Source organism: Erythrolamprus reginae, unplaced genomic scaffold, assembly GCF_031021105.1.
Source record: "Erythrolamprus reginae isolate rEryReg1 unplaced genomic scaffold, rEryReg1.hap1 scaffold_239, whole genome shotgun sequence".
In the NCBI taxonomy this organism is placed as follows: domain Eukaryota; kingdom Metazoa; phylum Chordata; class Lepidosauria; order Squamata; family Dipsadidae; genus Erythrolamprus; species Erythrolamprus reginae.
In genome coordinates this window covers 1-70,000 of record NW_027248606.1, presented here as the reverse complement: position 1 = coordinate 70,000, position 70,000 = coordinate 1, and the positions used below count along the sequence as shown (strand labels likewise).

The 70,000-nt window shown below is 43.3% G+C and overlaps 1 protein-coding gene and 2 long non-coding RNA genes across 3 annotated transcripts; all 3 read right to left on the bottom strand.

The window, feature by feature from the left end:
- Positions 1 to 25,999: 25,999 nt before the first annotated feature.
- LOC139156042 (uncharacterized) lies at positions 26,000 to 27,784 on the bottom strand. The gene is made up of 3 exons (XR_011557190.1): positions 27,727 to 27,784; positions 27,367 to 27,412; positions 26,000 to 26,087 (listed from the first exon to the last, which is right to left on the bottom strand). It is a non-coding gene; the product is annotated as an uncharacterized lncRNA (long non-coding RNA).
- Positions 27,785 to 29,898: 2,114 nt separating this feature from the next.
- LOC139156044 (uncharacterized) lies at positions 29,899 to 30,579 on the bottom strand. The gene is made up of 3 exons (XR_011557191.1): positions 30,539 to 30,579; positions 30,203 to 30,277; positions 29,899 to 29,965 (listed from the first exon to the last, which is right to left on the bottom strand). It is a non-coding gene; the product is annotated as an uncharacterized lncRNA (long non-coding RNA).
- An 11,295-nt stretch (positions 30,580 to 41,874) lies between these two features.
- Positions 41,875 to 68,601, bottom strand: LOC139156043 (perilipin-3-like; the record flags this gene model as incomplete). Its single annotated transcript, XM_070731390.1, has 5 exons — positions 41,875 to 42,289; positions 54,329 to 54,457; positions 62,311 to 62,498; positions 66,223 to 66,475; positions 68,533 to 68,601. Coding segments are annotated over 5 exons (993 nt in total), but the record flags the coding sequence as incomplete, so codon positions are not given.
- Between the last annotated feature and the right edge of the window lie 1,399 nt (positions 68,602 to 70,000).

The following is a 70,000-nucleotide window of genomic DNA, read 5'->3' as shown; positions in this document are numbered from 1 at the left end:
ACCACAGTATACATGGGCAGGTAGCTGACGTGGGGGGAGCCCTGTTAGCCAGGGTTTTTTTCAGGCAGCGGCTCGAGACGGCGGATCAGGAATTTCCCGAAAGAAGATCGGACATCTAAAATCAGGAGCAACATGGCGGCCTGAGGTACTCCCGGCTGGAGAATGCTAATCTTATACTGGCGAGGCGATAGTACAGAACGGAGAAGTGTAAAATACCCATCAGGATTTGAATTTTTCTCTTTACTTCTGTTTGTGATTCTGGCGGTGGGTGTCTGGGGGCTATAACCGATTGGCGGATTTATAAACCAAAGCTTCGAGAAGCGAGAAGGAGGGTGGGAGCTGTCATCCTCCCCCCTCCCCCAGCGGCAAGACACTCACAATTGAAAGAAATCATATTACCTTAAAAAGCGATCTATCGGCATATAACTATTTTCGGTTTATCCCCCCAAGTAAAGGAAAAGAGGGAATAATTCCAACCAATAATCCTGCTTATTGGGTCGTTTATTGGACCTTTATTTTTGAGTGCACCACAAAGCTGAGGGAAGTGACTAAGGGGAATTCGCAGCCGTTTTTCTTTTTTCTCCTCAGAGCTGGAGGATTTCTAAAAGACTAACACAAGTGGAAGTTTATCTTTAGGTTTCTATTCTCAACTTAGCTAATTTCATCAGAAACAAGAACTCAATAAGTATCTTGGATTAATCCTTCGATCATTGACTGTGACAACTGTGCTTGTTTAAAGGAACAGACTCAAAAATAAAAAAAACATATGTATATATATATACAACAAACCCTCTGTGTGACTGTGTTAACGAGTTCAAGACACCCAGAGGAATATCTTGCCTTCTATCAACTTATCTCTAATTAAAAACTTTATTGTATTACGAAGGAATCAATGAATTGAAGTGTGAAAGAACTGTGACAATTACCAATCATAGTAACTATATATTTTCTAATACTAGATTTCTTCTCCTTTTCTTTTGTTCAATGATATATCTCTTTTTCTTTCTTGTTTAATGAAATATCTTTAAAATATGTAATCATCTAGAAATAATAAATTAATTAATATTAAATAATTATTTATTATATGTTGTGGTTCAGCTTGAGGCTGCTCAGGGACCAGCTGTGTCTCTGCTGGCTCCATGCCTGGAGGAGGAGGACAGCGAAGAGGAGGGGGCTGAGCAGTTGGACGGGGGAGAGGAAAGTCAGGAATGGGACGAAGGAGAACAGCATGAGAGCCCCGGGGGGGGGCTCTCCCCAGCCAGTAGCTTGGAGTCATTAGGTGATGAAGCACAAGCTGTCATTGACATGCGACAGAGACGTTCAGATCAAAGAAAGGAGCAATTAAAGAAGTATTATCAGCACTGAATTAGGAACAGCTGGGCTTGGGTGTGGTCTTCTTTAGCAGGATTTAAAAGGCAGGCAAGCCCTTGAAGCTATGTGGAGTGTTATCAGTTGGAGTTACGGTGACCTGCTTTGTTCTCGACGTCTCTGTTCCTGGCTTGTGGCCCAGCAGTTTGGAAGACCCGTGGGAGGTGTAGGTCTGCTATCTACAGCCTCGTCTTGGCAGCAAGAATCCTGTATTGCTGCATGGACTTTTGCCTTCGTGGATATATTTGAAGATACAGCGTTTTCCTGTTTGTAAGGACCTTTTCTGCTACCTGTGTTTTTCTTGAATTTTATAAACTGCCTTTGCCTTTTACTGGTGTGTCTGGCTTCTCTTTTTTGCTTGGTCTTGGCTTCCGGAGTGACCCAGACAGAACACTATATAAATAAATAAGTTTTTTTAATGCTTTTCTACGGATTATTACTATTAGCCCCATTCAATAGAAAACAAAATGAGCACTGCTCTGTTTGATTGGTTTGTGTATTCCAGCAATCTGTCCTCAGAGCAGCTAACTATCCATTAGCCTGCCAGCAGAAGGGCCACAGAGGCAGTCATGCTGCCCTGAAGACTAGCAGCCATTCATCTCCTGACTTCCATGAATTGCACCAACGCTTTTACGAATTCAGCCCAGCGGGAAGCCATCACCACATCTCATGGCAGGGAATTCCAAAATTGAATCACCTGAAGTGTAAACAAAAACAAAAATCTTTATTCTGTCTTGATTTCTTCCAAGATTCAATTTTTAAAAAAATAATATATTTTTTTAATAAAGATTTATTTACAGATATAATACAAGTTACATAGAATACATGAAAAGGAAAGAGAAAAAAAAAACAATACATCCAAAGATACATATTAAAACAATACATCCAATAAGAAAAATAAAAAACAAAAAAAACAAAACAAAAAAACCACATATATTAAAATAAAGGCATGTACAGGATCAGTATATATATTCTTCTGAAACTATGTAAATTTTCTTTAGATTCACTTACAGTTTTTATTTAAAAAAAGTTTGACTTTTTTAGACGTTCAGCTCATTTAGTAAATCATAATTTTATCTTGCTTGCTCTTTTTGTTTTCATCAGGGATATATATAAATGGGAGGAAACGGGTGATAGGAATGATGAGAAAAAACTAGTAGTAATAGTAGTGCAGACTTAATACATAGTTTGACAGTGTTGAGGGAATTATTTGTTTAGCAGAGTGATGGCGTTCGTGAAAAAACTGTTGTTTTTTTTTCATTAATATTTTTGTTTTATTTTATATGACTTACAAACATTTAGACATCAAACAATACAACATTAAACATTTACACTTGATATATTTACAAGATTTATTTTTTAACAATTCTATTTACTATACCTTTTTCTTAATTTCCACCCAGTTGTAAATTTTTTCCCACACTTTGTAATAGTCCTTATTTTGTTGGTTTTGAATTTCGTATGTTAATTTGCTAAATTTGGCGCAGTCTAATATTTTTTTAATTACCGTTTCTTTGTTTGGAATCTTATCTTGTTTCCAGACTTGTGCATATGCTAATCTTGCAGCAGTAAGTAAGTGATTTATTAAGTAGTAATTTTCTTTGCTATGTTTGCCTCTAATTATGCCTAATAAATACATTTCCGGTTTTATTTCAATTTTATAGCCCAATATTTCTTCCATCCATGCCCTAATTTGAATCCAAATTTTTTTTGCTTCGTTACATTGCCACCATATGTGGTAGTATGTTCCCACTTCTTTTTTACACTTCCAACATTTGTTACTAATGTTTACATTCATTTTGGCTAGGCGTGCTGGCGCATAATGCCATCGGAAGAACATTTTATAAAGATTTTCTTTATATGGTGTTGACAAAGTCATCTTATAATTAACTGACCATAGTTTTTCCCAGTCTTCTAGCTGAATTGCATATCCAAAGTTACTCATCCAAGATATCATGTTAGGTTTAACAATTTCTTCGATGTTTTCATAGTTTAATAGATAAATATACATTTTGGTTATAAATTTTTTGTCAGATCCTGTCAATATTTTGTCTATTTCATTTTGTTTATTACATATTCCAAATTTTACCAAGTCCCTTTTATATCTGCTTTGAATTTGGTAATATGGAAGCCAATCTATTACTATGCCTTCCTCTTTAAGTCTTTCTCTAGTTTTAAGACTTCCTTTAGTATTTGATAGGACTTCGTAGGTTATTTTTTGTTCTTGGCTTATTATATTTGGATGAATTTGAGCTTCTAGAGTGGATAGCCATCTGGGTATTTCATTATAGTGTTTTTTCCTGACTTTCCGCCAGTGTGTCAATAGTGTATTCCGAATTTGGTGTTGTTTAAAGTGAGAATGTTTTGAATGTTCTTTTTCCCACAAATGTGCGTGCCATCCTTCATTTATATCGTGGCCTTCTATTGTTAGAATTCTAGGATTTTCAAGGTTGACCCATTCTTTAATCCATAGTAATTTAGTGGCTTGGTGGTATATTTCTAAGTTGGGTAAACCAAATCCTCCTCTTGTTCTTAAATCTTGTAGGGCTTTCATGTTTATTCTTGGTTTTTTATTGCACCAGATAAATTTAGAAATTATTTTATTTATTTTAGCAAAGAACGATTTGTTTAATTGTATTGGTGCTGTTTGGAAGAGATAGAGCCACCTTGGAAGTATATTAGACTTTATTGTGTTGATCCTTCCCATTAAGGATAAATTTAACTTTGACCATTTTTCTAAATCTTCTTTTGTTTTTGTTAATAATTTCATAAAATTTAGTTCTTTCAGTGAAGAATACCTTGTCGTAAACCAAATCCCTAGATATTTAATTTTTTTTCTATTTGAAAACCTGTTTCTTTTATTAATAATTTGTTTAAATCTTGATTACAATTCTTGGTTAATATTTTAGTTTTATTCCTATTTATTTTTAAGCCGGCCACTTTCCCATAGTTCTCTAATTCTTTTACTAAGTATATCATTGAGCTAACTGGGTTCTCTAAGAAGAAGACCAGATCATCAGCGAAGGCCTGTGTTTTATAAATGTGTTGTTTAATTTGGGTGCCTTGTATTGATGATTCCCCTCTAATTCGGTTTAATAGTATTTCTATAGACATGATATATATTAAGGGAGATAGTGGACAGACTTGTCTCACTCCTTTTTTAATATCAAATGTATTGGTTAAATCTCCATTTATAATCATCCTTGCCTTTTGTTTGGAGTATATTTTATTTATTGTATTTTCAAAGTTCTCTCCTAAATCCATAGTATTTATTAATTTTTTGAAAAAGTTCCAATTGAGGTTATCGAAGGCTTTCTCAGCATCTAGAAATAGCATTGCAAACTCCTTATCATTATGGCTTTCATAATATTCTAACATATTTAATGTAATTCTTATATTATTTCTAATTTGTCTGTTAGGTAGAAAACCATTCTGATGAGAGTGTATTATTTTGTTTAATATTTTTTTTTAATCTGTCTGCTATAATTGACATATAAATTTTGTAGTCTACATTTAACAGAGATATTGGTCTATAATTCTTAATATACTTTGGATCTGTGTCTTCTTTATGTATCAGCGTTATGTTAGCTTCTTGCCATGATACCGGGCATTCTCGATTCGTTAACATTTTATTATAAATTTCTAATAATAATTCTCCCGTTACATGGAATGTTGCCTTATAGAATTCAATTGGGAAGCCATCTGGGCCTGGTGTTTTATTATTATTCTGTTTCATAATTGTTCTTTCCAATTCTTCTTTTGTTATTTCTTTGTTTAATATTTCTTTATCTTCTTTACTTATTAAATTGATTTTACATGTCTCTAAATATTTTAATATATCTTCTTCCTTAATATTTTCTTCACTATACAATTCTTTATAGTATTCTAATGCAATTTCTTTCTTTTTTTTTAGCTGGTAATGTGTTGTTTCTTTTTTATCTGTTAATTGTTGGATTAATTTCTTCTCTCTTTCCTCAATTTATACGATAGCCATCTGCCAGGTTTGTTTGCGTGCTCAAATTGATTTTGTTTTACTTCTCTTAGTTTCTTAGTTACTTCTTCTATCTCTATTAATTCTAGTTTGTGTTTTATCAGCATAATTTGTTGCATTATATTTAGGTTTCCTGGGTCTTTTGGGGATTCTTTTTCTAATTTTCCTAATTTAAATATCCACTCTTTTTGATTTTGTCTTTTTTCCTTGTTTTTTCTTGATTTATAGGCTATTGTTAAGCCTCTTTGATAGGCTTTTGCTGTATCCCATAAATTCTGGAGGGAGGTATCTGGGTTGTTATTTTCTTTTAAAAATAATTTCATTTCTCTTTCAATCCAATCTATATATTCTTGTTCTTTTAATAGTTGTAGATCTAATCTCCAACTCCTATTTTTCTTTTCCTCCTCATTCCATATAATTTTTATTGGGTTATGATCAGCCCAATCGTTTTTATCAATTTGAATTTGTTTTATTAAGTTTCCTATCTTATTATTAACCCACGCCATATAAATCCTAGACCAACTTTGGTGCGCATTGGAGTAGAATGTATATTCTTTTTTATTTTGGTTCCTTGTTCTCCAACAATCCCTCAAGTTTAATTCTTCACACATCTGATCAAACGTTTTTGGCAGTACTTTTCTTTTTTTATATCGATTTTTATTAGCACTTTTGTAATCCTTAATGGGATCAATAATACCGTTAAAGTCACCTATCATGCAAATGTCTTCTACTTCTAATTCAATCAGTTTCTGGTGCAAGTTATAGAAGAATTTTTTTTAATTTTTATTTGGTACATAAATTACTACTAATGATACAAATATATTAACAATTTTAACTGTCATGATTAAAGTTCTTCCCTTTTTATCTGCATATATTTTCCTTGGATCTAATTCTTTTTTAACGTAAACTGCAATCCCTCTTTTTTTGTTATGTGATAAGGACGTAAATACTTTCCCAATTTTCTCATTTTCTAATTGCTTTTCATTTTTTTGTGGAATGTGTACTTCCTGTAGACAAGTGTCTAGTTGTCTTGGTGTGCAGTGCTCTATAGCGACGTTTTGATGTTAGGAGTTGAAATAGTTTATGTCCAGGGTGCGGGGGCAAGTAAATATTTTCACAGCTCTTTTTTTGACTCGTGCAGTACACAGGTCCTCAATGGAAGGCAGGTTGGCAGCTCATCTTGGTCCCAAAACTCTGCCAATCTTCACTATTTGAATGATCAGTTCTTCAGAGATTTTGAAAAGTTCCTCCTGGCTCTTGTAGGATGTATGAAAATGGTGCATATCTTGTCAAGGAAGAGTTTGAAAAGATTCAGTTGTTTAATTTCCTTTATGGAGTCATCCAGCACAAGTTGAAGGCAATGGTTCAAAGAGTGCCGGCTTATAATGTTTGGGAACACTTTAGCCACCCTGCTGCTGACTCCAGATTTTCTCCCTAGCATAACACTGGTACCATCGGAGCAGAATGCTATTAAATGTTTTCGCAGATATTCCATGTAAGCTTCCTGTCACTGAAAAATACATGGTCTCTGCAACTTGTTTGTCCAATTCCACTAGCTCAACGAAAATGTTTGCTGGGCATTCTGGATCCTCAACTTTGACAAAAACTATCAAGACTGCTCTCATTGATAATGTTGAGGTCCATCAATTGTTAACCACAGTTTCAGTTTTTCTGCAATTTTTTTTTAAAAAAAATTCTAGTTATAATGTCTCGTGCAGTAAAATCCACTATTCTCGCTGCAGATCTCCTATTCCCATATCTATTCCAATTGTAGTTATCAAATTGACTTGTGCTTCAATAACAGAAAATGGTCTACAGTGATCCCTCGATTATCCCGAGGGTTCCGTTCCAAGACCCCTCGCGATAATCGATTTTTCGTGATGTAGGGTTGCGGAAGTAAAAACACCATCTGCGCATGCGCGCCTTTTTCCATGGCCGCGCATGCGCAGATGGTGCAGCAGCAGCGAGGAGCCGAAGATCGGGGCTTCCCCTTTGCGTGGGCAGCGGGGAAGACCCAGGGAAGGTTTCTTCGGCCGCCCAGTAGCTGATCTGCTTGGCAGCGCAGTAGCAGCGAGGAGCTGAAGATCGGGGTTTCCCCTTTGCGTGGGCGGCAGGGAAGACCCAGGGAAGGTTTCTTCGGCCGCCCAGCAGCTGATCTGCTCGGCAGCGCAGCAGCAGCGAGGAGCCGAAGATGGGTCTTCCCCGCCGCCCACGCAAAGGGGAAACCCCGATCTTCGGCTCCTCGCCCCGCTGCCGAGCAGATCAGCTGCTGGGCGGCCGAAGAAACCTTCCCTGGGTCTTCCCCGCCGCCCACGCAAAGGGGAAACCCCGATCTTCGGCTCCTCGCTGATGCCCGCCCGCCGCTTGCCCGCCGCCCGCCGCTCGAGAGCAAGAGGGCGAGAGATAGAGAAAGAGAGAGAAGGAAAGAAAGAGATGAGAGAGGGAGGAAGAGAGTGTGAGAGAGGAAGAAGCAAGATAGAGAAAGAGAGAGAGAAAGAAAGATGAGAAAGGAAGGAAGAGAGTGACGTCAACGGGTGGAAAAATTGCGATATAGCGTTTCGCGAAGATCGAGATTGCGAAAATCGAGGGATCACTGTACTCATAAACAGTAAAATAATATTGCTTTGGTAGCATGCTCATGTTTTCCTTTTGCCTTCCTCATTGCTCTGTGAATAGCACCCTGCTCCCATTGTTTAATGAACTCCCTGCACATGACATTTGCTTGTGATTTTAAACGGTCCAACATTTTTCCTAAGAGCTGTTTGCTGCGCCTCTTTGTTTATCCCTGCTACCATAATCCTAAAATATCTCCATTCTTGTGAAACACGAACACTCTTCTCCAATGTGAATTTGTATTTTTCACAGTAAAAGCAACCTAATTTTTTGTCTTTTACTTCCAGCCCATCATACGTTTCCGGGAAGCATTTATATTGCTTTAAACTCCAGCATGTGGGAAATTCTGGTACTGCTCATGTCGATGGCGATGCTGGTACAGCTCATGTTGATGGCACTGCTGATGCTGCTGGCGGTGCTGTGCTTTCAGGAAGAAAGTGCAACAAACAGGAAAGGTATAGTGTTTCATCTTAGAATTTAGAAGAAAAACACCACCAACAGCTCACAAAATCATACACAGATGAACATATGAAAGCAGCAATGGAGTCACATAAAAGGTGATTGCTGCAAAAAGCCATTACAGTGATCCCTCGATCATCGCGAGGGTTCCGTTCCAGGACCCCTCGCGATGATCGATTTTTCGCGAAGTAGCGGTGCGGAAGTAAAAACACCATCTGCGCATGCGCAGATGGTGTTTTTACTTCCACCGCCGCCCGCCCTTCGCCCGCTGTTGCCAGCTCCGCTTCCCAGCTGGGAAGCGGAGCTAGGTTGTCCGCAAGCGCGCGCGCGCTTCGTGACACCCCAGCTCTGCTTCCCAGCTGGGAAGCGGAGCTGGCAACGGCGGGTGGCGCGCGGCGCTTCGGGACACCACAGCTCCACTTCCCAGCTGGGAAGCGGAGCTGGCCCGCCTCGTTCGCCCGCCGCTATCGAACTTGCTATCGAGCCTGCTAATGAAATCCAACCCGCGGCGGCCCTTTCCCTCTCCAGGCTGCGGGCGGGGTCCGGAGAACAATGCCGGCTGAGGAAGAACCGAGTAGCCCCCGCCCTCCCCCGCCCGCAGCCTGGAGAGTTAGGAAAGTCCTACTTCTCCCCCCGCAGCCAAAAACTCAAAGCCTGTCTCTTTTTTTTCTTGCGGCGAGCCCAAGCCGTTCCTCTCTCGACCGCAGCCGAGCTTCCCTCGGCCCCCTTTGGCCCCATCGCCTCCTCCCCGCCTGCCTTTCCTCGCCAAGCGCACGAAAAAAAAGAGAGAAGGCTTCTACCAGAAGCCGGGTGATGGTGGAGGAGCTCCGAAAGCCGGCTAGCGGCATTTCCCCCGCAAGAACTCTTGAGAGGAACAGCAAAAAGGCCACTCAGGCGCGTCTCCTGAGGGGAAAACGGCATGGCGAGCGACGGAGCGGCATGAATGGGCGGCCACAAGGGCGCTCTGGGTCCCTGACGCGCGCGCTCCCCGCCGAGTCTCCCCGCCGCCCAGCAGGATCGGGAGCCCGGGTGAGACGGTGAATTGAAGACGGGCAGCTCGGCGGACGCCCTCATGGAGAGGAACCCTGGCGGGGCGGAGCCTCCCACGCGCTCCCGAGGCCGGCGGGGAGATCCTTCATGCCCCTGCCTGCCGTCCCCGGCTTCTGGTAGAAGCCTTCTCTCTTTTTTTTCGTGTGCTTGGCGAGGAAAGGCAGGCGGGAAGGAGGCGACGGGGCCAAAGGGGGCCGAGGGAAGCTCGGCTGCGGTCGAGAGAGGAACGGCTTGGGCTCGCCGCAAGAAAAAAAAGAGACAGGCTTTGAGTTTTTGGCTGCGGGGGGAGAAGTAGGACTTTCCTAACTCCCTCCCCCCGCAGCCAAAACTCAAAGCCTGTCTCCTGCCGCCCGGTTTAGCCAGGACACGAGCGGCGAAGTGACACCCCCCCCATCCCAGCACTTTGAATCCCGCCGCAAGGTAAGCTTTGGGGCGGGGCGGGCGGGGCCCCTTTGTGCCAGTCGGGGAGGCGGCGCCGGCTGCAGCAGAGGCGGGCGGGGGAGGCCGGCCCGCCGGAGGGGCGATGCGGGCGGCGGAGACAGGCGAGGTCCCGGCCGCCCCCCCGCCCGCTTGGCCCCGGACCGGTGCAGCAGGAAAGGGACGGAGAAGGCTCACTGGCAGCCCTTGCCCATCGCCGCGCCTTCGTTCCCCCCCCCTCCCCCGCTGGATCCGGCAGCGTGCTGAGGGGAATTGCCGCGGACTGGAAAAACCGCCACCCTTCGCCGGGAGTGCCGTTCGTGGCTCTCTCGGGCGAGGACTGAAGGGAGGGTCCGTGCGCGGCCGGCTGGGTGGCGATGCCAAGGCGGCCCGGGGTTTTGGGGGGCTGTTTTTTTCCCCTTTCGGCGGCTTTGGGAAGAACCTTGCCGGGTGATGCGGCGCTGAAGGCAACGCCGCTCTGAGGAAACGGGGCTCTCTCGCGTGGCTCTCCGGTGTGTGTGCGCGCGTGTGGTTCTCCTGCTCCTGTGTGTCGCCGGCTCTGCGCGCTTTCAGCGGGGGTTGCCCTGCGCTTCTTTTTGCTGCCCGAACGTCAGGAGTTCCCTCCGGCTCAGCGGGGGTTTTTTTTGTTTTGAAGTGGGAGGAGATGCCGTGGGGCGGATGGGCAGTCAAAAAGGGCGGGTGAAGGAGGGTGCAGCGGCGAGGCGAAGGCAAGGGGCGCACGGCCCGACCGGCTCCAAGGCGAGCGGCCGGAGCTGCGCCCTCCGTCGCCCGCCTCCTTTCAGGCAGCTCCCCGCGCGCCCCTCGCCTTCTGCCGAGGCTCAGCTGCAAGCGGCCAGTGAGGCAGACCGGCTCCGAGGCGAGCGGCCGGAGCTGCGCCCTCCTTCGCCCGCCAGGTGAGGCGAAGGCGAGGGGCGCGCGGCTGCAGCGAGGAGCCAAAGATCCGGGCGGGGAAGACCCAGGGAAGGTTCCTTCGTCCGCCTAGCAGCTGATCTGCTCGGCAGCGCAGCACCAGCGAGGAGCCGAAGATCTTCAGCTCCTCGCTGCTGCTGTGCTGCCGAGCAGATCAGCTGCTAGGCGGCCCGCTCGAGAGCAAGAGGGGGAGAGATAGAGAAAGAGAGAGAAGGAAAGAAAGAGATGAGAGAGGGAGGAAGAGAGTGTGAGAGAGGAAGAAGTGACCTCATAGGGTGGGAAAAATCGCGATGTAGCGTTTCGCGAAGATCGAGATGGTATTAATTGCTGAAAAATCGCGATATAGCGTTTCGCAATAATCGAGATCGCGAAACTCGAGGGATCACTGTACCTCAAAAACCACTGATCACATAGACACACACAAACTTGTCAGAAATGGTGTAGTGTCTCCTGCTTGAGCAGGCGGTTGGACTAGATGACCTTCAAGGTTGCTTCTAACTCTGTTTTAAGCAAAATCTGTGAGGTCTTGCTTTTTTATTTTTCTTCCTACTACAGAGTTATAAACACAAAGAATTAAATGTTTGCATTCTTATGAACCTTTTTCCGATTTATCTCTTTTGGGGATTATACTTCATTTTTTTCCAAGTGGGGGGGCGTGCAAGACCGGCGGCAATGGAGCGAGACTACGCGCTCCATTGCTGCTGCCGGAATAGCGTCTCCACCCATTCTGGGTCCTGCCCATCCCTACGTAGCGCAGTCTCCTGGAGTTCCTCATTCCTTGCAGGCTTTTCACAGCCGCCTACCAACCCACCTCTGGAGGTGCCTGGAGCTGGTTCTTCGTCATTCCGTTGCAGCTCCTGGGGAAGGAAGGAAGGAAGGAAAGGCTGTTGTTAGTACCAGTTTGCTCTTTCTGTACTTGCCCTCTGCTCTTCCCACTTAGCATATTGGACTCCTTCCTATCTGAGGGGCTCGTCTTCTGGCATTGTTTTGATGCTTTTCTTGGGGTTTTCTTACTAAGGATACTGGAGAAGGCTGCCATTTCCTTCTCCAGTAGACCACATTGTGCCAGCATCCCCCACTAGGACCTGTCTGATTGGGTGGCCCTGCACAGCATAGCTCATTGCTTCATTGAGCTTCGCAAGGCAAGGCATTGATCCCTGAAGAGGGTAGAATTCATACCTCTAATTCCTGGAGGAGGCGCTCCAAGGTGTCCGATGTGTCTTCCTCCAGGCTGCTTAAATTGGCCAAACTGTACTCTGGAGAATCCTGTGGACGACAATGATCCCATTCTCCATTAAGGACACCAGTCCCTGCTGATTTGTGGCAAAGGAGCCATTGGCACCAGAGCTTGGGGGCATGTGTCTAACCTAAGTACCATCTCCCAAGGGCCGGGTGTCCCCCTGCTCCGCTGCCCAGAGCGCTCCAGCACAGCTCGGTCAGGTTAGGACAACTAACTAGGGGGACACCACCCCTCCCCAACTGAGAAGACTTTGTCTTACTTACCCAAGGGCTGGAGGATCCCAACAATGAGGCCAGGTCTAGGCTGTTGTTGCTCCCTGACCCCATTTGAGCTGTCATCGAATCCTACAAATGAAGATACGGAGGCTAAATCCTAAGCTTTCTGCGTCCCAGTAAGATTGAGAAAGGACAGGGTGCATCAGGCCCTAGGGGCCAACAGCAAGCCTTAAGGTTAGGGCGATGCCTTCAGTCCTGATGGGAGGGGGAGAAAGCTTTTTTTTTTTTTTAATATAATTTTTATTGATTTTTAAAAATTTTTACAAAAAGCAAAAACATAAAACATAGAAGTGTATCATCACCAAACAAAAAATTAAAAATCCCCTTCACCGGGGCAGATTCAATTCTGTATCGTTCATTTGCTTTATCTCTGGATTACATTGTTCATTCTTTATAAAGTGATTGAATTTTATTTTTTACATTTGCATCGCTTGCTGATATTGTTAATATATAATTCTTAACCTTCTCCCACCGCCTCATTGTTGCTGCTAATTTCTCTTCATTATAGTTGTGTAATCTAATTTCCATAATTTCATAGTGAATGTGGTCCACCATGTACCTGCACCAATTTTTTATGGTCCATTTATTATCATCTTTCCACCAAGCACTATGGTTGCCTGGGCACTTTCTATCGCTGCAATTTTGATTTCTTCGTATTCTTTTACCCCATTATTTTTTATCAATAATGCTGCTTCCTTGGTTATTTTCCAGTTACCATTCGTGATTTTATTCACCTCCATTTGTATTTGTTTCCAAAATTTTTGAACTTTATTACATTCCCAAAACATATGCATAAACACTCCTTTTTCCTTACATCCATGCCAACAGTTTCCTTTCCTCATTTTTTGAAAGTGTGCTAAATGTACTGCTGTGTAATAACATTTATGTAATATTTTTCTTCTCATCTCTCTTATTCTTGTGTTTTTGATTCTTTTAATATTTTCAATTATGCCTTCCATATCCCATTCATCAATTTCTAACTCATCCTGCCAATATCTCGTCAATCCTTTTACTACTTGTTCCTCTGCTTGTAATAATTCTCTGTATATCTTACCTGTTTGTGCTTTTATATTCTTACTCTTTTCCCTTAATATCTTTTCTAAATTCATTTCTTGTCTGTTAAATATTTCTTTATTTTCCCTCTTACTTAAATATGTGCTTATTGCGTTAATTTGTAACCAATTTTGTTGTCCAAGGCATCGCTCTATTTCATTTCTGTTAATTCTTCCATCCTTTTCATATAACTGTTCCATTCTCTGTATACCTTCCCTCCTTAATTTCCATATTATCTTTGTGAGGCTACTTTCTTTCTTTATATTTATCACATGCAGCATTGCTAATTTAGAATTTGTCATTTTTAATTTATCTTGCCATTTCATCCAACTCTCTATGATCGCTTTAGTAGGGTCTATTAATCTATTTATTTCTATCTTATTCCATTTCCTGAATAATAATTCCTGATTCTTAATATCATTAATTTCTTTCTCTAATTCTACCCATGGTTGGAGTATTATAGGGACACATATCCATATCCAATACTCCAAGCTTGGAGTATTATAGGGACGCATATCAAATTGATAGATTAATGGAGGAGGAGAAAGCTTTTGCAAGCCTTAAGCTTAGAAGGCTATCTACCATAATTTTCCCCCCTCCCATCAGGAGTCAAGGCATCGCCGAAACCCTAACGCTAACCCTCTGCCCCCCTGCCAAAGGTTTCTTACCTCCGAGGGCTCTCGCCGCCAAATACTATAGGTCGTATCTCTGGAGGAAGAAAACAAAGGGGACAAAGATCAAAAGCAGCCATGGCCCATTTTGCAAAAGTGACCATGTGGAGACTTCAAGAGCCCTTCCAGCTGGCCTGCCAAGGGGTTTGGCCTGCCAGTGGTGTTGTATCCCGAAATGGCTACCTTGTATTCTCTGTAAATAGTTTGTTCCGTCTTCAAGCGCTGCCTGAGCCAAAGCAGGAAGTCGCTCCTGATTGGCTCAGACGCGGCTGGCTCTTGATTTGGCGGGAGCCGCAAATGTATAAAAGAAGCGGCTTTTCCAGGCAGAGTCAGTCGGTACTCGCTGAATTGTCACTTTGCCTTGCTGAGCAGTCACTTGTTCTCTGAGCTGAATGGGACTGCCCTGTGCCACCTGTCCTGTGACACAAGCAGCAGCAGCAGAAGCAGAGACGCCTCCCCTCTGCACGTTTTTTTACCTACCCTGAACCCTGGCTCTTTTCTCCATCTTGTGGCTCCTGAAATAAGAAGGCAAATATTATATCTATTGGCATAATTTCTTGGCAGGATGTCTGCCATTACAGTGGGGAGGGGGTCTTACCAGTGGCCTTACCAGTTCCTTAATAGAGGAGAGCCCTGGAGTCCACCTTCTGGGGATCTCCATCCTGGGGAGAGAACAAAGGGCCTGAGTCATTCTTCTGTTAGCCAAAGTAGAGGCAGAGGGTAGAGATGCCTCCCCGCTTGTAAACTTTACTCCTAGCCACCTTGTTGAGGGCTTCAGAGTCCCTCGGATGAGAGGACACTCACCCCACAAAGGCCAGGTCCCTGCCAGCCTTAGAACCATTTGGGGTCCTTGCAGCCCCAGCCATCGATACCTGCAAGTAAAAAAAATCCAAAGAGCTCTTCTGAAGTTTTCTAGGCTGGCCAAGTTCCCCCCAGTGGGATTTCCACCCTTCCCCCACCCAGATTTGAGGAATGGCCACCCACTGGCCACGTTGCAGAAGCGTACTTACTCCAGGAGGTGTCTTCTCTCCTCCTCCTCCTCCTTCAGTCCTGCCCAAAAGAAGAAGGTGGCATGTCAAAAACATCCATCTCTAGCTGAGCCTCTCCTTTCTCAGCCTGGCCTATCAGCCTGCCCATCTTTTTGCCCCTGAAGGCCCCTCTGCTTGAAAACCATTTTGGGGAGAGGATCTTACAGACTCTGCAGACCTTCAGTGGTGCCTAGGGATGGGCAGCAACCACCACGGGGTGGAAGGCCGTTCTACCAGTAAAAATGAATCTGCGTGCATAGCTTCATCTGACCAGTGGCAGTCACTTCCGGAATTACAGATCCGGTAATCCTGGGGAAGTGACTTTACATTTTTAAAATTTAATTTAATTTTTATTTTTTTCAAAAAAAAATATCTGAGCTTGCTCTGGGAGTGATTGCCGAGCCAGCAGTTTGCTGTTTTGCTGGTTCTCCAATCAACCTGCCCACTTCGTCTCTCCCTATATAGAGAGTGGAGGTCTTACAGAATGGTCTATGGGGAAGCTTTGATTGTGGTGGTTCCTATCTTTGCTTGCCTTGCTTCAGATTCTTCTGTGGCTGCCCTTGTGGCCTTGGCTTGCCCCTTTTTACGAAACTTAATTTTTACAGTTTCGAGGATTTCGAACTCGAGGAGCACTGGAGGCCAGTAAGTAATCGTGGGCCTTTGTATGGGCGTGTGAGGGGGATGGCTATTGCTTTGCAATTCTCAGCAGCTGGAAAACTCCCTCATTGTCCAGGTTTACTGCCTTATAAATAAAGCACAGGCTGGAGTGGGAGCGCTGGAGGTGGCTTAGTAAAAATTTTGGCTCCCCTATACTGGTGGTGTCCCACCATGGCCAGGGTTTAAGGAGAAGGGGGAGCTGGTACCTGGCAATCTCTTCCTCTTCTCCTGCGCAGCAAAAAATTCTCTGGAAATATTTCCAAATTCTCTGTGAAGGAAAAAAGACATGGCAGAAGAGTTGGGAAGCATGAACTTTCTCCCCTACTGCCAGATTCTTTGCATTTGAGATAGCCACACTTACCCTAAACCACTTTCACACTGCCATCGTCAAAGGTAGCAGTCTAGAGACTTCACCCAGTGAGAATGGGCAGCTAAGCTCCGCGTAGTGGCTTTTCAGGGCAACTGTCAACATCCAGGTGAACAATGGCCATTCTCTATGCCTACACAAGGAGGGCAGCTCATCTGGGTCTAGGGGTGACCGGTGGCTGACTCTTTTGGTGACATTTGGCCTCTACGTTTTCTGTGGGTAGTTGTCTGTTCATGAACAACAGAGAAGCACCATCATTGTGGCACAAAGCACAGAGGGAATCATGGCATCCTATGGCGGAAGCGACTTTTAGTCCAACTCTCTCCCTCCACTTATTTTATGAGTTATGGTGGCTGCATACCCCTACCTCTATGGTTACATGATGACATTTGGATGCTCGGCCATTGCCTTACATTTGTCACTGTTTGCAACATTCTGGAATCCATGTGATGCCTCGATTTAGGACTGCAACAACTTACAAGGACTACTCTTACCGATAATGTGACTTCACATTAGAGAAATGCTGTACTGAAATATCTTCCAAATAAATTTTGAAGCATTCACTGCCCTAATAAATATAGACATTTCTTCTTTCTTCAGGAATGGGTTTGATAGTAGCAAATATATTCTATTTTAAATTTCCAAATATACCGTAGGAACAAAATAAAAACAAAAACAGACATCCAGTTCAAAGTAACCAGTTTCACAACTTGTACAAAGTCAGAAACAATGAAATATGAAACCACCTGCTTCATGGAAACCCAACTATTTCTTACTTTCTTTTAAATCCAAGTTTGCATTTTTAGTTCTAAAATATTCATTGTTTCATATAACTATATATTTTTTTCTTCCTGCAATGGGAGAATTCAAAATATTAGATATAGGATTGGGTAGACCTAGGACAAGTAGTCATTAGGGTTCATTTAGAGTTCATTTAGTGACTGTTGAAAGTTACAATGGCACTGAAAAAAGGAACAACCCTGACAAGATGGAGTGGCTGTAGGTTTTGCCTCCCAAGGACAATTCCATCGGTGTGTCCATTATCCTGGGGGGGGGGGAATTATTGACCCTCTCAGAGATGGTTCGCAACTTGGGTGTCCTCCTTGATCCACAGCTAATATTAGAGCACCATCTTTCAGCTGTGGCGAGGAGGGCGTTTGCCCAGGTTCGCCTGGTGCACCAGTTGCGGCCCTATTTGGACAGGGAGTCATTGCTCACAGTCACCATGCCCTCATCACCTCGAGGTTCGACTATTGCAATGCTCTCTACATGGGTCTACCTTTGAAAAGTGTTGGGAAACTTCAGATCGTGCAGAATGCGGCTGCGAGAGCAGTCATGGGCTTCCCTAGGTACGCCCATGTTTCATCAATACTCCACCGCTTGCACTGGCTGCCAATCAGTTTCCGGTCACAATTCAAAGTCTTGGTTATGATCTATAAAGCCCTACATGGCACCAGACCAGACTACCTCCGGGACCGCCTTCTGCTGCACGTATTCCAGTGGCCGATTAGGTCCCGCAGAGTTGGCCTACTCCGGGTCCCGTCGACTAAGCAATGCCATCTGGCAGGACCCAGGGAAGAGCCTTCTCTGTGGTGGCCCCGGTCGTCTGGAATCAACTCCCCCCGGAGATCAGGACTGCCCCCACCTACCTTGCCTTTTGTAAGCTCCTGAAAAGCCACCTATGTCGCCAGGCTTGGGGAAATTAATATTCCCCTCAGTTATTATGATTTATGTATGGTTTATGTGGGTTGTATGATTGTTTTTTTATTATAAGGGTTTTAAATACTGTTTTTAATATTGGATTTCTTGTCTGCATATTGTATGTTGTGAGCCGTTCCGAGTGTTTGGAGAGGGGCGCCATACAATTCTCCATGATAATTGGAGTCAGACTTCAGATAGGGTTTTCCTTGTCCAATCACATTGAGGACTGAACCTGTCAATCAAAATAGCATGATATACATATCTGCTTACGATGTAATATCTCCAGTTTGTCACTCAGTCCTCCATGAGGAAGGACGTGAATTCCTGGAACCAACTCCCCCCAGAGATTAGAATTGCCCCCACCCTCCTCGCCTTTCGTAAACTTCTTAAAACCCACCTCTGCCGTCAGGCATGGGGGAACTGAGATAGTATTGGATTGGATTGTTACCTGTTGTTTTTATCATTGTTGTTAGCCGCCCCGAGTCTACGGAGAGGGACGGCATACAAATCCAATAAATAAATAAACAAATAAACAAATAAATACATAAAATAAATTAAATAAACAAATGAATTAAACAATTAAATAAATAAATAAATACATTCCTGACTGCTGATTAATAGGTAGAAAAGAAAATTTAACTAACTACAAGACTTTCTTCTGCTATTATCTAATCTTAATTTACTGTATTTTTAACTTGACTGCAATATTTTACCTCAGTAACCGGACCGCTTGTCACAGACTGTATTTCTCAAAGTCAGCTCAGGACAGTAATCCAGCCATGCTGATCACAAAGGGCTTGTCCAATCATTTTATATTATCTCCTAGCTGGTATTTGTTTTTCCGCTCTACAAGGTGATTACCAGAGATTGCTCCAATGACCAGATTTTAAATTTCCCGCTCACGTCCACCATCTTACAGGCGCTGGGGCTTGCAGCCGTGCCAAACCCCCCCCCCCAAAAAAACCCCCCAAAAACAATGGCTTCAGACTGTGTTATCCAGCCTGTCAGCAGATTCCCTCGCTTACTGGGCTGAGGAGAGTCTCTACGGCGGATTCACAGGAGATTTCCTAGCAGCCGATGCCATGCAAGGAGAACAAAACAACAACAACAACAACAAAAGCAAAGGCATCACATTCTGAGCGGAAGGCTTCTTTGCCTGTTGTCACCCAGAGCGGGAGAGTGGAGAGACAAAAAGCGTGAACGAGTGCACAAGCCTGACAATAATGTGGAAAAGTGGTCATCTTTACCACCTCACTTTTCCTCAACTTCAACAAGCAACGTCAGTCAGCTTTGGATTATGAGAGTGTGTCTCTAATTTACACAAATGTTTGGTGGGAGGCAGGTTTTAAAGCCCCAGCTCAGCAAGTGCCCCCACTCAGGTGGCTTCAGCCTTTGGATCCAATAATCCACCTATGGCAACTGCTTCACAGTTACTACTGCTAGTTAGTAATATAACAGCCTTGCCTACTACACCTGGCATTCAGGTAGGGCAACAACCAAGTACTGTGCAAACAGCCCAGCCACCAATATTGGATCCTAACAATATTCAAAATATTATTGCCCAATACTATACAACAGTGTATGGCTGCTTTTCAGCAAATGGCTGTTTTTCCACTCTACATGGTGATTACGGGAGATTGCTCTGGTCACCCACAAAACCAGGCCCAGCCTCTGCTGAACCAGCCTTCTTTGCAACACAAAACTTTGGAGGATTAGAGGATCATAATTATTCAGCTACCTCAGATAATGAGAGCCAAGCCTCAGCAATGGAAGAGGCAGAGTGTCAGGATGAGGCCCTCTCTGATGATGAAGCTTTACCAATAGAGCAGCCTACTCCTGCAGGCCTTTTCCCACCAGCCTTATTTAAATCACTTCTCCAGAAGGCCTCTGGCCTGGCCACGCCTCCTATCACAGGAACTGGAAACAAAGCTTGTACTTCCCATTCCATATATTGCTGAACAAGTCCAGACAGTGGCCCTTATTCCAGGTCCTCAGCTGTTCATTGATAACATTCAGAAGCAGTTCAGTCTTCCTGTGGCAGACTCAATACCTCCAACTTTTGACAAGAAGCATTTCAATGTACCTCTTCAGCTAGCAAACTTGCTCAAGCCCCTAACTTATCACCTACAGTTAACAACAATGGCAAAAAAAAAAGATAGTAAAATGGGGCAAAACTCACTTAATAAATGTCTCACTTAACAGCTGAAAGTTTGGGTTCAATTCTGGTCATAAGTTGAGAACCACCTCTATAACTCATAGTAGCTTTCCTGGGGCTAAGATTCCAGGCTTTCCCTCCCATCTGTCCTTCCACTCCCAGCTCCCAAATTTCCAACTTCTCTTCCCTCCAAGAATATAAACAGGAAGGAGGACCCCTGTGTTATTGATTGATGGTTATAAGAGCCAATCAGCATTCACTGAATTTGTGGGTAATAGGAAATGGCCTTTCCCAACACAAAGCCTACAAATCAGGCCTGAGATGAGAGATGTTGAGATGTGGTCCATGCTGTTTGTCCTCCTGTAATTCCCCCCAGGATGAGAGAGCCAGTGTTTTCAATGGTTTGCATCAGGGGTAGGTTCCAACTTCCCTCGCTGCTGGTTCGCATGGGTGCGCTTCGTGGGAGGGCCAGTTCTTCATGGGCACACATGCACAGTAAGAAAAAAATCCCCTCCCCCCCAAAAAACCCCAAAGCCAAAAAAAAAAAAGATGGCCTCTATATGCACAGTACAGGAACTTGGCTTCTGCACATGCTCAGGAGGAAAAACATTTTTGAAATGTGGTGGGAATTTCTTTTTATTTTTAAAGATGGTGGTGCCCATGGACCGGCACTGACCAATCCAGTTTTGTGACATTATCATGACGGCACCAGCGGGTGGGTACCGGTTCTTGTGAACCAGTACGAACTGGGAGAATCCCACCTCTGGTTTGTACACTTTTTGCAGTGAAGAGAGACACACAAACACAAAAGCCCATAATTAACTATGAGTAGGTTTATGATGGCGATAAAATACCAAGGCAAAACAAAGCAAGGCAACAGGAAGGAATTATTACACCGGTTATTTCCATTTGGCAGCAAATTTTATTTATTTAGACTGGTCTACAGTGGTCCCTCGATCATCGCGAGGGTTCCGTTCCAGGAACCCTCGCGATGATCGATTTTTCGCGAAGTAGCGGTGCGGAAGTAAAAACACCATCTGCGCATGCGCAGATGGTGTTTTTACTTCTACCGCAGCAGCGAGGAGCCGAAGATTGGGGTTTCCCCGCTGCCTCGCTGCTGCTGCTTGTCCGCGCGCGCGCGTGCCGGCCGTTCTTCCCCCGCCCACCCCATTGCTCTTGTTGCTTCCCAGCTGGGAAGCAGGCCCCGCGCCCGCGCCGGCCGGCCTTCCCCCGCCCACCCCATTGCTCTAATTGTTTCCCAGCTGGGAAGCGGGCCTCGCGCGCGCGCCGGCCGGCCTTCCCCCGCCCACCCCATTGCTCTAATTGCTTCCCAGCTGGGAAGCGGGCCTTGCGCGCGCGCCGCCCAGCCTTCCCCCGCCCACGCCGTTGCTCGCGCCGCTGGGGTCTTACCGGGGCAAGAGGGGGAAGACCCAGGGAAGCCTCTGCCCGGCGGGGAAACTCCACCATCTACGCATGCGTGGAAGGGCACGCATGCGCAGATGGTGGAGTTTACTTCCGGGTTGAAAACTCGCGATATAGCGTTTCGCAATACTTGAGATCGCGAAACTCGAGGGATCACTGTATATCATATACGTGGCATATACATGGATATTGTAATTTTTCAAGTTTCACCTGCAGCATCACATGATACTAGATTAGTTAGACCAGCTGGACATGCAAATCCAGATTCTCAATACAAAGTTATGGACTTTCTTAACTTAATTTTGATTTTTCATATTATATGTGCTTACTAGTCAAAATCTTTTAAAAATCAGTTTCTGTGAAAATTTGATGGGCTTAAAAGACCATACATTTCATTAGGGGTTTAACATAGATTTGGCTGCTCCATCTTATTCTTATTTATCTGAAAGGTCTAGCTTAACATTTGTTTTAAATTATTATAGATGTATAGACATTTGGTCCTACCTCAAGGCATTGTTTTAAACCAGGGGTCTCAAACTCAATTTATCTGGGGGCCGCTGGAGGTAGAGTCTGGGTGAGGCTGGGCCACATCAGGTTTCCCCCCCCAAAAAGCTCTTACAAAAACATTCCAATGTTATCAAATGTCTTTATTTTTTCATCTTATTTTATGTTAAAAAATAAAAATAAATTAACAAATTCATAAGAAAAATAAAAATAAATCAGTAATAAATAAATAAAATGAAAATGATAATAACAACAACAACAACAACAACAATAATACAGCAGATATAGAAGACTGAAGAAACCACATATACTGTAGTTGCTGACTAGAGAAATGTAATTAGTATTATTGAGATTCAAATGTCTGTATTAATAGTTCTTTAACAATTAACTTTCTGAACATGAATGGAACATTGAACATGAACTGTTTTGAACGTGGCTTCTTCTCCCTACTTCTTGCTGCTAGAGATCTGGCAGCTCTTACTCTTGCATAGCCAAGCCACATTTGGTTTAAGGGAGGAAGCAGTTGAGACCCTCCATGGGCCTTGAAGATGCTCACCAGTAAGTCTGGACCTGTACTTGGATTTGTTAAATCAGAAGCTGGAGGCCGAGGAAGGTTAACAGCCCTTTATTGGCAATCAGGAACAGTTGAAGTGACCAGCTCGCAGGTAGGAAGTGACTGCTGGCTATCGGCTAAATCCGCGCCTTATATACCTTGCTGGCGCGGGGAAAACAGCCGTGAGTTCATCTTTTTTAAACTTTTGCGCCAAGGTTTCCCTTGGCCGCGACTTAAGCCAATCAGCGGTTACCTTTATTTAAAAGTACAAACATAATACACTTTCCCCCATAGGTTGAACAAACTGTCAATCATTTAGATATGTGACGTAGTCTTGTAACCTGATTGGTGGCTTGCTGACTCGCCCAGACCTGCGCAGTTCAGTTTGCAGGGAGTTGTCCTCCTGGTCGGCTGGGTCCTGTGCTGCTCCGTCCTGGTAAAGATTGTCTTGCCCTATGGACATAGAAGTGGCCTTTCCAACGCCAGCCGCCAGGGTTCCAGGGCAGCCGCCGCTGGATGCCAAAAGATGATGCGGTGAGTAGTCTGGTTGGTTTTGGTAATTCCCATGCGTTTGATCTACGGGAAAAATGTCATTGTTACTTTGTGTTAACTCACTTGGATGTCGTTTTCTGATTTGGTCTATGTGTCTGCGCCAGATTTTCCCATTGGCCGGTTGGATCGTGTATGATTTGGGGCCGGTTTTCGATTCAATTGTCCCCTCTCTCCAGCGGAGATTTGAGTCAAAGTCTTTTGAATAGACTGGGTCGCCCGTTTTAAAAGTCCATTCTGGTTCCGTTGTATGCTTATCTTTCCTTTCGGAAAACTTTGGGTGAATTTTGTCCAGCTGGGAACGGAGTTTCCTCCCCATGAGAAGTTCTGCTGGACTTTTGTTTGTGCTGGCCGACGGGGTGATGTGCTGGACTAATAGGAATTCGTCCAGCTGCTGTTGCCATTCTCCAGGTGCTGACCGGTGCAGGGCTTCTTTTGCGAACCTCACCATGCATTCAGCCCGGCCATTAGCGGCCGAGAAATGGGGAGATATTAATGCATGTCGGATCCCCCTTTTGGCCAGGAAGACCTCCATTTGCCTGGATGTTAATTGTGGCACGTTGTCCGAGACGAGGACATCCTGCAATCCATGTGTTGAGAAAAGTCTCCGCAGCGGCTTTATTGTAGCTGCTGTTGTAGTTGAGGTCATTAAGACAACCTCCAGCCACTTGGAGTATGCATCGACCACAATGAGGAATGATTGTCCCGCTAGAGGTCCTGCGAAGTCTATGTGTATGCGGGACCATGGTCCCTTTGGTGTCTCCCACTCCGTTGGTTTGGTCTTTGGTGGGTCTGGGCGAGTTTGTTGGCATGGGTGACATGTGGCTACCCAGGTTTCTATGTCCTGGTCTAAACCTGGCCACCAAAGGTGGCTCCTGGCCAGGCTTTCATCTTTACCATGCCTGGGTGACCCTGGTGTAACAATTTCAATGCTTTCTTCTGCAGCTGTTTAGGAATTACCACCCTGTCACCCCACAATATGCAATCTCTTAATACATTTAATTCAGTTTGTCTGTTCTTGAATACCTGGCATGTCTCTTTTGGAATCCCCCCCCCTCCGGCCACCCTTTAAGTACCCATTGCTTTACTCGGGATAACAAGGGGTCTATTTCTGTCTCTCTGGCTATTTCCGCTGCCGTTATTAATGGGTTTTCTTGCATTTCTATCAGCAATACATTGGACGCTGGGGCTGGGTCGTGTACTAATTCTGCCTGAGGACACCTACTTAACACGTCTGCGTGCCCAATTTCCTTCCCCCTCCCTGTGCTTAAGTACATAATTATAAGCAGCTAAAAAGATCGTCCAACGGGTCATTCTCGGAGACAGAAATGTGGGGGTCTGCTTATCTCCTGCTAAAATGCCTAACAATGGCTTGTGGTCCGTAATCAATGTAAAAGAGTGGCCAAACCAATATCCATGGAAGCGTTTAACGCCTGCAACTAAAGCTAATGCCTCCTTATCTAATTGAGAGTAATTCCTTTCTGCAGGTGAAAGGGTTTTAGAATAAAACGCAAATGGGGCATCTGCGCGGGGAAAACAGACGTGAGTTCCTCTTTTTTAAACTTTCGCAACAAGGTTTCCCTTGGCCGTGACTTAAGCCAATCAGCGGTTACCTTTATTTAAAAGTACAAACATAACAGGATTTATTGAAGTTCAAGGTAGAGAAGAGCTTTTCGCACAAGTATGTGCTCCCAAAAAGACACATGGTCCACTTGAACATTTGGGAAAGCTCAGGGAAGCTGGGGGGGCGATTCTGTCAAAAATTGCCCGAGCTTGTCTGCTTTTCCACTCACCTCCCTGAACTTGGCTTTGAGTTCAGAGTTGCACTGCAGGTCAATGAGCGCCATTTGAAGCACAGGAGGGGTATCCTGCACATCAAAGGAGAAGGGGTTCCCAAAAATTTGAAATGTTGCTCTGTGCATCTTGAAGTCTGCAAATGTGTGATCAAATTCCTCCTGTAGCTTCAAAATGATATCCACATACTCCTCACCACTGAATGGTGTGCCTGCATCCATGAGTGCCTTGCATGCTGGGAAATGGCAAATGTTTGTCTGAGAAAGCTGGGCTTTCCATAACATACGTTTTGTAGAGAATGCTCTCACATTGTCATAGGCAGCACTGACAAGTTGCCCCTGGCCTTGTAACTTTTTGTTCAGTACAGTAAGCTCATGTATTGATATCAACAAAAAAAGCTAAGTCCATAAGCCATTTTGTATCACTTGGCGCAGGAATAGCAATCCCATCTTTCTCCACTTCCGCTCTCAACTCAAAAAATCTCTTCAATATGTTTCCCCTGCTGAGCCAACGTACCTCGGTGAAGTAGAGCACATCCCCATATTCTGACTCCATTTCCTCTAAAGAAGCCTGAAACCTGTGCTTTAAGCCCCTGGATCTGATACTCCTCAGCATGTTTAGTTGTGTAATGACATTTCAAATTGTATTCCTTGTGCAAATAAGACACGTGCTCATCACCAACCTTTTTTCTTCACTGCAGGCTTTGAAAAAGACATGTTTAGGGCTGTCTTATATATAATTGCCCCCCGGAGGCGGAGTAAAGACGCTGAGACTTATATTGTGGATTAATTAAGGGTCATTTATTAATTAGCATAAATTTAAATAACTTTAAATAAATTTAAATACGTAACTTTGAATATTTAATTCAAAACAAACTAAGGACCTGCAGAGCCAAACTAACGGGGTGGAAATTCCTAAATAACTAAATGCGCCACACCCCCTAACCAATCCAGTCCGCACCGTCAGTGTGGAATAGGCGAAAAAACGGCCGCCTCTAAAGGGGAGGCCGCAAAAAATTCCTATTCGGCCCCAAAGGCAACCTCCTTATGACACACTGTTGATAGCGGAGGGTGGGCGGGTGTTCGCTCCAATTGCCGCAATGCGGAGGTCCCTTCCGGATCGCCCTTAAATTATTCGTTTTGCTTTGCAGAGTCACTTAAAAACAAAACAGAAAGACCAACTTTAAACCACATTTCGGGGGGGGGGGGGTTAGGAAAGCAACTCAGGTTAGTCATACATACCTCAAAGCCAAGGATAAAGCCACTTCTGGCCTCAGTGGTCTTTATATACCTATGAAAACATGAAAAGGCAGAGGCGGGCTATCATTGACTGACAGTTCCGAAAAGCAATCAAAAGCTTCTTCCACTGCTGAATGGGAGATAAGGAAAATTGTGTTAGGAAAGACAATGGTTTTAACAACCCACAATCAGGTTGATTAAGAATTATGTTAACTAGAATTAAAAACATCCAGAGAAGCCGATGCTAGAAAAGGTAGCTATAAATTTATAGTAACCATATCTGTCCTTTATTAAAAAGGGCAATCTTTTATTTTTTTTAAAAAAACCTGTCCTTTAGATTTATTAAAAAATTAATCATTATTCTAGGTCTTGCTCTTTTATTTTTCTTCATTCTACAGAGTTGTAAACACAAAGAATTAAATGTTTGTATTCTTATAAACCTCTTTCAGATTTATCCCTTTTGGGGATTATACTTTATTTTTTTCCAAGGTGTAGGTTCCTTTCCTGGTGTAGGTCGTCTCTGATTTACAACCAGTTTAATAGCCATTCAAAATTATAATCTACTCAGTTATCGCATGGTCAGATGATTGCATTTTGTGTGCCTGGCAGCCAAACTTGCATTTATGACAGCTTGCAATGGCCCATGGTCATGTCATCACATTTGCAACACTTTTTGCCAATGGCAAAACCGCCCACTGGTTAAAACGGATTTGCACTTACGACCACTTGTTTTGCTTAATAATCACAATGACTTGCTTACGGATGGTCATAAAAACAGTTGTAACATTAAATCTTATCAAATAGTGACTCAACTTTTGACTGTGGTACCTTAACAACTGATATTCAGATCCTTATTATAGTTGTAAATTTTGGACTACTGACCGTCCTATTTCATTAGTATTTCATTATCCTATTAGATTTCTTTGTGCCTTTGTTTCTTTAGTGTTATGCAGCTTAGCTATTTATCATTGCTGTATCTTTCTTTAGTGTTATGTAGGTTGGCTATTTATCATTGCTGTATCTTCTTGCTGTGAGATTCCGGATGCTGCGCATGTGGAGCAACCGTAATCTCGTGTGCAGACGTTCTTCCAGCAGCAAAAATTCTGTGCACGCATGGAATCAAAACCCAAGTGATTTTAGCTGCCAGAATTGCTTAGGTTGTGCGTGCATTGCGCCTGCAAGACCGGCGGCAGTGGAGCGAGACTATGCACTCCATTGCCGCTGCCGGAATAGCGTTTCCAACCATTCTGGGTCCTGCCCATTACTACGTAGCGCAGTCTTTTGGAGTTCCGCATTCCCTGCAGGCTTTTCACAGCCAACTACCAACTCACCTCTGGAGGTGCCTGGAGCTGGTTCTTCCTCCTTCTGTTGCAGCTCCTGGGGAAGGAAGGAAAGGCTGTTGTTAGTACCAGTTTGCTCTTTCTGTACTTGCCCTCTGCTCTTCCCATGTAGCATATTGGACTCCTTCCTATCTGAGGGGCTCGTCTTCTGGCATTGTTTTGATGCTTTTCTTGGGGTTTTCTTACTAAGGATACTGGAGAAGGCTGCCATTTCCTTCTCCAGTAGACCACATTGTGCCAGCATCCCCCACTAGGACCTGTCTGATTGGGTGGCCCTGCACAGCATAGCTCATTGCTTCATTGAGCTTCGCAAAGCAAGGCATTGATCCCTGAAGAGGGTAGAATACATACCTCTAACTCCTGGAGGAGGCGCTCCAAGCTGTCCGGGGTGTTTCCTTCCAGGCTGCCCAAATTCGCCGGACTATTCTCTGGAGAATCCTGTGGACGACAATGATCCCATTCTAAATTACCAATCTCATTACTAGGAAGAATTGCCACAATAAAAATGACCATATTACCCAAATTTCTATATTACTTCCAAACAATCCCAATTAAATTAGAAGGAACCTTTTTAAAAAAAATATAGACAAATTAATATCCAAATTTATATGGGAAAAAAAGAGACCAGAATTAGACTTAAATGGACACAAGATAGCCCTATGCAAGGCGGACTTGGCTTACCCGACTTCAAACTCTATTACCGAGCAGCAGCCCTAACATGGGTTAAACTTCAAAATACAAGACTACTAGCTTTGGAAGGATATGATATCCAGTCCGGATGGCACAGTTTCATTTGGGACAGCAAATCTACTACACACTCATATTTTAAACACCATCTGATAAGGAAGTCATTAATAGACAACTGGAACTTAATTAGGAAGCAACATTATTTTAAAATACCACTATGGTTCTCAAGCATAGAAGCAATAATTTACCCAAACACTATAAGTCGACAAAAACTATTAAACTATTCACACTTATTAGATAAAGACTCAAAATTAAAAACACGAACACAGCTAAATGAAGAAGGAATAAAAGTGGATTGGTGGTGTTATCACCAAATATCATCTAGATTCCATGTAGACATAAAGAAATATGGAATACAGAAAAACTACACTCCATTAGATAAAATCTTATCAGGACCCCACAAGAAACATTTACAAAATACTCCAAGAACACCAAAACGTGGAAGAAATAGTAAAAGGGAATATGATTGCTTGGGCAAAGAATATAGGTCACACAATACAATTGGACCAATGGGAAAAAATATGGCATACCAATTACAAAATCACAAAATCCACCGCATACAAAGAAAATGCAATAAAAATGTTTTATAGGTGGCATGTGCCCCCTGAAAGGCTAGCAAAAATGTACACCAACCTCAAGCCTAACTGTTGGAAGTGTGGTGAGAAACAAGGTTCATATTTTCATATGTGGTGAACCTGCAGACAAGTTAAAGGAATCTGGCAGAAACTTCAGAAATGGATAAAGGAAATAACTAAGATTGAACTAGAAATGAAACTTGAAATATTTTTGCTTGGCATTATTGAAAATCAGATGAATAAGGAACATTATTACCTAATACAACATCTAATAACATCAACGAGAATAGCTATCGCACAATTTTGGAAGAATGAAAACATGCCAAATGAAAGGAATTTAATAAAAAAAATGTTAGATTGTGCTGAAGCAGATAAACTAACAATGGAACTAAAAGAAAAAGAAAAAACAAAATACTCCCAAATATGGGAATAATTTTACATTTGGTTAAATAAAAGAACACCCCTTTATAGTGCTACGAGATAAAGAAACAACTTAAAGAACAATCTTTTTTTAAAAAGTCCATATAGTTTTTTGCTTGGTTTATTTGATAAGAACTTACGACATAAGAGTTCAACTATAACAACATACAACTCAAACCACTGGTCTTAACACCGCCAAGAATTTTTTTTTTTTTTTAAAGAGAGGACGCTGTCAACAGTCTCTACTACAGGAGAAGAGAAGAAATATATCTCTTGCTTGTTTTTTCTGTTCTCTGTATTTTATGTAAATGTACTGTTTGTCGTTATTGTCTTATTATATACACAGTGGTATCACGGTACTCGACCACAATTCGTTCCAAAAGTGTGGTCGAGAACCGATTTGGTCGAGTACCGAATTTATTTATCCCATAGGAAATAATGGAAATGGATTTAATTGGTTCCCAGCCCCTGTTAACTCTCTGAGAACCAATTAAATCTATTTTCTTTATTTCCAATGGGATAAATAAATTCGGTACTCCAAGCTGCAGGAAGTGTGGGGGCTGCTGCAATCCCAGCAGCTTCAGGGGGCCGAGGAGCTGTATGAGAGCTCCAAGCTGCAGGAAGGGTGGGTTCAGATACCGAAGCAAATTTTTGCTGAAAATTTTATTCGTTATCCGAAATGTACGAGAACCAAAGCGTTCGAGTACCGAGGTACCACTGTATGTAAATAAAAATTATAAAAAAAAAAAGAAAAGAATACATACCTCTAATTCCTGGATGAGGCGTTCCAAGCTGTCCGGGGTGTCTTCGTCCAGGCTGCCCAAATCAGTGAAACTGTCCTGAGAATCCTGTGGACGACAATAATCCCATTCTCCATTAAGGACACCAGTCCCTGCTGATTTGTGGCAAAGGAGCCATTGGCACCAGAGCTTGGGGGCATGTGGCTAACCTAAGTACCATCTCCCAAGGGCCGGGTGTCCCCCTGCTCCGCTGCCCAGAACGCTCCAGCACAGCTCGGTCAGGTTAGGAGAACTAACTAGGGGGACTCCACCCCTCCCCAACTGAGAACACTTTGTCTTACTTACCCAAGGGCTGGAGGATCCCAAAAATGAGGCCAGGTCCAGGCTGCTCCCTGACCCCATTTGAGCTGTCATCGAATCCTGCAAATGAAGATATGGAGGCTAAATCCTAAGCTTTCTGCGTCCCAGTAAGATTGAGAAAGGAGAGGGCGCATCAGGCCCTAGGGGCCAACAGCAAGCCTTAAGGTTAGGGCGATGCCTTCAGTCCTGATGGGAGGGGGAGAAAGCTTTACAAGCCTTAAGCTTAGAAGGATATCTACCATAATTTCTCCCCCTCCCATCAGGATTCAAGGCATCGCCCTAACCCTCTCACCCTCTGCCCCCCTGCCAAGGGTTTCTTACCTCCGAGGGCTCTCGCTGCCAGATCGTATAGGTGGTGTCTCTGGGGGAAGAAAACAAAGGGGACAAAGATCAAAATCAGCCATGGCCCATTTTGCAAAAGTGGCCATGTAGACGCTCCAAGAGCCCTTCCAGCTGGCCTGACAAGGGGTTTGGCCTGCCAGTGGGACTGCCCTGTGCCACCTGTCCTGTGACACAAGCAGCAGCAGCAGAAGCAGAGACGCCTCCCCTCTGCACGTTTTTTTACCTACCCTGAACCCTGGCTATTTTCTTCATCTTGTGGCTCCTGAAATAAGAAGGCAAATATTATATCTATTGGCATAATTTCTTGGCAGGATGTCTGCCATTACAGTGGGGAGGGGGTCTTACCAGTGGCCTTACCAGTTCCTTAATAGAGGAGAGCCCTGGAGTCCATCTTCTGGGGATCTCCATCCTGGGGAGAGAACGAAGGGCCTGAGTCATTCTTCTGTTAGCCAAAGTAGAGGCAGAGGGTAGAGATGCCTCCCCTCTTGTAAACCTTACTCCTAGCCACCTTCTTGGGGGCTTCAGAGTCCCTCGGATGAGAGGACACTCACCCCACGAAGGGCAGGTCCCTGCCAGACTTCGATGTATTTGGGGTCCTTGCAGCCCCAGCCATCGATACCTGCAAGTAAAAAAAATCCAAAGAGCTCTTCTGAAGTTTTCTAGGCTGGCCAAGTTCCCCCCAGTGGGATTTCCACCCTTTCCCCACCCAGATTTGAGGAATGGCCACCCACTGGCCACGTTGCAGAAGCATACTTACTCCAGGAGGTGTCTTCTCTCCTCCTCCTCCTCCTTCAGTCCTGCCCAAAAGAAGAAGGTGGCATGTCAAAAACATCCATCTCTAGCTGAGCCTCTCCTTTCTCAGCCTTGCCTGTCAGCCTGCCCATCTTTTTGCCCCTGAAGGCCCCTATGCACAGAAAGTCATTTTGGGGATAGGATCTTACAGACTCTGCAGACCTTCAGCGGTGCCTAGGGATGGGCAGCAACCACTTTCAGCTGGAAAACTCCCTCATTGTCCAGGTTTACTGTCTTATGAATAAAGTACAGGCTGGAGTGGGAGCGCTGGAGGTGATTGCTTTTTCCCGCAGTTGTCGATGAGAGGCAGAGAATTGCAAAGCAACAGCCATCCCCCTCACAGGCCCATCCAAACGGAGATGCTGCCATTGTCCAAGTTTATTTCCCTCCTGACCCTCCCCTGCCACCGCCGCTCTCCTACAGCCGCTCATGGACAACTGCGCTCAGCGAGCCACTGGGGATTTGGAAACACCAGGGATTTGGTGGCACCTTTTAAATAAAGTAAATAAAGTCCTGATTTTCCTTTCTCTCGACTCCCCAGAGTGAATAAAACGTTTCGCTTCTCAGGGTGCTGGGACGAGGATTCTTCTCCCGCTGCTACTAATCCATTTGAACACTTTAATTATTCAATTTTTTCTCGTTTTTTCTTACAATGCTTATAAACTCTTAGTTCTCGTTATAATCCATAGAACTATTTCTTTTTTTAATGGTAATTTCATTTAAGATTACAATTTTACAACAAAGTAACAAATCAATATGTTCTACAAAACTGAAGAAGTTTCCTTCAATCCTTACTGAAAGAAGTTACGAAGGACAAACTTTAAGGAATAAATAGCGAAAGAGTATTAAATTTTTTATTTTAAAAAGTTTCAAATGGCTATGGGTTCAGATAAATTTGAAATAACATTTTGGAGTTAATTATAAAGACCCATTCTCATAGGAAAATATAATTTTGAATTATTTAAAAAATAAAAAAATTAAAAAGTCTAAAATTTGGGCATTAAAGGAAAATAGATGAAATATTACAATTATAAAAAAATCACTCACCCTCAATTTATAAATATAGAATGAAGCAAAATATTTTAACATTGCACATACTAAAAATATTTTGAACAATGAACCTAGAAATTAACTTTAAGAGTTTCTTCCTCTACAGATACACTACTTTGTAACTTGTTACTTTGTTGCAAATTGTAATCTTAAATGAAATTACCATTAAAAAAAGAAATAGTTCTACGGTTTATAATGAGAACTAAGAGTTTATAAGCATTGTAAGAAAAAAACTAGAAAAAATTGAATAATTAAAAGTGTTCAAATGGATTAGTAGCAATTCTTAAATATCTGATTGGCAAACAGATGGAAAAAAGTATAATTCAAAGATTCCTAACAACTGAAAAACCCTTAACTGGGTGCTGACTCTGGCTTCATCCTGACCATCTCCACCCTCACGCAATGCCCTTAGGACAGTGGTTCCCAACCTTTCTTTGACCATACCCCACCTAAGCATCTCTAAAATTGTGACCCCCCTGACATATAATTGTTACTATTCAAAAGTGAACTCCTCAGCCAAAGGAAGCCTAAAAGGCCATTAACTTGGTTTAAACAAGGTTCCAATCGCTCCCATTAAAAATCAAATTGCCCCCCTGTAGGGCGTGGGCCCCACGTTGGGAACCATGGCCTTAGTAAAAATTTTGGCTGCCCTATCCTGGTGTTGTCCCACCATGGCCAGGGTTTAAGGAGAAGGGGGAGGTGGTACCTGGGAATGACCTCCTCTTCTCCTGTGCAGCAGCAAAGTCTTCTTCGCAAATATTTCCAAAATCTCTGTGAAATAAAATAGACATGTTAAAAGAGTTGGGAAGCATGAACTTCCTCCCCTACTGCCAGATTCATCCCATTTGAGATACCAACACTTACCCTGCAGCACTTTCTGGCTGCCATCGTTAGATTTCACCCGGTTAGAATGCTCTGGGGGGGAGGGGCTTATCAGGGCAACTGACAATCTGGTTCCCTTGGCAACAGGTAAACAATAGCCATTGTCTATGTCTACCTGGGTCTAGGGGAGGCCAGTGGCTGACTCTTTTGGTGACCTTTGGCCTCTGCATTTCCTGTGGGTAGTTGTCTGTTCATGAACAACAGGGAAGTACCATCATTGTGGCACAAAGCACAGAGGGCATCATGGCATCCTAGGGCGGAATCGACTTTTAGTCCAACTCTCTCTCTCCACTTATATTATGAGTTATGGGGGCTGCGTATCCCTACATCTATGGTTACATAATTGCAATTAGATGCTCGGCAATTGCCTTACATTTGTCACTGTTTGCATCCTTCTGGAATCCATGTGATGCCTCGATTTAGGACTGCAACAACTTACAAATGTAATTCTGGCTTCAATTGCAGTCTTAAGTTGAGGATTACTGTTACTGATAATGGGACTTCACATTAGAGAGATTCTGTACTGAAATACATTCACTGCCCTAATATATATAGAGAGACAGTTCTTCTTTCCTCAGGAACGGACTTGGTAGTAGCAAATATATTCTATTTTAAATTTCCAAATATACACTAGGAACAAAATAAAAATAAAAATAGACACCCAGTTTAAAGTAACCAGTTTTCCAATTTGTACAAAATCAGATACAATGAAATATGAAAGCACACGCTTCACGGAAACTGAACAATTTCTGACTTCCTTTTAAATCCAATTTTGCATTTTTGGTTCTAAAATATCCATTGTATCATATCGCTATAGTTTTTATTCTTCCTGTAATGGGAGAATTCAAAATATTGGAAACAGGATTAGGTAGACATAGGACAAGTAGTCATTAGGCTTCATTTAAAGTTCATTTAGTGACTGTTGAAAGTTACAATGGCACTGAAAATAGGAACTTATGACCACTTTTCAAACTTGTATCAATCCCTTGATCATGTAATCAAATTGAGATGTTTGGCAATTGGTTCATACTTATGACCACTGCTGTCTCCCAAGTTCATATAAAGCCCTTCATGGCATAGGACCAGATTATCTCCGAGACCGCCTTCTGCCGCACGAATCCCAGCGACCGGTGAGATCCCACAGAGTTGGCCTCCTTAGGATCCCGTTAACCAAACCATGTCGGCTGGTGGGACCTAGGGGAACCCTCTAGAATCAGCTCCCCCCAGAGATTCTCACTGCCTCCACCCTCCTTGCCTTCCAAAAGAGCTTAAAAACTCATCTTTGCCGCCAGGCTTGGGACATTTACATCTTCCCCCTGATCAATGAATGTTTCAAGTATGAGTGTTGAATAATTGGTTTGATAGATTTTACTTTCTTTTAATAGAATTTAATGGTTGTTTTTAATGTAGTATTAATTGGATTTATATGATTGTTCTCGTTTTTGTAAATGCTGTGAGCTGCCTCGAGTCCTCGGAGAGGGGCGGCATACAAATCCAATTAAATAAATAAATAAATAAATCTGATCATCTACTGCAACCGTTTGAAAAGCAAAATCAATGCTGAAGCCAAATTCATTTAGCGACCATGTTAATAACTTATCACATACAGTTAACAACAATGGCCAAAAAAAGGTAGTAAAATGTGTCAAAACTCACTTAACAAATGTCTCACTTAACAGCTGAAAGTTTGGGATCAATCCTGGTCATAAGTCGAGAATCATCTTTATAGCCCATGGACCAGCACTGACCAATCCGGTTTTGTGACATTATTGTAATGGCACCAGCGAGTGCTTACCGGTTCTTGTGAACTAGTCCGAAGTGGGAGAAACCCAGTTGGCGATAAAATACCAAGGCAAAACAAGACAAGGCAACAGGAAGAAATGGTTACACCGGATATTTCTATTTGGGAGCAAATGTTATTTATTTAGCCTGCTCTGTGTCATATACCATATATACTCGAGTATAAGCCGAGTTTTTCAGCCCAAAAAATGGGCTGAAAAACACAACCTCGGCTTATACTCGGGTCATTGACAAAGTCACCACACGAGGGCGCCATTGCTTGAGCCAGAGCGAGGAGGCACCAGCTTTTGTCCCCTCTGGTGAGGTCGTGTGTGTGTGTGTGTGTGTGTGCGTGTGTGCGTGTGTGCATGCCCCCTCTCCCCCCCACCGTGAAAAAAGCCAGCTACCTCTTGCTGAAACCCAGTGGCTTTTTTTTTTTACTCCCTGTGTGTATTTGTCAACAGGTTTACAGTAACTATTCCTTGCTCTCTCTGCATTGCCCTTAGTTGGATTAAAAAGGCCCCCTGCTGTCAGATTCTCCTCCCCCTCCTTTGAAAGGATTTAAACTGTTTAAAAAATGGTATTTTGTGGTAGTTGCTGTCCTTGCTTGGATAGGATCTAATAATGTGTTGTGAGGCAGAGCTAGACAGGAATTCTTTTTCTATCTGTCTATCTTTCTATCTATCTATTTTTCTATCTATCTATCTATCTATCTGTATCTATTTCTATCTATCTATCTATCTATCTATCTATCTATTTTTCTATCTGTCTGTCTGCCTGTCTATCTATCTTTCTATCTATATCTATCTGTCTGTCTGTCTGTCTATCTTTCTATCTATATCTATCTGTCTGTCTGTCTGTCTATCTATCTATCTGTATCTATTTCTATCTATCTATCTATTTTTCTATCTTTCTATCTATCTATTTTTCTATATATCTATTTTTCTATCTATCTATCTATCTATCTATCTGTATCTATTTCTATCTATCTATCTATCTATTTTTCTATCTGTCTGTCTGTCTGTCTGTCTATCTATCTTTCTATCTATATCTATCTGTCTGTCTGTCTGTCTGTCTATCTATCTGTATCTATTTCTATCTATCTATCTATCTATCTATCTATCTATCTATCTATTTTTCTATCTTTCTATCTATCTATTTTTCTATTTATCTATTTTTCTATCTATCTATCTATCTATCTATCTGTATCTATTTCTATCTATCTATCTATCTATCTATTTTTCTATCTTTCTATCTATCTATCTTTCTATCTATCTATTTATTTATCTATCTATCTATTTTTCTATCTGTCTGTCTGTCTGTCTGTCTGTCTGTCTATCTATCTTTCTATCTATATCTATCTGTCTGTCTGTCTGTCTATCTATCTGTAGCTATTTCTATCTATCTATCTAGTTTTCTATCTTTCTATCTATCTATTTTTCTATCTATCTATTTTTCTATCTATCTATCTATCTACCTATCTATCTATCTATCTATCTATCTGTATCTATTTCTATCTATCTATCTATTTTTCTATCTGTCTGTCTGTCTGTCTATCTATCTATCTATCTGTATCTATTTCTATCTATCTATCTATCTATCTATCTATTTTTCTGTCAGTCTGTCTATCTTTCTTTCTATCTACTGTCTATCTATCTTTCTATCTACTGTCTATCTATCTATCTATCTATCTATCTATCTATCTATCTATCTATCTATTTGGTTTTCTATGCTGATAACCTCACAGCAGCTAATGCTGAAGCTCTTCTTTGGATACACTTATTTATTTGTTTGTTTGTTTGTTTGTTTGTTTATTTAATTGGATTTGTATGCCATCCCTCTCCAAGGACTCAGGGTAGCTCACAGCATATATAAAAACAGAACAATAATGTAAATCCAATTAATGATGAGAAGGAATCCAGTTTTGAAGGATTTTAACTCTTAGGTTTTAGCTTTGTTGCTGATCGAGCTACTTTTTTTACTTTTTAATTTATTGTTAATATTGTTAATTTGTTTACCCTCTTTTAAATTTACAGAGCTAGTTTACTGGTTTTCTTTAAAATAAATATTCTAAAACATGTCTCAATTAATGTAATTTTATTGTTTTCCATTTTTATAAGTTACCAGTAGCCACTGCATTTTCTAACCTCGGCTTATACTCGGGTCAATACGTTTTCCCAGTTTTTGTGGCAAAAATTGGTGCCTCGGCTTATACTCGGGTCAGCTTATACTCGAGTATATACGGGTACATTTATTTATTTAGACTGGTCTATATCATATACATGGCATATACATCGACATTCTAATTTTTTAAGTTTCACCTGTAGCATGACACGATACTAGATTATAGTTAGACCAGCTGGACATGCAAATCTAGATTCTCAATACAAAGTTATGGGCTTTCTTAACTTAATTTTGATTTTTCATATTATATGGGCTTAGTAGTCAAAATCTTTTCAAAACCAGTTTCTGTGAAAATTTGATGGGCTTAAAAGACCATACATTTAAAGACCAGACATTTCATTAGGGGTTTAACATAGATTTGGCTGCTCCATCTTATTCTTACTAATTGAAAGTTCTAGGTTCATACAGAGGGACCCAGGTGCTCAGTGAGGAGTTCAGAACTTTTTTGGACAGGCATTTAAACTAGGTAAAGGGGACAGAGATGTAACTGACGTGGATGATTTCTGTCCCGGATCAATGATGATAAATCAGTTGCTTGAAGTTTATGAAAAGAGAGCTGTAAATAAAATAGATGTAGTTGCTGATGATAAGGGGAAAACTAATAATGATAATAATGTTCTTAGGGTAATGTGCACGAATGCTCGAAGCTTGAGCAACAAGCTCTGTGAGTTAATGGCCATAATTAGTGTTGGGCGAACCAAAATCGCAAAGTTCGGGTTCGTACCAAACTTTGCGAAATTCGGTATGCCGAACCCAAACCCGAACTTTTCCAAAGGTTCGGCAAAAGTTTGGGTTCGGGAGCATGCCGAGAAACGCCGTCGCCTGGCTGTCACCTTCCGAAACAGCAGGGGCGCTTCTCGCCATTCTCCCGAATGCCAAGCCCGGAAGTTCGGCAAAAGTTCGGGTTCAGGTTCAGGAGAATGCCAAGAAGCGCCACTGGCCAGCTGTCACCTTCCCAGAAGAGCCGGGGAGCTGTCGGCCAGTCAGGAGGTGCAAACGGAGGTGGGGAATCCCAATAGGGGATTCCAGGGGTGGAGGTTTGACGTCACGGAGACATCCTTCCTGGAGTCCCCGTTTCGGCCGCCCAGGAAGGACGTCTCCGTGACGTCAAAGCTCCGCCCCTGGAATCTCCTATTGGGATTTCCCACCTCCGTTTGCGCCTCTTGACCGGCCGACAGCTACCCGGCTCTTCTGGGCAGGTGAAAAATATTCTAGTCTGTGCAGTCAAAGCAATCCTGTAGCTTTAGCTTTGCCCCTTCAATCCAAGTCCTCACTGATTTAATTGTTGGTTTTGTGGCTTTAAATCTTTGTAAGCAGATAGAAAATGCATCATGCAATGATCAGAGTGGCTCACAGCTGCTCTTGGTTTTTAATGGAAATTGGGTTCTGGAAGGCTGACACCTAGAGTTAAAACCTAATGGTTGTCTGTAGTTTACTAAGCATATCTCTCCTCCATGCAGCAGCCACATTGATTCTGTTGTAGTTCCACCCTTTGATTTTCTGTTAATTGTTCTTTCTGACCTCTTTAGCCATTCATTTCCTCCTTGTCCCTGAAAACCCCCTCTAAATCCTCCTCACCTACCTCTTTCACAAAAACCTCCATCACTGCACTATTTTGATGAGAGACTTGAGCAAGAACCCAATTCTCCTCTCCTTCTGTTTGGTCCTTTCTGAACTTTTATTTCTATTACTCTTTTCATCCTGTACATCAATGACCTCTGCGATAATATCGCAAGCAACTGTGTGCTTTTTGCCGACGATGTGAAACTTTTCAACACCACTGACAACACACTCACTCTCCAAAAAGACCTCGACTTTGTCTCAGATTGGTCTAACACCTGGCAACTTCAAATATCAACCAACAAATGCTCTACCCTCCATATCGGCAAAAAGAATCCAAACCACATATATGAACTGAATAAAGAAATTCTCTCAGCCAACCCACACTCAGTAAAAGACCTTGGAATACTAATAACAAATGACCTAAGTGCTAAAGCCCACTGCAACAATATCGCCAAAAAGGCTTCCAGAGTTGTTAACCTGATCCTACGTAGCTTCTGCTCTGGCAATCTCTCACTGCTGACTAGAGCCTACAAAACCTATGCCAGACCCATTCTCGAATACAGCTCATCTGTCTGGAACCCACACCACATCTCAGACATCAACACTCTCGAAAACGTCCAAAGGTATTTCACCAGAAGAGCCCTTCACTCCTCCACTCGAAACAGAATACTCTACGAAAATAGACAAACTATCCTGGATCTTGAAAGCTTAGAACTGCGGCGCCTAAAACACAATTTAAGTATTGCCCACAAGATCATATGCTGCAACGTCCTTCCGGTCAACGACTACTTCAGCTTCAACAGCAACAACACAAGAGCACACAACAGATTCAAACTTAATATTAACCGCTCCAAACTTGACTGTAAAAAATATGACTTTAACAATCGAGTTGTCGAAGCATGGAACTCATTGCCGGACTCAGTGGTGTCAGCCCCCAGCCCCCAACATTTCTCCCTAAGACTCTCCACGATTGACCTCTCCAGGTTCCTAAGAGGCCAGTAAGGGGCGTACATAAGTGCACTGATGTGCCTATCGTCCCCTGTCCAATTGTCTTTCCTTATCTCATATATCATATATTTTCTCTCCATTTCTTCTACTTCTCTTCTTTCTTACTTTCTATCTTTATTTATATTACTTAATGTCTATTCTAGTTCATATGTATTGTATATTGGACAAAGAATAAATAAATAAATAAATATTAGCATGTTTAATAAGCTATGTCTAGTAATTCTGAGACTGGGCACAGCAGGAGGCAAGTCTAACATCAGTGAACCTTTATAAAAAGGAATTAAACTATTTTTGGGCAGTTAGGTTTTTGATAGAGCTGCATACGTGCAGAGAAACTGATCCTTGTGAGAGACTTCTTTTGAAGTTGCCTGCAAGAATGAATCAAACAACCTATCTAACCTCTAAAATGGAATATAATAAATTGCAACCTTCAGGAACCAGATCAAATATTAGAACCCGCTATTTCAAGCCACTTACACATTGCCACATCACAGCTGTTTAATTGCAATTTTATTTGTGTAAACAAATGTACAATTGCCTCTCACTTATTAAAAACCTAGATCTCTATAGTAATTAAAATTCTTAAGTTATACAGTTGAGTATTTGGCTAGTAGTCAACATAAAGTACACTTACAACTATATAATATTAAAAGAATCATGCATAATATGGAAGTGGCTAATAATTACTTTTAAAAGGTCAATCCATTTACTAATTTCTCTCATTTTCTAAGAGCCCAGCCACCTAAGTCTTGTCCAAGGAATGCATCGGAAGACCCCAGTTCACAATACAAAACAGTGTTGACAGGAGAAGGTGTTCATATCATAAGCATCTGTTCATTGTTTCCAATAGGGTCGAACAAACCACATTCAACAATAACATTGAACATAAAACAGCCCCTTCCCCCCCCCCCCGCTGCCAATCTGCAGCTATATTTGTTTTTATTTTCCCGGCTATTCTGTCAGCGAAATCGTATTTCTTAAAGTTTGCTTAATCGTTAGTCTAAAACTTCCTTTTCTAAATGATGTATTTAATATTATGATTGTTATAGTTATAATTGATTTCGATCCTAAAAAAGAAAAAAAAAAGTCAGCGAGCAAGCAAATAAATTGTTTTGTTTTGTTTTTCTCCTTCTCTCCTTTTATTCTTGATCTTTTTATAATTTGTTTTATTGTGTTTTGTTTCTGTTCCCTTCCATAACTCTCTCCCTTTCATTGATCCAGTTATAGAACTTGTCCCATGTGGTTATATTTTTTGTTTCCTTGTTGTCTTTCAGTTTTTGTGTTAAGGAGTCATACTCGGCGCAATCAAATATTTTTTTAATCAGGTCTCTGTCTGATGGTACCTCTTCCCTTTTCCAGTTTTGAGCTATTGATATTCTACTTGCTATTATAATGTGTTGGATTATATAGTAAACTGTTTTCTTTATTTTCATGTCTATTATTCCTAATAAAAAGATCTCTGGTTTGAATGAGAGATTGGTTTCCGTGATTTCGAATATCCAGGACCTTATTTTGCTCCATAATTTTTTTATTTTTGGGCAGCTCCACCAGATATGGAAGAAAGTTCCAGAGGGATTTGAACATCTCCAACAGTTTGGTCTAGTTTTGGGGAAAATCTGTGCTAGTCTTGATGGTGACAAATGCCTCCTTTAGAACATTTTTATAGTGTTTTCTTTGTATGCTGCTGACTTAGTGATTTTGTAGTTCTTATTCCAAATTGTCTCCCATTGGTCTATGTGGATATTGTAGCCAAAGTTCCTTGCTCAGCTGGTCATTGGATCTTTTGATATTTCAGTTTCCACTTCATAATTTATTAAGTAGCTATATATTCTTGTTATAAAAATTTTTTCCCTTCCTAATATTAGTTTATCAAGGGGTGTGTCCTGTGCCAATATTCCTTCGTTTTTGATGTTTTTTTGCCATTTTGAAAATATTAGCCTGTATGGCCAGCAGTCCAAAGTTATGTTCTGTTCTGTTAGCTCTTCCTTTGTTTTTATATTTCCTTCTGTATTTAGGAAGTGGTTGTAAGTTATCATGTTTTTTAATTCTGTTCTCAATATTATTAATAGGAAGAATTGATATATGTTATTTGTTTCATAAATTATTAAGAGTAAAGAACTAATATACGTTATTGTGTTTTATGGATTCCTCTGCTGAATATTCAGCAGGACAATAGGGTCCCTCTACCCATGGCTGACAAGTGTATTTAGCTATATATTCCATGACTTCAAACAGAGCCTTTCTGGCCTTGTTAATTTTCTCTGTGGTCTCTTTCATGAAGCCACTGGGAAGATCCTGGAAGGATGTGGCAGTAGAGAGGACAGCTTGTAGCTCTGTTAAATCACACTGAGCCTGTTGGACTTTTTGTTGAAGATGTTCAGGAAGGCTCTGCAGGTTGGTTAAGACATTCTGGCAGACCTCCTGCATCTTCTGTGCAACAGTGTAGGATGTGGCTAGAGAATGGGATTCCATCTGTTATGAAACAAATGAACAAAAAGATCTGTTAATTGAACATCATAGGTGTTCATCTATGGCAGGGGTAGGCAAAGTTGGCTCTTCTGTGACTTATGGACTTCAACTCCCAGAATTCCTGAGCCAATCATGCTAGCTCAGGCATTCTGGGATGTGAAGTCTACATGTCATAGAAGAGCCAACTTTGCCTACCCCTGATCTATGGGATTATCTGAAGGGAGGGAGGGGGTGGGGAGAGAGGTTGACAGACGGACATAGGGCAACTGAATATTCTTGTTTATGCATGGAGACACCATTGTTGATTGCCGTTCCCTTGATTTCAGCCATGCAGTACATGCCAGGTGGCAGAATTCAAATCTCCTCCCTCTTTTCTTCCCCAAGCAATTTTCTGTATGTTGTGTATGTTCTATAAAGGATCTTTGACCCAGCTCTTCATCTCAGCCTTTTCATACATCCTGAGAAACACACCAACTCTCTTCTGGCTCTGGGAATAATTTTTGCATAAATATATAGTTTGTTTAATAATGTTGCAAGATCCAATTTGCGTTGGGGATAAAGATTTAGTCCAGTGTTGGCGAAACTTTTTTGATCCGGGTGCCAAAAGGATGCGCTTGCAGGTGATAGGGCGCGTGTGTGTACCCACACCTGTAACGCAATGCTCTCCCCTCCAGACCCGCATGCACACAACCCCCCCTACGTTGCCCTTCCACACATGCGGACAGGCCTCACTGAAGCCTCCGGACTTCCAATAGGCTTTTAGGGACTTTTTTTGCCCTTGCCCAGGGTTCAGAAAAGCCTCCTGAAGCCTGGAGATGGCAAAAAAACAGGCCAGGAGGCTTTGTTCCAGTTTTTGCTGGAGCAAAATGGCTTCAGGAGGCTTTCCTGAACTCTGGGGAGAGCAAAAACGGCCATAAAGAAGGCACGAATCCCAGTGGCCAATTAGATCCCACAGGGGTGGCCTTCTCCAGGTCCCGTTGACCAAACAATGTCGGCTGGCAGGACCCAGGGGAAGAGCCTTCTCTGTGGTGGCCCCGGCCCTCTGGAATCAACTCCCTCTAGAGATTCGACCAGCCCTCACTCTCCTCGCCTTCCATAAAATGTTGAAGACCCACTTTTGTCGCCAGGCGTGGGGATAATTACCACCTTTCCCCCTCTTTTTAATTATGTTTTTGGCCTTACTGTATGATAGAGTAGGTTGAATGTGTGTGATTGCATAGTTAGGGATTTTATTATGTTATTAATACTTGCTTAAATTGATTTAATTTTTATTATTGGATTGGTAATGTATTGTACTACTGTTATGCTGTGAGCCGCCTCGAGTCTTCGGAGGGGGTGGCAGACAAATCTGATAAAGTATAAACTATAAATATCAGCAGACCAGTGGGCCCGAGCTGACAGAGGGCAATGCCTCACGTGCCTTCAGAAATGGCTTCGCATGCCACCACATGTGCCATAGGTTCGCCATCCCTGATTTAATCCATTTAATAATGAATAATAATTACCAAATAAATCATAATTGTCTAGGTTTACCCAGTATGCCTAGCCACAAACCATGGTCAAGGCAGAATTTATTATTTATTTATTACTTAGATTTGTATGCCGCCCCTCTCCGAAGACTCGGGGTGGCTCACAACACATGGAAACAAATCATAAATAATCTAACAAATTTAAAATTCAAAGATTTAAAACGACCCCATATACTAACAGACATACACACAAGCATACCATATATAAATTAAACATGCCCAGGGGGAGATGTTTCAGTTCCCCCATGCCTGACGGCAAAGGTGGGTTTTAAGGAGTTTACGGAAGGCAGGGAGAGTAGGGGCAGTTCTAATCTCCGGGGGGAGTTGGTTCCAGAGGGCCGGTGCCGCCACAGAGAAGGCTCTTCCCCTGGGTCCCGCCAACCGACATTGTTTAGTTGACGGGACCCGGAGAAGGCCCACTCTGTGGGACCTAATCGGTCGCTGGGATTCGTGCGGCAGAAGGCGGTCTCGGAGATATTCTGGTCCAATGCCATGAAGGGCTTTAAAGGTCATAACCAACACTTTGAATTGTGACCGGAAACTGATCGGCAACCAATGCAGACTGCGGAGTGATGGTGAAACATGGGCATACCTAGGTAGGCCCATGACTGCTCTCGCAGCTGCATTCTGCACGATCTGAAGTTTCCGAACACTTTTCAAAGGTAGCCCCATGTAGAGAGCATTACAGTAGTCGAACCTCGAGGTGATGAGGGCATGAGTGACTGTGAGCAATGAGTCCCGGTCCAGATAGGGCCGCAACTGGTGCACCAGGCGAACCTGGGCAAACGCCCCCCTCGCCACAGCTGAGAGATGTTTTTCTAATGTGAGCTGTGGATCGAGGAGGACGCCCAAGTTGCGGACCCTCTCTGAGGGGGTCAATAATTCCCCCCCCCAGGGTAATGGACGGACAGATGGAATTGTCCTTGGGAGGCAAAACCCACAGCCACTCCATCTTATCCGGGTTGAGCTTGAGTCTGTTGACACCCATCCAGGCCCCAACAGCCTTCAGGCACCGGCACATCACTTCCACCGCTTCGTTGACTGGGCATGGGGTGGAGATGTAAAGCTGGGTATCATCCGCATATTGATGATACCTCACCCCATGTCCTTGGATGATCTCGCCCAGCGGTTTCATGTAGATGTTGAATAGCAGGGGGGAGAGGACCGACCCCTGAGGCACCCCACAAGGGAGAAACCTAGGAGTCGACCTCTGACCCCCCACTAACACCGACTGCGACCGGCCAGAGAGGTAGGAGGAGAACCACTGAAGAACAGTGCCTCCCACCCCCAACCCCTCCAGCCGGTGCAGAAGGATACCATGGTCGATGGTATCGAAAGCCGCTGAGAGGTCAAGGAGCACCAGGACAGAGGATAAACCCCTGTCCCGGGCCCGCCAGAGCTCATCCATCAACGCGACCAAAGCGGTTTCCGTGCTGTAACCGGGCCTGAAACCCGACTGCTGGGGACCTAGATAATCGGCTTCTTCCAAGGACCGCTGGAGCTGGAGCGCCACCACCTTCTCGACAACCTTCCCCATAAAGGGAAGGTTGGAGACTGGACGATAGTTGTTAAGCACAGCTGGGTCCAGGGAGGGCTTCTTGAGGAGGGGGCGCACGAGCGCTTCTTTATAGAGTGATGGAAAAACTCCCCTCCCCAAGGAAGCATTGGTAATCTCCTGGGCCCAGCTCCGCGTCACCTCCCGACTGGCCGAAACCAGCCAGGAGGGACACGGATCCAGTAAACAGGTGGCGGAACTCACAGCTCCAATGGCCTTGTCCACTTCATCAGGTGTCACCAGATCAAACTCTTCCCAGACAGGTGGACAAGTACGTGCCCCAGTCACCTCGACTGACTCGTTGTCAGTCGACTCTGTTTTACAATTGGAGTCGGTCGGCCCGGATCCGAGCGACTTTATCAGCGAAAAACGTGTTAAAATCCTCGGCACTACTCTGTAAGGGCTCCCCAACTCCCCCCTGGTTAAGAAGGGAGCGGGTCACCCTAAACAGAGCGGCCGGGCGGGATTCCGCTGATGCAATCAAGGCGGCATGATACGCGCATCTTGCCGCCTTGAGCGCCACTTTGTAAGTCTTAATAAAAGCTCTTACAAGTGTTCGGTCGGATTCAGACCTACTCTTCCTCCATCGCTTCTCTAGACGTCTCTTTTGGCGTTTCAACTCCCGGAGCTCCTCGTTGAACCATGGAGCTCTACGGGGTCTAACGCCACGGAGAGGCCGCAAAGGCGCAATCCGGTCAAGAGCCCCCGTCGCAGCCCTGTTCCAGGCCTCCGCGAGAGACTCCGCCGAACTGTGGACGAGTGCCTCTGGAATAACCCCAAGCGCCGTTTGAAAGCCCTCTGGGTCCATCAGGCGTCTGGGGCGGAACATCTTCATTGGTTCCGCCTCCCTGCGGGGGAGGATTGGAGCCAGGAAGTCAAGCCGTAGTAGAAAATGGTCTGACCATGACAAAGGCAATACTTCTAAGCCCTTTAGTCTCAGACCATTACTCAATTGCTCGGAAAGGAATACCATGTCAGGTGCGTGCCCTCCCTCGTGAGTTGGACCCTGTACTACTTGAGTCAGGTCCACGGCTGTCATGGTGGCCATGAACTCCTGTGCCAACCCAGAGGTTTCGCCGAGTGACGGCAGGTTGAAGTCCCCCAGGACGATGAGTCCGGGGAACTCCACCGCCAACCCGGCTACCTCCTCGAGTAGCACAGGCAGGGCTTTTGACACGCAGCTGGGAGGCAGGTACGTGAGAAATAAGCCCACCTGAACCCCTAAGTCCAACTTCATCAAGAGAGACTCGCAACCCGCAATTTCCGGAGCAATGAGTCTACGCAGGCAAAGGCTCTCCCTGGCTACAATAGCTACTCCTCCCCCCCTTCCCTGGGGTCGAGGTTGATGCCATATCTGAAACCCGGCTGGGCAAATTTCAGAGAGAGGAACACCTCCCTCCGGGCCCAGCCAGGTTTCAGTAATACATGCCAGGTCGGCCTCCTCATCCAGGATCAAATCCCGGATGAGGAGAGCTTTATTTACTACCGACCTGGCATTCAGCAGCAGCAACCTGAGCGTAGGGCCAGAGTTACACTCACCACCAGCACCCAAGGTTGGGCTCACAGAGCCAGAACAAGGGACCGTTATTAAGCAACGGTCCCTCGTTCCCCTGGAACGGCTAACTCTGTGGCCCCCGCCATATCTGCCTCTCCCCAGCAACACAGGGATATTTCGACCCTCTGCCCCCCCAGAGATCGGCGCCCCTTTCTCTCCTGTCTCCCGAGCATCAGGTGGGCCAGACCTATCATTCACTCTACTATCAATAAACTCATCCATACCACACACCCCCACACCCCCATACACTCCATCATACCAGTCATTCCATTCATAGCCACAAGCAAATTTATCCCAGTCATCCATTACTTAGAACCCTGATTACTTTAAAAAGTCAATTAAATTAATAATAGTATAAAATGGCAATTAATAACAATTTAAAAACACTAAAACCATTAAAATATAACTATATACAATATATACTAAAATTTCAAGTTAATATAAATATAAAAATTAATTTCGTTGATGGTATAAAACAGATCTTATATTCTTCAATCATCAGTAATCAGTCAGTCCAGGCATGATGTTCTTCTGGTCTTCGAAGGTCTTAGGTCTTAGTCTAATTTAAAAAGGCTTGATCTTAATTTCCTCTCTTTCTAGGAGTCTTTTTAAATCAGTCCACAGGGGGGCAGTGTTCTTCAATTCATCCACAGTCCGCAGGGGGCATAGTCTTTCAGCAATAATATACATAGATCACAAAAATTAAGGTTAAGAGGGGAAGGAGGGGAGTGGGGGGAAGGGAGTAGATAGAATGGTCCTTAGTTTTTTGACTCCCCTTGGCCCCCAGTAGCTCTCACCTACTGGTGCCAACGGGAGGGGGCTAACTTAATTTCCCCTGAACGTCCTCGTTCGTCTGTTGGTGTTACAGCTGACTTCCGGCACTTGACTCCATTTCTTCCCCACTGTCACTCTCTCTCTCCCTCGTGTTGTTTCTGCCGTTCCCAATCATCACCATCTCGGCACCGGACCTCTCACCTCTGGAGTCGGGCTGGGGAGCCATCTCAGTGGGGGATTCAACTCCCTTTGCTCCCCACAATTCCTCCTATCACCTCTTATCACCTCTCCACCGGCGCCGCGAGCCTCCAACCTCTGTCCGGTCCTGCCGCCATTCTCCGCGCCGGCCAGATGTGTCGCGCTGGGAATTGCCAGCCTTCATACACATTGAGAAACATCCAGTAGTTAGAGAGTTAACTCTGTCTAGTAATGTAGCTCCTCCTGTGTGATGTAACCTGTTTGCTCACTTCCTGCCCTACTGAAGAAGAAGGGCGGTCTCTAAGTTTAGAGTTCATCTTGCGGTTCATCTTTGTAGCTATAAGATGTGCCATATTGTCTCTCCGTAGACATTTTTATTTTTATATTTTTTTAAAATAAAACTAGTTTGTTCATTCGAACATGCTTTGTCTGTGCTTCAATATTCATCACCTCCGGAAGGTCCTGGCTCATTCTTCTGAAGCTGAGCACCTTGATGAGGTAGGGGCCCTCCTAATCTTGACATGGTAGCAGAGGATGGTTTTTATTGAAGAAACAGACCCCGCTTACACTCCGTAAGCTCACTAGCGATTACTCCTAATGCCAGCTAAAAGAAAGCGAAATCCTCTCAGTCAATCCTTCATAGATTCCCTCTCCAGCCAGCAGTTCGCCGAGCTAAGAGAGACTGTTCGTGTTGCCGATAGTAAAAGGAATCCTACGATGTCTTTGTATTCTGAGAAGGAAGCCTCTACAGCTGCCGACACTCACGAAACCGTAAGTTCCCATTACGTGATTGATGATGATGTTGGGATTCGGGAGGAAGAATGTAAATCTGCCCAAGGGGGTGGCTCCGGCAGTGTTTCAAATCAACCTAGTGATGATGAAGAATCTGAGGATCAAACGTTAACTCTATTCCCATCTCAATCATCTGTTTTGCATGTAAAGGCGTCAGCCAAAACAAAGCACCTAGATGACTTGAGTTCTCTCACTTCTGATAGAATTAAGGGGACATCCCTAACTCTGGAGATGATTGAGAAAATGATAGAAAGAGATGAAAAGGAAATTGATTCGTTAGAATCCCACTGTCTTCATTTTGATAACCTTCCTACTTTGAAAACTAATGAGCAGAGACAGATCTACTCCAGTTATTTACAAAAGGCAGATGATGCCAGAACGGAGCTAAGATCTTTAAAAAAACTTCAGCTTAAACTTCTTACAGAAAAAATGGAGGAAATGCCCCTGAGAGATGCCACGTATGCCTATTCTTCTAAAGAAGATAGACATGCGCACATTAGCCATTCTCCAGTGATCACGCACTTTTTCCCTCCTGCCTTATCTAACATAGAAGACATTCCAAAAGAGGAAGGGGGAGGCTATCAGCCCAAAGAGAAAAAACTTTTAGCAAATGCAAGCCGAGAAGGAGGGAGGATTTCCCCCACTGAAGCAAGTTACGCAACAGCGGCCACTAGTGGATGGTATGCCCGAAAGGAAAAGGCATTACCTGAAACCAAGCAGGGATTTTCCCAGGCAGATATGGCTGCAAGGATGCAGAAACAAAATGCATTTGTCTCAGGTCCTTCTGTTTCACCACAGAGATCTCCAGTCCATATTCCACAGATGCCAGCACAACTTCCCCAAGTTGGACAGCTACAAGGTTTGCCAGGAGGGGTTGGGGCTCAACTCCAACCACTCCCAGCACCTCAGATGGGTGCACCAACAAGGCAAACCATCACCTCTTCTGTTCTGAAAGGTGAGTTTATATTGCTGCCTAATGGACATAACTATCGGAAGTGGCTTCACAGAATAAATTTGCACCTACTGGCTCATGACATAGATGGGATTGCACATAATCCCCCAGTAAGGCGCTGGACTGCAGAAGAAAGAGAAGCTGACATAAAAGCCAAGCTACTCATTCTCATGAGCATGGACTCACAATTGTCAATAAGATATGACACACATGACTTTACTTCTGCACAGATATTAGAGTCATTAGATGGCATGTTTAGGCCAATATCAGAAGAAGGCAACTATATACTGATAGCCAAGTTTAATAACACTAAACTTCCAACTGGGGGTGAACTTGCACCACACTTATCTAAGATTTTAACAATGCATAAAGACTTAGAAGAAAGAGGATACCGCTATGATGACAATCAAGTAAATGCGGCTATTATAACTTCCCTTGGTCCTGAATGGAAGGAAGTTGTTTACAAGTTCAGCATACTCCCAATGGCCCAGAAATCTACTCAAAGACTCTGTAACATGCTAACTGAAGAAGCAGAGTTGCTGAACACTGGACTTAGGCCCATGTCAGCAGCATTTAAACCTAATTTGGCAAAGGGCGGTCAGCAGAAAACAAGTACTCCTAAGTACCCACGCCAGAAACCTTTTAAGAAGGATGACACTCGCAAGTCTCCTGATGTGCAGAGTGTGAAACCTGGCGAAACTGACAGTCCACCTTATCCAACTCAGCCAAAGAGCGCGCACAAGAAAGGATCCAGAGGAAAGAGTTCTGGGGCTGCAAAGTCAACTCCCAAAGACTCAAAAGATGAGAAACCTACTTATGTTGGTATCATCCGCCTCAGCACCGTCTCTGAGAAGAGTCCACTCTACGACATTCGTGAGTTATGGACCCTGGACAGCGGAGCAGCGGCACACATCGCATGCCGGAAGGAATCCTTCTCTGAGCTACACCCGACTGATGTCAAGGAAGTATACGGAGTTGGTAATCTTCGTTCCAAGGTGGAAGGAAAAGGAAAAGTCTTCGTCAAAGAACTGGACTCCCTTATCTCAAATGTTTTCTACGTTCCTACTGCCAAGAACAACATCCTCAGCGGATATTGCCTGAGAGAAGAATTGAAGGTTGTAATAAACTATGAACTTGTTGACACTAACATTATCAAGGATGGCAAACTTCTTGCTACTGCCATCCCCATCAAAGGTGTTTTTTATTTGCAACCAAAACCTGCCAGTAAAGGTGGTGTAAGTATAAGCGTTCCAAAGGGCGTTAGCACAGGTCCAGAGAGAAACCCTGGTGCCACCGCTAGTTCAAAGGCTCCTAAAGCCAATGAAACTCCTGAGGTTCCAAATGCTATTGCAAATGTTAAACATGTGTTAACAAACAAATCTTTTCATTCCAGGTGTATTCACAGATGGCATCGTCGCTTGGGGCACGCTTCTTACCCCGTCTTAGCAAAGATGTCTGAATATGCTGACGGTTTCAAAATTGATGGGGCTTGCAAAGTTTACTTAGATTGCAAAATTTGTAACTCAGCCAAGTCCCGGCACTCCCCAGTTCCAAAAATTGCTGTCCGACTGTGTACACGCATCTTTGAATTGGTCCATACCGACGTTGTCGGTCCATTTCGGCCTACTGTTGGTAAACGTAAGTATTTCTTAACTGTAGTTGACAGTTACTCACGATTTGGCTATGTTTTTCTTTTAAAACATAAATCAGAGGCGTTTGAGGCTTTTAAAGGCTTTGCTGCAGAAATACTCACCCAACACGACGTCTGGATTAAGCGGATTCAAAGTGACCGTGGAGGAGAATTTATGTCGCAAAAGTTCCAAGGATGGATGGCCAGGAATGGAATCCGCCAGCAGACCTCATCACCTGGGACTCCCGCTCATAATGGCGTGTGTGAGAGGAGGAACGGTATTTTGCAGACGATGTTCCGTTGTCTCATTGAGGATGCGAACGTGGACTTTTCATACTGGGGCGAAGCATTAAGGTATGCTAATTACATTGTTAACAGAACATGGAGTAGCGTCATACAAGACACTCCTTATTACTTGCTTCATGGCAAGAAGCCTGATGTCCAGAACATTTACATTTTTGGTTGTTATGCCACTGTTAACATTCCAGTTGAACAGAGAAGAAAAGGAGGTCCCGTGTCTGAAAGAATGAGATTCATCGGCTTTGATGAAGTCTCCAAATACCACAAATTTGCTGACTCTCATCACAGAGTTTACATTTCCAATTCAGCTAAATTTGAGGAAGACACAAATTGGTCCAGTATACATAGTAATGATACTTCAGTTTATTTTCCCAAGGATGGTATGGTGACACCTGATGACCAGGGAGCTGTGCCAGATGTTCCTGACATCCCAAGTGATGAACAACCTTCAACAGTCGCAGAGGAAACCTCTTGTGATGAACTTGAAGGCGGAAATGATGATGAAGGATGGACCAGCGTTCCAAGGCGTTCCAAAAGAACCACCAAAGGAACTCCTCCAAAGAGATTTACACAGCAAGTATCTGAATCTCCTTATCTTTTCATGTGTAATAACCTTACACTTCCACCTGATCATTTTCACCAGATCAAACTTTTACCTGACTCTGAACAAGAAAAATGGTATGAGGCTATGGAACGCGAACTGGACTGTTTAAAGAAACTTAAAGTGTTCCAGCAGGTGGAGCCGCCTAACAAGAAGAAAGTCATTGGCACACGCTGGGTGTATAAAGTCAAACAAAATCCTAATGAAGGAAAGCTGTACAAAGCTAGACTTGTAGCTCAAGGATTCTCTCAAGTTTATCCAGATGACTACACTGACACATATTCACCCACAGTCAGAAATGAGAGTGTCAAGATTGCCCTGATCACTGCTGTTGCTTTGGGCTTAGAAGTTTTTCAATTTGATGTAGAGACTGCCTATTTGAACGCTGATCTGAATGAAGAGATCTACGTCAAAGGTGCTCCCGGATTCCAGGACCGAGAAGGTGAAGTCTGGTTTCTGAGCAAGTCTTTATATGGCCTCAAGCAGAGCGCCCTCTGCTGGTACAAATTGTTATCCCAAAAGCTAAATTCAATGGGCTTTATTAAGTCCGAATCTGATGGATGCGTGTTCACAAAAGGGCAAGGTAAGACTTATGAAGTTGTTCTTGTTTATGTTGATGATATTGTTTATGTGGGTCTGAATGAAAGCACTAGTCAAACTTTTGCTAAGGGCCTTGAACAACATTTCACCTTGAAAAGCCTAGGGCATATTAATGATTATCTAGGTGTTCAGTTTGAGAAAACTGAGAAGGGGTTCTCTCTTTCACAAGAAAGCAAGGTTGACCAGCTTTTGCAAAATTGTAACATGTCTGATGCAAATACTTGTCGTTCTCCTATGCAGACTGATTTTTACAGGTTAACCCGAGGAGAGTATCCTGATTTTGAGAACAAAACGCTGTACCGGTCAGTGATTGGATCGCTATTGTACATCAGCAGTTGGACAAGACCTGACATTTCACTGAGTGTGAATCTACTGTCCAGATACGTTGGGAGAGCAACCACGTTTCACTGGTCTTGCATAAAGAAGTTGCTGAAATACATGAAGCTCACAAAAGGCAAAAAGCTGTACCTCGAGCCAGATCATGTTGAGTACCCTGAAGTGATTTGTTATGCTGATGCTGACTGGGCAAGTGACACGGAAACACGTAAAAGTACTTCTGGTTATATCATGTTTTTAAATGGTTGTCCTTTCTTTTGGAAAGTTAGGCAGCAGAAGTTCATTTCTTGCTCTTCAACTGAATCTGAATATGCATGTGTTTCTGATTGCTGTAATGCATTAATGTCTCTTTTTCCTCTCATTAATAGTATTTGGGAAAACCCGATGTTACCAATTTTTATTATGGAGGATAATGTTTCAGTTGCATTCATTGCTGAAACTGAATTTGTTGGAGCTCGTTCACGGCACATTCACATCCGGTATCAAAATACCAGAGAGAAGGTGAAAGAAGGATTCGTGAAAATTCAGTACATACCTACTACTGAGCAGATCGCTGACTTGCTGAATAAGCCATTGCCAGCTGATCAACATGAATACCTCACCAACAAAATGTGCCTCAAGTGAATTGATGTCTTGATGTCCTGATGTCCCTTATGTCTCTGATGACTGACAAAGAAGGGGTGTCGCGCTGGGAATTGCCAGCCTTCATACACATTGAGAAACATCCAGTAGTTAGAGAGTTAACTCTGTCTAGTAATGTAGCTCCTCCTGTGTGATGTAACCTGTTTGCTCACTTCCTGCCCTACTGAAGAAGAAGGGCGGTCTCTAAGTTTAGAGTTCATCTTGCGGTTCATCTTTGTAGCTATAAGATGTGCCATATTGTCTCTCCGTAGACATTTTTATTTTTATATTTTTTTAAAATAAAACTAGTTTGTTCATTCGAACATGCTTTGTCTGTGCTTCAATATTCATCACCTCCGGAAGGTCCTGGCTCATTCTTCTGAAGCTGAGCACCTTGATGAGGTAGGGGCCCTCCTAATCTTGACAAGATGTTCCTCCGGTGCCGGGCTCTCTGTCCGCTCTCCCTCGGCACCCTCGACACCCCCTCAGCAGTGACTCGGTGTTCCTTCGTCCTCTCCTCAGTGAATCTTCACTGAGCAATGGCCATTCCCTATTTTTTTAGTATCTTCAAAAGATGAATCATTCTCATGCTGAGATACCTCTGTCTGATTTGCTCCATTGCTCTGGTCCTGCTTAGGTTCTCCTTTGTACCATTCCTTCCACATCTGGTACATTTTTTCGTGACCTCTGTGAACTTTGTAGTCCAATTCCTCCTTGGTATATTTTAGCTACAAAAAAGCAAAAAAAAAAAAAAAGGAAAAGGGAAAGAAAAAAATCACGCACTCAAGCCTAGTGTTTTGCGTTTGGCATCATAACTACAGTTTTGGCTCAAAGGCCAGAGCTATACATTCCCTACTCTTATCATAAGAGCCACAGCGGCGCAGTGGTTAGAATCTAGAACTGCAGGCTATTTCTGACGGCTGCTTGTGAAGCTGGTAAAATGAGGACCTAGTTTTTTGCGGGGCAAAATTCTGAGGGTAGTAATAGCTATTGCTATCTTCAATTATTCAGAAAAATCTCTTAAGGAACTTCCATCACGTTTATTCAGGAAGTATAGGTAGCCCTTGACCTATAACTATTCATTTTGTGACTGTTCAAAGTTACAACAGCACTGAAAGTCAGAAATTACTCCGTTTTTTCTTGTTTTTCTGCATTATTTTGACTTTTTTCTGAACCATTCTTTCCTAGTCATTCTATGCTTCTGTAATACTTTTTCTTTCTTTATATATGATCTCTTATTGAAATGTAATAGTTTTCTTAAAAAAAAAAGAAAATATTTTCCCCCAACAGACAAAATAAAAAAGAACCAGTGCACAATCAGCTGGGCATTTTTTCTTCATTATATAATTGCTGTAGCCTTTCACATTAGCATTAATAAACAAGGCTCATTTTGGCCTGGGAACCTCAGAGGGCATTGCTAGTGATCTTCTAACATGACCAAAGTAGTTGTAGTGAATATTTGTGTGTGCGTGGGGGGGGGAGGTTACTATTGGACAGAGGATTAAAGGAACAAATTGGAACTTCAAGCTTGGCAGATGTTTAAAGCATCCACCTCACCTTTTAAAATTCCTCCAGTGAGAGAAAATACTTAAATCTCTTTCAGCTTTGGATGTTCCATTCATGAAGCCCCATAAATGACACCCCCCCTAAAAAAAATTGGCATATGTCCACTCATATTCCAGAGATACATGGATTTTCATCTGTCCTGGGGTCAGAGATTTACTGAAGTCCCTTAGAATTGAATTTTTCTTTACAGTAGTGAACTGCCCTAAAGCAGTCTCAACTTGGTATCTTGCAAGTATCTTACACCACATCTCTCATCCTCTCCCAGACACGGCCAGATTAGAAAAGCTGGAAAACTATTTTTGGAAGAGTGCTTCAAAGGTTTCTACCAACGCTCCTGCCTATTCCTCGAATAGAAATCAGAACATTAAAATGTACTAAGGTTGTGTGAAGAGTTCCAAACAAGCAATTATTCTGGAGTTATATTAACAAGCAATATTGAACAACACTGCTTTCTAATCAAAAAGTCACCAGCCTGAATTTGCCATTAATCCTTCCAGGTGAGTATTATGCACTCACTTAAGATCAGAGCATACAAGGCACTGCACTACATTGTTGCATGACAAAATGGCCATGTCAAATGGAGATTATACTGTATAATTACAATCCAGCACATCTGGAAAGCATCAAATTGGGGAACGTAGCACAATTTTTTTTATTAATGAAAAGGTTGAATCCACATGAAGTCAAGCAGGAAGAACCTATGCACAAAAGATGAGCAGATTTGCTATAATACAAGAAAATGTTGATGTTTTCTCCCCCATTCTGAATCTGATTAATGGATAATGTAGGTCTGTGTTTCTCAACCTTGGAAACTTTGACTTGATTCTCTGGATTTCAATTTCTACAATTCTTAGCAAAGGCCATCCTATCTGGAAGTTAAATTTCTTAACATCTTCAACGCTAAGAAAGATTGCTGTAGATAGACTGTTAAGCAAGAATCCAAGTGGAAGACACAATGCACAGTCCCTAAAAACAGCACTGCAGGCAGACTACCTGGTTAACATATACATTGTGCAAAGCCCTTGTTTTTAGACCAAATCCAAATCTACATAACTCAATCCAGCTGCTCATTAACCTTTTACTGGATACTAATGGTAGAACAAGATTTAGACACAGGAATATTTATATCCTGCCTTTGTCCTTTTCATAAGTAACTCAAGGCAGTGAACATACCCAATACTTTCTTCTCATTTCCCTACAACCATCACCCTGTGAGGTGGATTGGGCTCAGTGTGGGTATGGCCCAAAGTGATTCAGCCAAATGAGTAGTGGCTATTACAGTTAGGTTATTGTAACCATCATTCATCATCAGCCCAATTTATCTTTTAATATATTTTAAATCAAATATCTTTTAAGAGTTTTGCTATGTACAGTGGTACCTCGAGATACGAGTTTAATTCGTTCCGGACCTGGGCTCTTAAGTCGAGCAGCTCTTATCTCGAACGACTTTTCCCCATAGGAATTAATGTAAATAATTTTAATTGGTTTTTAATGAAGAAATGTACATGTACATATAAATGAATAATGAAGTTTCTTTCACTTAACTTGTAAACTTTGTTAAACTTTTAATTTTACATATGTTCAACTTCTCTGCCACCCAATCCTGTAGGACAGAGGTCCCCAACCCTTTTTGCACCAGGGACCGGCTTTAAGCGATCAAGAGAGGAATGGGTGAATGAATGGACGGAGGGTGGGAAGGAAGGAAGGAAAGAGGGAAGGGACAGGAACAGAGGAAGGAAGCAAGGAAACTTATGAAAGGGGAGAGTAAGAGAGGAATGAGTGAAGGGAGGGAGGGAGGGAAGAAGGTGGGAAGGAGAAAGAAAAGAAGAAATAGAGGAAGGGAAGGTAAAAGAGAGAAAGAAAAAGAGCAAGAAAGAAAGAAAGAAGGGGAAGGGACAGGAACAGAGGAAGGAAGCAAGGAAACTTATGAAAGGGGAGAGTAAGAGAGGAATGAGTGAAGGGAGGGAGGGAGGGAAGAAGGTGGGAAGGAGAAAGAAAAAAAGAAATAGAGGAAGGGAAGGTAAAAGAGAGAAAGAAAAAGCAAGAAAGAAAGCAAGAAAGAAAGGGGGAAGGGACAGGAACAGAGGAAGGAAGCAAGGAAACTTATGAAAGGGGAGAGTAAGAGAGGAAGGACTGAAGGAAGGGAGGGAGGGAAGAAGGTAGGAAGGAGAAAGAAAAGAAGAAATAGAGGAAGGGAGGGTAAAAGAGAGAAAGAAAAAGAGCAAGAAAGAAAGCAAGAAAGAAAGAAAGAAAGAAAGAAAGAAAGAAAGGGGGAAGGGACAGGAACAGAGGAAGGAAGCAAGGAAACTTATGAAAGGGGAGAGTAAGAGAGGAATGAGTGAAGGGAGGGAGGGAGGGAGGGAAGAAGGTGGGAAGGAGAAAGAAAAGAAGAAATAGAGGAAGGGAAGGTAAAAGAGAGAAAGAAAAAGCAAGAAAGAAAGAAAGAAAGAAAGAAAGAAAGGGGGAAGGGACAGGAATAGAGGAAGGAAGCAAGGAAACTTATGAAAGGGGAGAGTAAGAGAGGAAGGACTGAAGGAAGGGAGGGAGGGAAGAAGGTAGGAAGGAGAAAGAAAAGAAGAAATAGAGGAAGGGAAGGTAAAAGAGAGAAAGAAAGAAAGCAAGAAAGAGAATGAAAGAGAAATAAAAAGCCTCCCCTTAAAACCTTAAGACGAGACAGTCTTGGGGGGGGGCGGGCGAAACGCCTCTGCAGTCCTGGAATAGGTCACTCGCTTCATACCGGTCTCTCCGTCCCACCCCATCCTGAACTCCGGCGGGTGTAAGAAGCCGGGAGGTAATCGCCCCGTTAGCCAGATGCGTTTGGAGAGGGCAGAGGGCTTCATCTATCAATCTGTCAAATTAAACCCAATCAGAGGTGCCTATTCGAGAATCCTAACTACGCTCTCCCTCCCTCCTATGGAGATTCAAAGCCTTCCCAGACCTTTTTCCATCACGTGCGGCCGGCCACCTTCGCGCAAGCTAACCGAGTTCTGAAAATGCGCCGTAGCCTCGGATTGCAAAACACGCACACGATCGGGGGAGGGGGGGATCCAGATCTCTCCCTCTCTTTCTCCTTCACGATCGATCCCTGGAACTTATGAAAGGGGAGAGTAAGAGAGGAATGAGTGAAGGGAGGGAGGGAGGGTAGAAGGTGGGAAGGAGAAAGAAAAGAAGAAATAGAGGAAGGGAAGGTAAATGAGAGAAAGAAAAAGAGCAAGAAAGAAAGCAAGAAAGAAAGGCAACTTCAAAGAAAGGCTCACTAAGCATCTCTCACTCTCTCTCTCTTTCTATCCCTCTCTTTCTCTCTCTCCCCCCTCTCTCTTTCTCTTTCTCTCCCCCTCCTGGACTCCCGGATCGCTCGCTTCTCCGGAAAAGCATCGCACCTTTTCACTAACCTTCCCTGTGTTTCGGAAGCCTCCGAACGCCGTGCGGTTTCAGCTTTCCAATCCTTCACGTTACTTTGCCGCTAAATCGTGTGGGAGCAATCATGCTTTGGGGGTTTGGCTGGGGGGGAGAAGTAGCACCTTCCTATCTCCCTCCCCCCCAACCAAACCCCCAAAGCATGTTTGCTGCCACACGATTTAGCCAGGACAGGAGCGAAGTAACGTGGACGATTGGTGAGCTTCCAATCCTTCACGTTACTTCGCCGCTAACTCCTCAGGCGCGGAAGTTCGCGTTTGGCGTTTGGCTTCAGAAGCGGCGTGGCTGTTTTAAAACGTCGCTGCTGGCCTGGGGGGCTTTGCAGAACCCCCCCAGGCCGGCAGCGATGTTTTAAAACAGCCCCGCCGCTTCTGAAGCCAAACACGAACTTCCGTGCCTGAGGAGTTAGCTCGCAAACGGCGGGTCTGTTTTAAAAGATCGCTGCTGCTCTGGGGGGGTTTTCCAGCTACCCCCGAGCCCCCAACCCGGGCTCGGGGGTAGCTGGAAACCCCCCCCCCCAGAGCAGCAGCGATCTTTTAATACAGGCGCGCAGCTTCTCCTTGTTAACAGGAGAAGTTCCTGAGGATTGGAGAATGGCCAGTGTTGTGCCTATTCACAAGAAGGGCAGTAGAGAAGAAGCTGGTAACTACAGGCCAGTTAGCTTGACATCAGTTGTAGTTAAAATGATGGAGACTCTACTCAAAAAGAGGATAAATCAGCACCTAAAAAACAATAACTTATTGGACCCAAATCAGCATGGCTTTACTGAAGGCAAATCATGTCAGACTAATCTCATTGATTTCTTTGACTATGTCACAAAGGTGTTGGATGAAGGTGGCGCCGTGGATATTGCCTACCTGGACTTCAGCAAAGCCTTTGATACGGTTCCACATAAAGAGCTGATAGATAAATTAGTGAAGATTGGACTTAATCCCTGGATAGTTCAATGGATTTGCAGCTGGCTGAAGCGTAGACATCAGAGAGTTATTGTTAATGGCGAGTATTCTGAGCAGAGTCAGGTTACAAGCGGTGTGCCACAAGGGTCTGTTCTGCGTCCTATTCTTTTTAATATATTTGTGAGTGACATAGGGGAAGGTTTGGTAGGGAAGGTTTGCCTATTTGCCGATGACTCTAAAGTGTGCAATAGGGTTGATATTCCTGGAGGCGTCTGTAATATGGTAAATGATTTAGCTTTACTAGATAAATGGTCAAAGCAATGGAAACTGCAGTTTAATGTTTCCAAATGTAAAATAATGCACTTGGGGAAAAGGAATCCTCAATCTGAGTATTGTATTGGCAGTTCAGTGTTGGCAAATACTTCAAAAGAAAAGGATTTAGGGGTAGTGATTTCTGACAGTCTCAAAATGGGTGAACAGTGCAGTCAGGCGGTAGGGAAAGCAAGTAGGATGCTTGGCTGCATAGCTAGAGGTATAACAAGCAGGAAGAGGGAGATTATGATCCCACTATATAGAATGCTGGTGAGACCACATTTGGAATACTGTGTTCAGTTCTGGAGACCTCATCTACAAAAAGATATTGACAAAATTGAACGGGTCCAAAGACGGGCTACAAGAATGGTGAAAGGTCTTAAGCATAAAACGTATCAGGAAAGACTTAATGAACTCAATCTGTATAGTCTGGAGGACAGAAGGAAAAGGGGGGACATGATCGAAACATTTAAATATATTAAAGGGTTAAATAAGGTCCAGGAGGGAAGTGTTTTTAATAGGAAAGTGAACACAAGAACAAGGGGACACAATCTGAAGTTAGTTGGGGGAAAGATCAAAAGCAACATGAGAAAATATTATTTTACTGAAAGAGTAGTAGATCCTTGGAACAAACTTCCAGCAGACGTGGTAGATAAATCCACAGTAACTGAATTTAAACATGCCTGGGATAAACATATATCCATCCTAAGATAAAATACAGAAAATAGTATAAGGGCAGACTAGATGGACCATGAGGTCTTTTTCTGCCGTCAGACTTCTATGTTTCTATGTTTCTATGTTTCTCCGCTGACTCCTAAAGCGGGGAAGTTCGCCAGGAGTCAGCAGAGAAGCTGCGTGTCTGTTTTAAAAGATCGCTGTTGCTCTGGGGGGGTTTTCCAGCTACCCCCGAGCCCCCAACCCGGGCTCGGGGGTAGCTGGAAACCCCCCCCAGAGCAGCAGCGATCTTTTAATACAGGCGCGCAGCTTCTCCACTGACTCCTAAAGCGGGGAAGTTCGCCAGGAGTCAGCGGAGAAGCTGCGCGTCTTTTTTAAAAGATCGCTGCTGCTCTGGGGGGGGTTTCCAGCTACCCCCAAGCCCGGGTAGGGGGCTGGAAAGCCCCCCCAGACCGGCTGCGATCCTTTAAAACAGGCGCGCAGCGCGCAGCACCCCTCTCACAGCCCTGTCAGTTCCGAGCTGCGAGAGGGGCGCGGCGCGCTTTCCCGAAAGTGACGGAGAAAGCCCTCGCAGCGAATGCGCTCCCAGCCAGGGAGAGCGTTCAGATCCCCCCACCCCCAGCAGAGAGCGTTCAGATCCCCCCACCCCCAGCAGAAGCCAAGGACCCGCAGAGTGGGGCGGCAGGGGAGGCGACCGCCTCTCCACTCACCGAGTGCCGGGATACGAGCTGAGAAGAGCAGGGCTGGTTTGCTTTCCTTTCTTCCCGCGCTGATGCAGAGCAAAGCGTCACGCCCCCCTGACGCTTTTGGCGGCAAAAGAGCCCAGCGTCGCTTCGGAAGCCGCCGAAAGCGTCAGGGGGGCGTGACGCTTTGCTCTGCATCAGCGCGGGAAGGAAGGAAAGCAAAACAGCCCGGCTCTTCTCAGCTCGTATCCCGGATTTGAGCTCGGGAGACGAACAAAAATGTCTCTCCCCTCCCAGCTCTTATCTCGAGTAGCTCGTAAGTAGAGCTGCTCGTATGTTGAGGTTCCACTGTACAGTATATTAAATGTCAGCTTCTTCAATAACACCTCTGTGAACCTGCAAATGACTCTATAGCAGTGATGGCGAATCTATGGCACGGGTGCTGTAGGTGGCATGCAGAACAGTATCTGCTGGCACGCGAGCCTTTTCCCCAGCTCAGCTTCAATGTGTATGTGTGTGCCGGCCAGATGATTTTTGGCTAGCACAGAGGCTCTGGGAGGGCATTTCTGGCTTCTGGAAAGCCTGCAGGGGGATGAGGGGGGGCATTTTTTACCCTCCCCTGGCTCCAGAGAAGCCTTTAGAGCCTGGGGAAGGTGAAACATGAGCCTACTGGGCCCACCAGAAGTTGAGAAACAGGCCATTTCCAGCCTCCAGGGGGTGGGGGAAGGCGTTTCGCCCTCCCCAGGCATTGAGTTATGGTTGTGGGCACTCGCAGATGCACGATAACGCGCACACATGCTCTATTGGCACATGAGGGAAACAAGGTTCGCCATCAGTGCTTTATAGAAAACAGTCTGCCTCCATTCCATGGCTGAATCAATGTCCCCGAGTTCAGCTGCTTGGGCTATTTGCTAAAGAGACCATTCAGCAACTTACATGGTCCAACAAGGATGCTGTTTCTCGCCCAAGGTCTGACTATTCACCCTTTCCTTTTATTTCCCAAACATAGCACAGAATGACTGAGTTTCTTACCAAGTAAAAGAGCTGTTCAAGCTGGAGCAATGCCTGCTCTGCACCCAGTTTGATCTTTATGCGAGAATGCTGGTAGGCTCGACTACAGAGCTTCATCGACAAGGAACTCAGGCGCCTGTAGTAACTTGGCTCTACTTCCTGATTTTCAGGAGAGGCTACTCCAGAGCGGTCCGAAAATGCAATGGCAACTAAACAAACAACAATTAGATCAAAAGAGATCCCCATTCACAATCCCTGAGCTAATATTATCAGTCCGTTCATTTCACAAATAACATTCCTCACAACTAGGTTTCCGAGAAATTTTAGCTAGTAGTCACTTTATTCCTCAAATAAATCCCCCTTGATTAAGCTTTGGGGAAATCTGAGCTATACTTCGAATAACTAAAAAAAAAAAGATTTCAATTCCTCTCCCTCATTGTTAATAATATTTAATTGAGGAAGTGAGGGGATTATTTTACCACATATACTACAATTTGGTGAGGAACCACAAAAAGAGATCAGCGTTGGCCCAGACTCCTTTTCACTGCCCTCCCTTCCCCAGCACTACACTATTATTACATTTTAGTGTAGTGAACCTAACCTTTATGCCGTGTAAAAATAAGATCCATAGGCTTTGTGAAACTGTTCAGTTAGATTTTGTGAAAGAGGGCAAGATGGTAAAATACAACCCTTTTGGTGGAGATGGGTAGGTATATACATTTGATCAATAAATAAAATAATATGTACCAGGCTCCCCATCAATCATCTGCCACACTTTAGGACAGTGTTTCTCAACCTCAGAACTTTTAAGATGTGTGGTCTCTAACTCCCAGAATTCTGTGGGATGCTAGCTAGGGAATTCTGGGAAATGGAGTCCACAATCGTAAAAATTGCTGAGATTAAGAAACACTGCTTTAGAATGTTTTTCGTAAAGTCAGAGCATTCATTTCATAAGCCTGATAAGCCTGTACTTTTGTTTGCTAAAATGTGACCCAATTTTTTTTTTTAAGTAAAGCATTTCATTTTTGGTGACCTTACACCAAAATTGAATGGCCAATGAGTAATAATGATAGTGATGACTTGTTATGGCTTTGAAATTTTTAGATTGGTTGAATCTGCAATGCCCAATAGGCTACCAATTTCTCCTGCCAAAGAATACCAGCACAAAGAAATCAGCCAGTCCTGATCTACGTGGAAAGTATGGTTTTATTTTGGCTTTGAGGAATTGTTCTCTCTCTCTATCTCTTTATCTTCCCCTCCTTACATAGCAATTAGTTTTAATGTATTGCTTTAAGGGGGTAGAAAGGCCCATGCCTTTCATTTAGGTTAGGTGACAATAAGTTTTCAATAGTCTCCACAACAGAGGAGAAATAACAGATACCCTTTTCAGTTAAGTCTTCAACCTAACCTTTGCATATGTCTTAAAATCAGCTGTAGCAAGGAAGATCAGCTGGAAAGAGGATCGACAGAGGGATTTGAAAGAAAATTTATAAGATGATAAGCCTGTACTTTGATTTGCTAAAATGTGACCCATTTTTTAAAAAAGTAAAATTGGTTCTATTCAGGAGTTTATGCATTGGATGCCTGGATTTGATTCTTAGAATACTTTATTCTCTAATAAAGTACATTTAGCCACGCCTCTACTTGTCCTAGTTCATTTCTATGCAACTGACTGAGGGCACCCGCCTTCTCTTACATATATGGTCTCCTCCCCTGTCTATTCCTGTGATGGAGAACCTATGGAGCGCATGCCACAGGTGGCACATGGAGCCATAGCTGAGGGCACATGAGGCCCTCCATGAACAGACAAACTGGAAGTTCGTTTATCTGAACTTCTAGTTTGTCCATTGGGCCGTTTTTTGCATTCCAGAAGCTTTAGGAAACCTAAGGTTGAAGAACAGCCCATTAGGAGCATGCATGGCATGTATTTGGTGTGCATGGGATGGTGTTTGTGGGACAAAATTAGAAAAAGGTTTGCCATCACTGATCTATTTCGTGTCAATGCTGCACACTGCATGTCCTTTGGCACAAAGATCTACCTGTTGCTGGAAATGCAATTTACAACAGTTCATTTAGTGACAGTTCAAAGTTGCAATGGCACTGGAAAAAAGGGACATATGACCATTTTCAAACCTACGACCACTGCAGCCTAAACAAGCAAAATCAATGGAGAAGCCAGATTCACTTAGCAACGTGGTGGCTAATCTAACAACTGCAATGATGAACTTACAGCAGCGGCAAGAAAAGTCATAAAATAGGGCAAAACTCACTTAGCAACAGAAAGTTCGGGCTCAATTGTAGTTGTAAGTCAAGGGCTATCTGTGTAAGCAGCTTTTATCTTAGATAAGATCATTCAGTTCCTCTATATAGGCTAAATAAAATCACACACAATGGGCTTAGGTTACGTCATGGATGATCGAATATGGTTTGTTGAATAAGCCACAATTACTGGCTCATCATATCAGTTGGGTCTTTCAGATTTCGCATCACTCACTGACAAGCAAGAGCTCTCTAGGCAAGAGATTTTCCCTATCAAAATTAACAGCGCTCAATTTTAAGAAAAATTACCTACAAAATATTAGATTCCATGGTTTTTAAAAATAACTAATCTAATCTGTTTAGCATACCTAAGTCCTTGGAGAAGGGCGGCATACAAATCTAATAAATAATAATAATAATAATACCTCCCCATGCTTACTTCTGACATATTTTCAATATTGTATATCTTTACTAGGCCAGCATATGCATTCTTGGTCTACTTTTCCTAGCTAATGCCTTTCAGATGTTTTAAACTTTACTCAAATGAAGAAGTTTTAAAAACTGAATGAATGAAAGAAGAAATGCTGTTAGTTGGTTAACATAGAAACATAGAAGACTGACGGCAGAAAAAGACCTCATGGTCCATCTAGTCTGCCCTTATACTATTTCCTGTATTTCATCTTACAATGGATATACGTTTATCCCAGGCATGTTTAAATTCAGTTACTGTGGATTTACCAACCACGTCTGCTGGAAGTTTGTTCCAAGGATCTACTACTCTTTCAGTGAAATAATATTTTCTGACGTTGCTTTTGATCTTTCCCCCAACTAACTTCAGATTGTGTCCCCTTGTTCTTGTGTTCACTTTCCTATTAAAAACACTTCCCTCCTGAACCTTATTTAACCCTTTAACATATTTAAATGTTTCGATCATGTCCCCACTTTTCCTTCTGTCCTCCAGACTATACAGATTGAGTTCATTAAGGCTTTCCTGATACGTTTTATGCTTAAGACCTTCCACCATTCTTGTAGCCCGTCTTTGGACCCGTTCAATTTTGTCAATATCTTTTTGTAGGTGAGGTCTCCAGAACTGAACACAGTATTCCAAATGTGGTCTCACTAGCGCTCTATATAAGGGGATCACAATATCCCTCTTTCTGCTTGTTATACCTCTAGCTATGCAGCCAAGCATCCTACTTGCTTTTCCTACTGCCCGACCACACTGCTCACCCATTTTGAGACTGTCAGAAATCACTACCCCTAAATCCTTCTCTTCTGAAGTTTTTGCTAACACAGAACTGCCAATGCAATACTCAGATTGAGGATTCCTTTTCCCCAAGTGCATTATTTTACATTTGGAAACATTAAACTGCAGTTTCCATTGCTTTGACCATTTATCTAGTAAAGCTAAATCATTTACCATATTACAGACCCCTCCAGGAATATCAGCCCTATTGCACACTTTAGAATCATCGGCAAATAGGCAACTATCTCAGCTATTGTATACATTTACTTTTGGATTAAAAAATTAACTGTTTTACGGTTTTAGAATTATATGCCATCCAGGGTCACTTGGCAGAGATAGATAGCTGTAGAAATAAAAGAAGTTAATAAATTTAGAGGTCAAACTTATTAAAATGTGGATAATCAAGAGAGGGAACCGCATAGTCTTACAAAATTCCTCATCCGTGATTGGCAGAAAGTGCTCTAATAAGTCATCCGATTTGAAGATAATCTTGTCAACACTACTCGCCATCATCTGTGCCATGTCGATATCCATAATGGTGTCCACAGCACTCCTCGCTGAACACAACGTTAATTCCATGCTCTCCGCGGCAGCTTCAATGCTTATATCTAGCATGGTATCCATAATGTCCTTTACTTCAGTTAATTTGGTATAAATAGATTCAATGGCATTTGTCATGATCTGGCAGTGAAAATCCAAAAACAGAAGAATGAAGAAAATCGACAGAATTAAGCACCAGCGCATATATACTGTATCTTCCTCTCTAAATTTGGGTTACTGTGTTCCCCCAAAGTAAGACCCTGTCTTATGTTGTTTTGAACCCTGAAATAAGCATTTGGTCTTATTGCCAATCACTCAAAATCCCGATTATCAGGGGATGTCTTATTTTGGGGAAAACAGGGTATGTGTCGTTTTTGCATCCAATTTGAATTTTATTTGTTCAGTTTGCTTTTAGTGCAGCAATTACCTTTAAAAAACAACAATAACAAATATACAGATAGTCCTCAACTTACAACCACAATTGAGCCCAAATTTCCATTAGCTAAGCAAGGCAGTTAAGCGAGATTTGTCCCATTTTAAATCTTTTGCCATAAAAGTTAAGCAAATTATGTAGTTGTTAAGTGAAACTGACAATGACATTGTTAGATGTCAGCTGGTAAGATTAGAAATTGTGATCACACAAGACACAGTGCAACTGTCATCTATACATGCCAATTGCCAAGCACCCAAATTTTGATCATGCAACCATGGGGATGTTATAATGGTCATTAATTGTGAAAACCTCTTAAGCTACTTTTTTCAGTGCCATTATTAACTTGGAATGGGCACTAAATGAATGGTTGTTAAGTAGAGGACTATCTGTGCACAAACCAAATTGATTAGCATGTTCTAAGATTACTGAGAAATGGGTCAGGGTAAGAAATGAAACAAACATTCCCAAGAAAAAACTTTTATTTATGAAAATATCCGCAAAGCCAGTGAAATGCTTTATAAATCTGGAACTCAATTACCCTGCTAATAGGAGTAATGATGCTGCTGAACCTAGGGAGCGCATGTCAAATATGGCATGTTTTGGGTAACACACCAGTGTTTACCAACACCTAACAACTATTCTCAAAAGCACATGCTGTTCTCATGCAATTATGTGACATCTTGGGAGCTGCATGAGAATGGGGGTATGTGTGCGTTGCCATGCAGCCTCTGGAGGTTGTGCGAGGGGGCCACGCTTTTGCACAACCTCTGGAGGCTCTAAAAATCAGGCAAGTATCAGATAGTTTTCAGAAGCCACAGAACCTACACAAAAAAAGAATGTGAGGCCTCGTGTGACCTGGAGCTGCCTCAGAGACCTGTCAACAGAAAAAACACCACCTGAAGGTAAATGACATGGCAGATTCTGAGGAATCGCACAATTGTTTGATACTTTTCAAAATATGTAAAAAATTCTTTCTCATGTGTTTTTTGTGTGACACACACACGTAAGAGTCCCCCTCTGATGGAGATAGGCAATTCAGAAATGTGAATAAATAAAATAAAAACGTTAACTGTTTTCCAAAATGTTGACATGCCAAGCCCAAACGTTTTACCCTCACATAGACCCTACTAAACATAAGGGGCTGTTTTACATTTTTTATAAAAAAGGCAAAAAAGCATTTTAAAATGTTTGCTGGAGGAATCCTACTAGTCCAAAAATTTGGAAGGTGAAATATTTAAAGGAGAAAATAAAATGTCTTTTTTTTCCACCCACAGGAAGAAAAGGCTGGTTGGCATTTCAGCATGACCTGGTTGGTTCAGCACCTGCTGATAACAGCTATGTCTGAAATCCATTCTCATGAAGTTGATCACTTATCTGTTGTACTGACTACGGTAGAGAGAGAAAGAGAATTTGTGGTCTTCTAAGTCTTGCTGAATTACAGTGCCCTGCATCCTTCACATTCCCTGTCCTAAGGACGTTGGGAGTTTGAAATTCAATGAAATGTAAAATGTCACATGTTGGTTACATGAATCTACACAGATAGATATGATATTTATATTTATGATATTTATATTTATTTACTTACATATTTACTTACTTATTCCAAAACGGAGTCAGAGCTGCTAACACGTAAGATAAATACAACAATAGTAAAATAGGGAAATAGAACAATCAGATTAAAATCAATAATATAATAAAACAGTATCCTAAAAGAACCATGCATACACTGCAGTCAATCTAATATTATGGAAGGTCAAGTGATTACCTGGTCCACCGTCTGTTGCATAATAGGATATTTGTGTTGTAGCCTGTAAAGATTCCTACAGGCAAACATATTTGCAAAAGAAACTGTAAACAGTTATGTTCAACAACTGGATTCTAGTTGCATTTGGTTTTTATGCTACTTAGAATTTACAAAAGGCCTATATTGTTTTATGCTGCAGTGTAATGATAAAGGAAAGCAATCACATAAAGGTGGGATTGCAATGCTATGCACTCATTTAGGTAAAGGGTGGGTTCTAACTTACCTCGTTGCCATTCGCTTCCTCCTGCGCCATGTGGGCGTGTGCGCGCAAAGCGCAGGGGCCCAAAATTTGCAAAATATATTTTTTTTAAAGCCAAAAACAAGATGGCGGCTCATGCGCAGTGCCGGAAACTTGGCTTCTGCGGAAAGCAATAGACATCACAATCTCTGGAACGTTTTAATTTTTTTTTATTGTACTAAGCTACAGTAATTCATCTGTTTTGTCCATGGTCTTGTAATAGGTCTGTATTGTTCTTCACACCCACCCACCCCGGAACTTTAATCCCAGAGAGTAGAAAGTAGGGAACTCAGTCTCGGAAAAGTTCTGGTTTCTCTTGGATTTTGAGATACCGTAAATTGCAAGATACACACGAAAGGGGAGAATTTTGTTAATCAGTAATAGAAGATTCTCTCCCCTCTCCCGCCCACTCTCAATTAATAAAGATCAGAAACTATATTGCAAACAAGGACCAGGCACTATTCAAAGATGTCTCCGTGGTCATGTGGCCGGCATGACTAAACACCAGAGGCACACCGTTACCTTCCCACGAAAAGTGGTTCCACGTTCAGCTTCGGGAGACAGCTGGGAAGCCGTGCGGCTGTTTTAAAAGGTGACAGCCGGGCTGGGGGGCTTCCCAGCAACCTCCCGAACCGAACCCGGGGTTCAGAAAATTTTTGCCTCTTCTTACGAACTTTGTTCGAGTTACGAACCGGCATTCGGGAGGCTTCTGGGAATCCCTGCCGCCCGGCTATCACCTTTTAAAACAGCCGCGCGGCTTCCCAGCAGTCTCCCAACGCCGGTTCGTAACTCGAAAAAAGTTCGTAAGAAGAGGCAAAATTTTTCTGAACCCCGGGTTCGGTTCGGGATGTTGCTGGGAAGCCCCCAGCCCGGCTGTCACCTTTTAAAACAGCCGCGCGGCTTCCCAGCTGTCTCTTGAAGCCGAACGCGGAAGTTCGGCTTTGGCGTTCGGCTTCAGGAGACAGCTGGGAAGCCGCGTGGCTGTTTTAAAAGATGACAGCCGGCCTGGGGGGCTTCCCAGCACCCCCCCGAACGCCGAACCCGGGTTCGGGGGGGAGCTGGGAAGCCCCCCAGGCCAGCTGTCACCTTTTAAAACAGCCGCGCGGCTTCCCAGCAGTCGCCGAAAGCCGGTTTTTTGTGTGTGTGTGTGTGGGGGGGGTTCGTTGCACGGATTAATTGACTTTACATTGT